This window comes from Petromyzon marinus, chromosome 83 (assembly GCF_048934315.1).
Source record: "Petromyzon marinus isolate PM22_M1 ecotype Great Lakes invasive population chromosome 83, UKy_Petmar_22M1.pri1.0, whole genome shotgun sequence".
Taxonomy (NCBI): Eukaryota; Metazoa; Chordata; class Hyperoartia; order Petromyzontiformes; family Petromyzontidae; genus Petromyzon; species Petromyzon marinus.
Window position 1 is genome coordinate 5,709,043 of NC_133748.1, and position 59,364 is coordinate 5,768,406.

The 59,364-nt window shown below is 44.9% G+C and overlaps 2 protein-coding genes across 6 annotated transcripts; both read left to right on the forward strand.

Moving 5' to 3' along the window:
- Positions 1-9,420: 9,420 nt before the first annotated feature.
- Positions 9,421-29,543, forward strand: LOC142907792 (uncharacterized). 3 transcript variants are annotated; one of them, XM_076057593.1, is made up of 8 exons: positions 9,421-9,574; positions 10,885-10,909; positions 18,349-18,542; positions 21,302-21,395; positions 21,850-21,978; positions 23,702-23,815; positions 26,726-26,836; positions 29,367-29,543. In XM_076057593.1, the coding sequence occupies exons 3-8, from the start codon at positions 18,444-18,446 to the stop codon at positions 29,441-29,443; spliced, it is 624 nt and encodes a 207-aa protein (XP_075913708.1). In that variant the 5' UTR covers positions 9,421-9,574; positions 10,885-10,909; positions 18,349-18,443; the 3' UTR covers positions 29,444-29,543. The 3 variants fall into 3 exon arrangements, with proteins under 3 accessions (XP_075913708.1, XP_075913710.1, XP_075913709.1); XM_076057595.1 differs by lacking the exon at positions 10,885-10,909; XM_076057594.1 differs by lacking the exon at positions 9,421-9,574 and having other exon boundaries at positions 10,827-10,909.
- Positions 29,544-29,560: 17 nt separating this feature from the next.
- Positions 29,561-42,884, forward strand: LOC142907791 (uncharacterized). Of its 3 annotated transcripts, none has more exons than XM_076057590.1 (7): positions 29,561-29,843; positions 30,961-31,236; positions 33,451-33,518; positions 33,663-33,936; positions 34,157-34,432; positions 35,240-35,418; positions 36,094-42,884. In XM_076057590.1, the coding sequence occupies exons 1-7, from the start codon at positions 29,579-29,581 to the stop codon at positions 36,250-36,252; spliced, it is 1,497 nt and encodes a 498-aa protein (XP_075913705.1). In that variant the 5' UTR covers positions 29,561-29,578; the 3' UTR covers positions 36,253-42,884. The 3 variants fall into 3 exon arrangements, with proteins under 3 accessions (XP_075913705.1, XP_075913704.1, XP_075913706.1); XM_076057589.1 differs by having other exon boundaries at positions 42,438-42,884; XM_076057591.1 differs by having other exon boundaries at positions 35,240-35,343.
- The last annotated feature ends 16,480 nt before the right edge of the window (positions 42,885-59,364 follow it).

Sequence of the window (59,364 nt, forward strand, 5' to 3'; positions counted from 1 at the left end):
ATCTGACCGTCATGGCCCTCGCCTGCCACCAGAGTCTTGACGAGGACGTCGACGAAGCAGAAGAGGTCGGCGTTTGCATTATAGACGGTGGATGGCGCACAGAGGCCCGCGGTGTGAGCGTCCACCCACGAGTTCCGCTGGAGGCAGCTCGCGTTACCGCTCGCCCACGCAGACATCAGTTCAAGATGCCAATGTAGCCGGTGCCGATGAACGTGTTGATCTCGCCTGTGGGGTGGACGCCGTGGGGCAGGCCGAGGTGCGAAGAGGAGGCGCCAACAAGCGAACTCGCACTTGCAAACTGAACTGGCAAAGTATTTTGTTCAGCTGAGCGATCCTCCGTGAGATGTAATGAGTCAGCCTCGCACTGTAAGTTTGTGTTTGTGCGTCTGTGTGAAAGCGAGTGTGTGTGTGTGGGAAAGCAAGTGTGTGCACATGTGAGTGCACGTGCCCCCGTGTGTGTGTGGGAAGCGGTAGTGCAATGTTTAGTGTGCTGCGATATCAACCCGGCAGCCTGAGTTCAATTTCTGCTTATGATCAACACCAGTGACGATTATGTGAATGGGTCCTGGTCCTCCCCTAGGTTGCCTCAAATGAGTGCCTGGTTTGGTGTTTAAACATCGCCACTGGAAGTCAATGATTGTCAATGGTGGCCAGGTGTTGTGCCATGCCGGCCTCATAGGCGTTGCTCTCCAACAGCTTGTAAAGGCTATATGGAAGATCGTTGTCGATGGACTGTGTGTCTGTGTGTGTGCATGCGCGCGAGGCATGTGACGTCCTTGCCATCGTAAAAAGGCTTGACCCATCAAAGGTTTTGATGAGTTCCGGTCAACCCTCTGGTAAACTTGCTCAGTTGTCTATGGGTAAAGTGGATCATGGTCAGACAGCTTTAGAATACTTTTTCATTTGCAATGGACCATCATTACCAGAGTGACCGTGACCCCCTCCACCCCAGGCTACAGGCAAATGGATGGTCGAAAATAATGCATTGACACTCTCAAGCCGAATTGCAAAAGAGATGAATAAAAATAGTGATTGATTTAAACCTCAGTGTTGCCCACTCACATGCATGGATTTTCACTGGGCACTCTGGTGTCCTCCTACATGTATGAACATAGAGGACCACAGAGTTTGGTGGGGGGTGGGGCGGTGATGTGGCGCGGCACCACCACGTGGATCACTTCCCGCTCGTTTGAGGTTCCTCCTCGCATCTCCGAGTCGTCGTCCCTCTACGACAGTGAGCCAGTACTGTGCAGTGGCGCGTTACAAGTTGTCATTATTATTACTGTCAGCGACGGAATGCCGCTGCTTCCAATGGGAAGTTGCCACTTGCCTTATTGAAGAAGCCATCGGTGAACGTCATTCTCGGCAGGTGGTACATCAGGAAGGTGTGGTCATGGACGCGCGTGGACACGGTGACCAGCAGCAGTGACAAAAAAACGCCAGGCACACGGCACATTCCTTGAGGTAAGAGGAGGCCGCGATTTCCTGGCCGGCCGCCTCACGCAGCTTGACCAGAGAATCTGCCGGGGGAGGATCCCTTAAGTAGTCCAGCTCCGGAAGCTCCACGTCGCCGTCCTCCAGGTCTACGGACAAAGGTAGCAAGGTAAAGGTGCAGCCCTGCAATTGCTCGCACGTCTGCTGGCAGAAGGCCTCCACTTGGAGGAACTCTGTCGACCCCAGAGAAACAAGAAGCTCACTCTCTAAACACGCGTTATAAGTTACAGCCCATGGGCAATCCACTGCTGGATGGGGGAACCCCGACACCACGGCTGTTGTTCTAGGGGCCGTTCTCCAAGACGAGGTGCTCTAGCTCTATGGTGTCCACTTCTGTGGGCCGTTCTCTCACAAAAAGAGTTGCTCTGCTCTACGACAGATCCGCGAGGATACTTCCTTGTCACGAGATGATGCCAAGAGCACATCTGGAACATGGAACACTGGGAAAATAACCCAAAAAACATTTGACACTCAATCTGTCACACTCTCACTCTGTCACACTCTTACTAACTCTGTCACACTCTCACTCTGCCACATTCTCACTGATCCTCAACACAAAGTGTGTTCACATTCAGTTCAGGTTATCGCTGTGACATTTTCATAATTTTCTCCACCATGGTCTTCACATAGTTTGGCACACGGCTTTACCACACACAATATTGACGATGAAAATAACACGCATGACATCATTTCATGGGTTCTGGCATATATGCTGTGTAGCTCTAAATATTTTTTTCGGGTTGTACTGTGCGTCAATTGCAAAAAATTATGTTACTGAACAAGCTCCAAGTAAGTGGATATAAACGTCGGACATCGTCTCCTGCAACACGCGGTGCATCTCAAAATCACATTGGAGAGCTATTCAAGACTGTTTACCTGGAAAAGTCACAGTCTCACGCCTTTTTGTCGTTAGTGTACCACCTGGTGTCATTTTGTGAATTCTCTAATCAGAAAAAAAATAACTTCTAATTATTAGTTTTTCAAAGCATCTTCATGAATAATTGCACTCGCCATCGATGAGGTACACAAACCAAGCTGGAAGGCTGCCAGGTGGTGAGCGGACACCAATAATTGCAATGCATTTCTTATATACTGCGATGTTTTCTGCCAATTAGTGCTAATGCTACATGTCGAAGGAAACCAGAGCACCCAGAGAAAAGACACGCATGTGAGAGGGTAACACTCTGTCCCTTACAGAAGGGAGATATTTATATCAGTCCACGCTCTGCTGGACTACATTCTGCTGCCGAGTCAGGCTATAGCACGTCGACGTCCAGGGTAAGGGACATCACCACCACCCACAATCATCAACCACCTATCAACACCATCACCCATCACAGCATCATCGATCATCATCACCCATCATCATCGTTACCTTCAGTCATAATTACCACCCATACCACCCATCATCAGCAACTATCATCACCATCCTTTATCACCACCCACGATCATAAACCACATATCAACACCAACACCCATCATCATCACCATCGATCACATTACCCATCGTCATCAGCCATCATAATCACCATCCTTTATAATAAATCACCACCCATCATCACCACCACCTAGTATCATCATCACCACCAATCATCATCACCAACGATCATTATCACCATCCATCACCATCACACCATCATGAATCATCGTCACCCATCATCACCACCACCACCTACCCATCATCATCATCACCACCCATCATCACCAACACCCATACTAAATTAACACAGACAGCTACAAACATAGATACAAACAGAACAGACATACAAATAAGCAATCTCTTTAATGACTTTATAATAACAAAGTCCATATTACCCCTGCCAGGCTAGGTGCACACAGACAAATCCATTGCACAATAATTTACATGTAACTCAAATTCACACTTAGTACTACCACCTCACTCACTTACACATAACTACATAGATTAAGAAAACCATGAATTTAAAAGTAAATAAACCAATAAGATGGTGTTTATACACTTGCAATTTAATGAATGAAATACAAGTTAATAATTCAAATTATACAAAAATAAATAATAATGAATATGAAGCCTGAGGGCTCGGTGTATGCCAGGCCTAACGGGTAGGCCTCCCTTCTGTCCTCGCCGCAGGAATGGCGACATCAAAGACAGCACAAAGCGAGGGGGAAAATTATTAATTTCTGTAGCGTAATTTGGACTAATTAGAGTCTACAAACACTACGTACACAACGTACACACAGCTACACAACGCACACACACTCGCCACATTTAACAAAATACGAACTGCACACTCTCACTCTGCCACACACTCACTCTGCCACACTCTCATTAATTCACTGTCTCTCACTAACTCACTGTCTATCACTAACTCACTGTCTCTCACTAACTCACTGTCTCACTAACTCACTCTCTCACTAACTCACTATCTCACTAACTCACTGTCTCACTAACTCACTCTCTCTCACTAACTCACTGTCTCTCACTAACTCACTGTCTCTCACTAACTCACTGTCTCACTAACTGTCTCTCACTAACTCACTGTCTCACTAACTCACTCTCTCTCACTAACTCACTATCTCACTAACTCACTGTCTCACTAACTCACTCTCTCTCACTAACTCACTATCTCACTAACTCACTCTCTCTCACTAACTCACTGACTCTCACTAACTCACTGTCTCACTAACTCACTCTCTCACTAACTCACTCTCACTAAATCAATGTCTCACTAACTCGCTGTCTCTCACTAACTCACTGTCTCGCACTAACTCACTAACTCTCTCTCTCTCACTAACTCACTGTCCCACTAACTCACTCTCTCTAACTCAATGTCTCTCACTAACTCACTGTCTCACTAACTCACTCTCTCACTAACGCACTCTCACTAACTCACTCTCTCACTAACTCACTCTCTCACTAACTCACTGTCTCTCACTAACTCACTGTCTCACTAACTCACTATCTCACTGTCTCTCACTAACTCACTGTCTCACTAACTCTCTCTCTCAATAACTCTCACTAACTCTCTCTCACTAACTCACTATCTCACTAACTCACTGTCTCAATAACTCACTCTCTCTCTCACTAACTCACTCTCTCTTACTAGCTCACTGTCGCTCACTAATTCACTGTCTCTCTTACTAGCTCACTGGCTCTCACTAACTCACTGTCTCTCACTAACTCACTGTCTCACTATCTCACTAACTCACTGTCTCTCACTAACTTACTGTCTCACTAACTCACTAACTCACTGTCTCTCACTAATTCACTGTCTCTCGCTAACTCACTGTCTATCACTAATTCACTGTCTCTCAGTAACTCACTGTCTCTCACTAACTCACGTCTCACTAACTCACTGTCTCACTGTCTCTCACTAACTCACTGTCTCACTAACTCTCTCTCTCATTAACTCTCTCACTAACTCTCTCTCACTAACTCACTATCTCACTAACTCACTATCTCAATAACTCACTGTCTCTCACTAACTCACTATCTCACTAACTCACTCTCTCACTAACTCACTGTCTCTCACTAATTCACTGTCTCTCGCTAACTCACTGTCTCTCCCTAACTCACTGTCTCTCACTAATTCACTGTCTTTCACTAACTCACTATCTCACTAACTCACTGTCTCTCCCTAACTCACTGTCTCTCACTAACTCACTGTCTCTCACTAATTCACTATCTCACTAACTCACTCTCTCACTAACTCACTGTCTCTCACTAATTCACTGTCTCTCCCTAACTCACTGTCTCTCACTAACTCACTGTCTCTCACTAACTCACTGTCTCACTAACTCACTCTCTCACTAACTCACTGTCTCTCACTAAGTCACTCTCTCTCACTAACTCACTCTCTCACTAACTCACTCTCTCTCACTAACTCACTGTCTCACTATCTCACTAACTCACTCTCTCACTAATTCACTCTCTCTCACTTACTCACTGTATCACTATCTCACTAACTCACTGTCTCTCACTAACTCACTCTCTCTCTCACTAACTCACTGTCTCACTGTCTCACTAACTCACGCTCTCTCACTAACTCACTGTCTCTCCCTAACTCACTGTCTCACTAACTCACTGCCTCTCCCTAACTCACTGTCTCTCACTAACTCACTGTCTTTCAGTAACTCACTATCTCACTAACTCACTGTCTCTCACTAACTCACTGTCTCTCATTAACTCACTGTCTCTCACTAACTCACTGTGTCTCACTAATTCACTGTCTCTCGCTAACTCACTCTCTCACTAACTCACTATCTCACTAACTCACTCTCACTAACTCACTGTCTCTCACTACTCTCACTGTCTCTCACTAACTCACTGTCTCACTAACTCTCTCTCACTAACTCACTCTCTCTCACTAACTCACTCTCTCACTAACTCACTCTCACTAACTCACTGTCTCTCCCTAACTCACTCCCTCACTCACTATCTCTGACTAACTCACTGTCTCTCACTAACTCACTATCTTACTAACTCACTGTCTCTCACTAACTCACTCTCTCTCACTAACTCACTATCTCACTAACTCACTGTCTTTCACTAACTCACTGTCTCACTAACTCACTGTCTCTCAATAACTCACTGTCTCTCACTTACTCACTGTCTCACTAACTCACTATCTCACTGTCTCTCACTAACTCACTGTCTCTCACTAATTCACTATCTCACTAACTCACTCTCTCACTAACTCACTGTCTCTCACTAATTCACTGTCTCTCCCTAACTCACTGTCTCTCACTAACTCACTGTCTCTCACTAACTCACTGTCTCACTAACTCACTCTCTCACTAACTCACTGTCTCTCACTAAGTCACTCTCTCTCACTAACTCACTCTCTCACTAACTCACTCTCTCTCACTAACTCACTGTCTCACTATCTCACTAACTCACTCTCTCACTAATTCACTCTCTCTCACTTACTCACTGTATCACTATCTCACTAACTCACTCTCTCTCACTAACTCTCTCTCTCTCTCACTAACTCACTGTCTCACTGTCTCACTAACTCACGCTCTCTCACTAACTCACTGTCTCTCCCTAACTCACTGTCTCACTAACTCACTGCCTCTCCCTAACTCACTGTCTCTCACTAACTCACTGTCTTTCAGTAACTCACTATCTCACTAACTCACTGTCTCTCACTATCTCACTGTCTCTCATTAACTCACTGTCTCTCACTAACTCACTGTGTCTCACTAATTCACTGTCTCTTGCTAACTCACTCTCTCACTAACTCACTATCTCACTAACTCACTCTCACTAACTCACTGTCTCTCACTACTCTCACTGTCTCTCACTAACTCACTGTCTCACTAACTCTCTCTCACTAACTCACTCTCTCTCACTAACTCACTCTCACTAACTCACTGTCTCTCCCTAACTCACTCCCTCACTCACTATCTCTGATTAACTCACTGTCTCTCACTAACTCACTATCTTACTAACTCACTGTCTCTCACTAACTCACTCTCTCTCACTAACTCACTATCTCACTAACTCACTGTCTTTCACTAACTCACTGTCTCACTAACTCACTGTCTCTCAATAACTCACTGTCTCTCACTTACTCACTGTCTCACTAACTCACTATCTCACTGTCTCTCACTAACTCACTGTCTCACTAACTCTCTCTCACTAACTCTCTCTCACTAACTCACTATCTCACTAACTCACTGTCTCTCACTAACTCACTGTCTCACTAACTCACTCTCTCTCTCACTAACTCACTGTCTCTCACTAACTCACTGTCTCACTAACTCTCTCTCTCTCTCACTAACTCACTCTCTCTCACTATCTCTCTCTCACTAACTCACTCTCTCACTAACTCACTCTCACTAACTCACTGTCTCTCCCTAACCAACTCCCTCACTCACTATATCTCACTAACTCACTGTCTCTCACTAACTCACTGTCTCTCACTAACTCACTGTCTCACTAATTATCTCTCTCACTAATCTACTCTCTCTCACTAACTCACTCTCTCTCTCACTAACTCACTCTCTCCCTAACTCACTCCCTCACTTACTCACTATTTCTCACTAACTCACTGTCTCTCACTAACTCACTTTCTCTCACTTACTCTCTTTCTCTCACTAACTCACTGTCTCTCACTAACTCACTGTCTCTTACTAACTCACTCTCTCCCTAACTCACTCCCTCACTTACTCACTATCTCTCACTAAATCAGTCTCTCACTACCTCACTGTCTCTCATTCTATCACACTCACTAACTCACTCTGCCACACTCACTCCAGCTCTAACCCACTCAATCACTCACTCACACCCACTCACTCAATCTCTCAAAGATTCACCCACCCACTCAATCTCACACCCACTCACTCTGCCACACTCTCTCTCACTAACTTACTGTCTCTCACTAACTCACTGTCTCACTAATTCTCTCTCACTAACTCACTCTCTCTCACTAACTCACTCTCTCCCTAACTCACTCCCTCACTTACTCACTATCTCTCACTAACTCACTGTCTCTCACTAACTCACTGTATCTCACGAACTCACTGTCTCTCACTTACTCACTCTCTCTCTCACTAACTCACTGTCTCTCAATAACTCACTGTCTCACTAGCTCACTCTCTCTCACTAACTCACTCTCTCTCTCACTAACTCATTGTCTCACTCTCTCTCTCTCACTAACTCAATCTCTCTGACTAACTCACTGTCTCTTACTAACTCACCGTCTCTCCCTAACTCACTCCCTCATTTACTCACTATCTCTCACTAACTCACTGTCTCACTAACTCACTTTGTATTGAACCGGACCAGGATCTTGTGTTTGTTTAGAATTTTGGAAATATTTTTAGTAAACAAACACAAGATCCAGGTCCGGTTCAATACAGTACACAAAATTCGTGATCTGATCCCATCCGTGAAGGATGTTCTTCCTGACTTACAGTACCCTGGGGTTTACAAATTGAGTTGTACCTGCGGCGATTGCTATATCAGGGAGACTAAGGGACATGTCTCTGACCGAATTCGCGAGCACAAATCAGATTTGAAACACGGCAGAACGAATTCTTCTGCCGTAGCTAATCACTGTTACAACGCTGTGGGTGATCACGATATAATTTTCTCCGATACCAAGGTTCTTTGCAAACCCACGGGTTTTTATCAGAGATTTGTTGACGAGGCAATTCAGATTTACAAACACAGACACAATTTCAACCGAGAAGATGGTTTCAAATTAAGCAACCATTGGAAAGATGTTCTAAATCGAACCAAACATTAAACTAATTTTCAATGGTACAGTATATTTTTTTTCAAGTAGTGGTACCCCAAACTTTCGCAGCTCTTAAAATTCCCTTTTCACACCATCGAAGTGTATACCCAGTTGCTGTTAATAGCTCAGCTTATTGAAGAATATATTGAGTACATTTATGATATTGATGTAATTTAGACTTAGTTTTTTCACATCAGTTTACTGTATGATAGTTGGGTAGCGCAGGCCCTTTGGCGCCCATGTACTAGGTGCCTCTGTGGATGTGTAAACTTTGACTTTAACATAGCTATTTCTGTAACCAGTCACAAGCTAATCCCTCAGCTATTTCAATGCTAAATTCTCCTGTTTGATATGTAAACTCCTTTATCAAAGTGCCTCACTTCTCTCACCCAGCTTAAAAAGACGCCACGAATCTTAGCAGCGTTCATTGAAGCTCTGTCGTCCCGACAGTTCTGTTCCTTCACCTGAAGAAGGCTACTTGTGTTGTGGCTGAAACGTCGTGATTTTTGTTGTTTTATTTTTTACCTACGTGACTTTACCGAATAGAACCAAAGAGTATGGATCCTTGCAGTCACGAAAGCTTCAAATCTAGAACCTGTGTAATATTTACACAACCCATCGGCACTCGCCCACACCCTCATGAAATGTGGGGAAAAATCCCACAGAACCGGTTTGGCCGTTGAAAGGGAGAAGTGTCAGTCGTTTCTCGACGCCTCTCTACACAGCAGCAGCAGCGTTTTGCAATGCGAGGCTCTCTTGAGTGTTGCAGTGCCGTACAACTCCAAAGTACGTGAGGCAACCAAGAACAGAATAAGTCTGAGAGGAGATGGAACGATGAAATCATCCGTGTGCAGGTACTGGGATTCTCGCGTCGCAGATACGTGAGAGATGGTTATGGCTCTGGGAAGTCTTCATCCAGCAGTTGATCGCTCATGGCATGTGATGGTTAATGTTACGTCTCATGTTCTTAGCATGACACGTGTTGGAGTGACATGGGGCAGCACGTTTTAACACGTAGTCTTTCGCGACCAACATCAATAATAGAGGTTTTTTGGGGTTAGATGGCATAAATATATAAATGTGTCGTTAAAACATGCCACCACCCGACACATCCAACTGGTAAGGTTTGTCACGGAAACAAAACGTGGCCAATTCGTCACTAGTACAGCACACCGGTGTGCTGGAGTACTCAGATTAGATAGTTGTAATTACTGGCGAAACGTTGTACTTAGATTGTAAATGTTGTGGCTTGGCTCTCCAACACACCGGTGTGTGGTACTATTGACGAATTGCCATGTTTACGTGACATCCCTTACAAGTTGGCTGTGTTAGGTGGTGGCGGGTTTTAAGAACACATTTATATATTTATGCGATCTAACCAAAAAAAACCTCTTATGGTTTAAAGCTTTCGTGACTGTAAGGATTCATCTTCTTTGGTTCTTTCGGTAAAGTCACGTAGAATGAGAATAAAATAATAAATTGATAAAATAAAATAACAATAATATTCTCACGACGAAAGAACCAAAGAAGATGAACCTCTTATGGGTCAGCACGTTATTTATTTGGGTATAAGCACATTTCAGGGGTTGAATAAAGGATGCGTGCATATGCATTTTAACTATATATTTTATACTGCTGTGAAGAAGGTGCAGTGGTACAGCAATGGAGAAGGTCTAGTCGTACAGCAGTAGAGAATGTGTAGTGTTACAGCAGTAGAGACCGTGTAGTGGTACAGCAGTGTAGAAGGTGAAGTGGTACAGCAGTAGAGAAGGTGTAGTGGTACAGCAGTAGAGAAGTTGTAGTTGCACAGCAGTGGAGAAGGTGTAGTGGTACAGCAGTAGAGAAGGTGTAGTGGCACAACAGTAGAGAAGGTGTAGTGGTACAGCAGTAGAGAAGGTGTACTGGTACAGCAGTAGAGAAGGTGTAGTGGTACAGCAGTAGAAACCGTGTAGTGGTACAGCAGTGTAGAAGGTGTAGTGGTACAGCAGTAGAGAAGGTGTAGTGGTACAGCAGTAGAGAAGGTGTAGTGGTACAGAAGTGTATGTGGTGTAAGATATGAAGAGGGTAATGTACTGTGTGTGTATTAAGGATGTGTTTTGTGGCATCCTTTTTGTCAATCCCCTGCTCTATGTGGACTTCCTCACGCCGTGTGCGCTGTGGGGAGTGATGTGACCTTACTTCACTGCGAGGTCAGTGGGGGGTTTTACATTCGGAGATAGTAGACGCAGGGGCATATAATTACGGTAAAGCGAAATATTTGTATTGTCTTAGTTCAGAACCAAATGGTTCACCTTGTTTCACCTTGTTCTGCCCGTGTGTGGACATGGCAGGGAAGTGGTGAGACAAGTTTCGTTTCCCCCTGATAAACAAAAACCTCCACAGACAGGAATGTAACACGCACACACGCAAACACAATGCGTGCACGCACCTGCACATACACACACAATACAAAGATCCCCTGTATAGCCTAACGTATTGTTGGGGCAAGTGATGTTAATGCGTACCTATAAATGGGTGCTGTGGCCAGACACTGCTTGGCCGTCTTTATATCCCAATGATGATGTTTACACAGTGGAGGTGTAGTGGTACAGCAGCAGTAGAGAAGGTGTAGAGGTACAGCAGTGTAGAAGGTGTAGTGGTACAGCAGTAGAGAAGGTGTTGTGGTACAGCAGTGCAGAAGCTGTAGTGGTACAGGAGTAGAGAAGGTGTAGTAGTACAGCAGTGGAGAAGGTGTAGTGGTACAGCAGTAGAGAAGGTGTAGTGGTACGGCAGTAGAGAAGGTGTAGTGGTACAGCAGTAGAGAAGGTGTAGTGGTACAGCAGTGGAGAAGGTGTAGTGGTACAGCAGTAAAGAAGGTGTAGTGGTACAGCAGTAGAGAAGGTGTAGTGGTACAGCAGTAGAGAAGGTGTAGTGGTACAGCAGTGGAGAAGGTGTAGTGGTACAGCAGTAAAGAAGGTGTAGTGGTACAGCAGTAGAGAAGGTGTAGTGGTACAGCAGTAGAGAAGGTGTAGTGGTACAGCAGTAGAGAAAGTGTACTGGTACAGCAGTAGAGAAGGTGTAGTGGTACAGCAGTAGAGAAGGTGAAGTGACACAGCAGTGGAGAAGGTGTAGTGGTATAGCAGGAGAGAAGGTGTAGTGGTACAGCAGTAGAGAAGGTGTAGTGGTACAGCAGTGGAGAAGGTGTAGTGGTACAGCAGTGGAGAAGGTGTAGTGGTACAGCAGTGGGGAAGGTGTGGTGGTACGGCAGTAGAGAAGGTGTAGTGGTACAGCAGTGGAGAAGGTGTAGTGGTACAGCAGTGGAGAAGGTGTAGTGGTACAGCAGTAGAGAAGGTGTAGTGTTACAGCAGTAGAGAAGGTGTAGTGGTACAGCAGTAGAGAAGGTGTAGTGGTACAGCAGTAGAGAAGGTGTACTGGTACAGCAGTAGAGAAGGTGTAGTAGTACAGCAGTGGAGAAGGTGTAGTGGTACAGCAGTAGAGAAGGTGTAGTGGTACGGCAGTAGAGAAGGTGTAGTGGTACAGCAGTAGAGAAGGTGTAGTGGTACAGCAGTGGAGAAGGTGTAGTGGTACAGCAGTAGAGAAGGTGTAGTGGTACAGCAGTAGAGAAGGTGTAGTGGTACAGCAGTAGAGAAGGTGTAGTGGTACAGCAGTAGAGAAGGTGTAGTGGTACAGCAGTAGAGAAAGTGTACTGGTACAGCAGTAGAGAAGGTGTAGTGGTACAGCAGTAGAGAAGGTGAAGTGACACAGCAGTGGAGAAGGTGTAGTGGTATAGCAGGAGAGAAGGTGTAGTGGTACAGCAGTAGAGAAGGTGTAGTGGTACAGCAGTGGAGAAGGTGTAGTGGTACAGCAGTGGGGAAGGTGTGGTGGTACGGCAGTAGAGAAGGTGTAGTGGTACAGCAGTGGAGAAGGTGTAGTGGTACAGCAGTAGAGAAGGTGTAGTGGTACAGCAGTAGAGAAGGTGTAGTGGTACAGCAGTAGAGAAGGTGTAGTGGTACAGCAGTGGAGAAGGTGTAGTGGTACAGCAGTGGAGAAGGTGTATTGGTACAGCAGTAGAGAAGGTGTAGTGGTACAGCAGTGGAGAAGGTGTAGTGGTACAGCAGTAGAGAAGGTGTAGTGGTACAGCAGTAGAGACGGTGTAGTGGTACAGCAGTAGAGAAATATGTAGTGGTACAGCAGTGGAGAAGGTGTAGTGGTACAGCAGTAGAGAAGGTGTAGTGGTACAGCAGTGGAGAAGATGTGGTGGTACAGCAGTAGAGAAGGTGTAGTGGTACAGCAGTAGAGAAGGTGTAGTGGTACAGCAGAGGAGGTGTAGTTTTACAGCAGTAGAGAAGGTGTAGTGGTACAGCAGTAGAGAAGGTGTAGTGTGTGTGACAGTCCATATGTGTGTGCGTCGATATGTGTCTGTGTACGTCCATGTGTGTGTGTAGATCCATGTGTCTGTGTGTGAGTCAATGTGTATGTGTCAGTTCATGTGTGTGTGTAAGTCCATGTGTCTTTTAGTCGATATGTGTGTCTTTGTAAGTCCATATGTGTGTGGAGGTCAATGTGTGTGTCAGTCTATGTATGTGTGTATGTGAGTCCATGTGTGTAAGTCTACGTGTGTGTGTGTGAGTCGATTTGTGTGTGTAACTAAAAGTGTGTCTCTTCAGTCGATGTCTGTGTGTGTGAGTCCATATGTGTGTGTGTGTGCGTGTAAGTCGATGGGTTTATATGTGTGTGTGTGTCGATGTCTGTGTGTAAGTCCATGTGTGTGTCTGCCTTTTTCGCCCGGGCAACGCCGGGTACTTACCGCTAGTTTCATATAAATGGCAACAATATCAAGTAAAGTTTAACACTTAGGCTTTCGCGACCAATATTATTCATAATAAAGGTTTTTGGGTTAGATCAAGTTTATTTATAAATGTGTCGTAACCCTCCACCACCCGACACGGCCAATCAGCAAAAAAAGTGTCACGTTTACAAAAGACAAATAATTCACTACTTCAGCCCACCGGTGTGTTGAAGAGTTAATCCACATTTACAGTTTGAGTATGACGTTTCGCTGGTAAATACAACCAGCGTCATCGGGCAATTCGCCAGAATGGTAAAGCCCTCGCTTGCTCCCGGTTTTATATAGAGCAGCAGGGTGACGTCATCACTTAACTCATATCAGGTGCAGTGATTAGAGGCGGAGGGGGGAGGGTATTTCAATTATATAATCGATTAGTAATCAGTCATTGGTTATGATTAGTAATGAGTTGTAGATTAGTAATTCTTTAAATCAAAATGTAATGTGTATTATTTAATAATACGCTTCCAGGCCGCACTAAGCCGGTAGCTGTCAGAGCGATTAAAGTTATTCTTGTTCCTCTCAATTTCAATGGATTCTCTAATTAGTCTTTGCCAGTAATAATTAGTTTTACACACCACTGCAACATTGTCAAAATCAATTGAGTGTCCTTGTTGACAAGCATGTTCTGCCACTGCCGACAGTTGTGTTTGAGATAATTTAATATTTCTCTGATGTTCTTTTAGTCTTACGCTGATGTTACGTCCCGTCTGCCCAATGTAGCAGCTGCCACATGAACAATTAATCCGATATACACCTTCTGTTGAAAGTTTAGGTAATGCGTCTTTAGTGCAAGATACTAGTTTTTTTAATTTTGTGTACTGTACCAAATCTTACTGTAATGTTTTGCTTTTGCAAAACACGGGCTAATTTGTCAGTTACTCCTGAGATATATGGAATTTTTATTGTTTTAACAATCTGGTCGCTTTCAGCAGTATTGCTTTGCGATCGTGATTTGGCATTCAGTGCTATGTTAATTTGAGCATTATTGTAGCCATTCTGTCGTAGTGCGTCTTTAACGTGTTTAATCTCTCTCACTAGACTCTCACCATCTGACACTGTTTTAGCCCGATGTATGAGCGTCTTGATAAGAGAGGATTTCTGAGCTGGATGATGATGTGATTCTGCATTCAGATAGGCATCAGTGTGTGTTTGCTTTCTGTAAACGCTGTGTGTTATTTTACCGTTTAGGCCATGTCCAAGCAAAATATCTAGGAATGGGAGTGTGTTATTCACCTCCATTTCCATGGTGAACTGGATGGCCGGGTTTTGTGCATTGAGATGATTTAGAAAATCATTAAGTGTATCTTTACCATGTGGCCAGACAACCAAAGTGTCATCCACATACCTAAACCAAAAGGATGGTTTTAATGTGCTCGAGGCAAGTGCTCTTATTTCAAAGTTTTCCATGTACAAATTTGCTATAGCAGGGGATAAAGGAGAACCCATTGCTGCTCCTTCCTTTTGTTTAAAGAAATCTCCTCTCCATAAGAAGTAAGTGTTATTTAAACAATGGCCAGCAAGTTTCGGAATATATTTTGGTAAACCGGTATTCTTTACTAGTGTATCAAGTAATTTAAGCGATTCGTCCACTGGAACCTTAGTGAATAGAGAAATCACATCAAAACTTACCAGAATATCATCAGGAGTAAGTTTAAAATCTTTAATCACATTCACAAGATGTTTTGAGTTTTTTTATGAATGAAGATGTCTTACCGATGTAGGGCTGTATTTGTTTGGTTATATATTTTGCTAATTGATATGTGGCAGAGCCAATTGTACTGACTATGGGTCGTAATGGGATGCCGATTTTATGAATCTTTGGTAGCCCATAGAGTCTAGGTGATTTTGAGGCCCTTGGCTTAATTAGGTATTGCTCATTTTTAGGGATTAATGAATTTGCAATTATTGCAGTGGTCTTACGTTCTAAAGAATTAGTTGGATCTCGTTTAATTTTAATGTAGGTACTTTCCTCTAGTAAATTTCTAATTTTATTATCATAATCGGCTCGTGACATCACTACAGTAGTGCAGCCTTTAACAGCTGCTAGGATTTGGATATCCTTATTTACACGCAGCTCTCTTAAGGCTTTTGCCTCGTTAGAGCTAATATTTACTTTTGGAACTTTGCTATTCTCGCTTAAATTACTTGATACACTAGTAAAGAATACCGGTTTACCAAAAGATATTCCGAAACTTGCTGGCCATTGTTTAAATAACACTTACTTCTTATGGAGAGGAGATTTCTTTAAACAAAAGGAAGGAGCAGCAATGGGTTCTCCTTTATCCCCTGCTATAGCAAATTTGTACATGGAAAACTTTGAAATAAGAGCACTTGCCTCGAGCACATTAAAACCATCCTTTTGGTTTAGGTATGTGGATGACACTTTGGTTGTCTGGCCACATGGTAAAGATACACTTAATGATTTTCTAAATCATCTCAATGCACAAAACCCGGCCATCCAGTTCACCATGGAAATGGAGGTGAATAACACACTCCCATTCCTAGATATTTTGCTTGGACATGGCCTAAACGGTAAAATAACACACAGCGTTTACAGAAAGCAAACGCACACTGATGCCTATCTGAATGCAGAATCACATCATCATCCAGCTCAGAAATCCTCTCTTATCAAGACGCTCATACATCGGGCTAAAACAGTGTCAGATGGTGAGAGTCTAGTGAGAGAGATTAAACACGTTAAAGACGCACTACGACAGAATGGCTACAATAATGCTCAAATTAACATAGCACTGAATGCCAAATCACGATCGCAAAGCAATACTGCTGAAAGCGACCAGATTGTTAAAACAATAAAAATTCCATATATCTCAGGAGTAACTGACAAATTAGCCCGTGTTTTGCAAAAGCAGAACATTACAGTAAGATTTGGTACAGTACACAAAATTAAAAAAACTAGTATCTTGCACTAAAGACGCATTACCTAAACTATCAACAGAAGGTGTATATCGGATTAATTGTTCATGTGGCAGCTGCTACATTGGGCAGACGGGACGTAACATCAGCGTAAGACTAAAAGAACATCAGAGAAATATTAAATTATCTCAAACACAATTGTCGGCAGTGGCAGAACATGCTTGTCAACAAGGACACTCAATTGATTTTGACAATGTTGCAGTGGTGTGTAAAACTAATTATTACTGGCAAAGACTAATTAGAGAATCCATTGAAATTGAGAGGAACAAGAATAACTTTAATCGCTCTGACAGCTACCGGCTTAGTGCGGCCTGGAAGCGTATTATTAAATAATACACATTACATTTTGATTTAAAGAATTACTAATCTACAACTCATTACTAATCATAACCAATGACTGATTACTAATCGATTATATAATTACAATACCCCCCCCCTCCGCCTCTAATCACTGCACCTGAGATGAGTTAAGTTATGACATCACCCTGCTGCTCTATATAAAACCGGGAGCAAGCGAGGGCTTTACCATTCTGGCGAATTGCCCGATGACGCTGGATGTATTTACCAGCGAAACGTCGTACTCAAACTGTAAATGTGGATTAACTCTTCAACACACCGGTGGGCAGAAGTAGTGAATTATTTGTCTTTTGTCAACGTGACACTTTTTTTGCTGATTGGCCATTTCGGGTGGTGGAGGGTTGCGACACATTTATAAATAAACGCGATCTAACCCAAAAACCTTTATTATGAATAATATCAAGTAAAGTCAATGATATAATGCAATACTCGCAACTCCAGAAATTACAGTCCCATCCATCATGTTTAACAATAATATATATTTTATTATTTTATTGTTTCCCTTCAACGTGACTTTACCGAAAGAGCTAAGAATAATAATATTCATATCCACTAATATGGTTGACACAACAATCCTACTTCTGATTGAGCACGGTTGGCTACATACGATGCAAAACAAGTTCAACATACTCATATACGAGGCAACAAAGCCTTTCTTTTCCGTGCCACATTCTTTTTTTATATTGGAAACAATGATTACTGTACAAAGTGCAAATTCGGCCAAATTTGGAATTGTCACATTTGGGTTGGAGCTCTCAGTTCCTGCTTCACTCGTCAGTCACCTCCTTATCACTCTTCTATCGCTACCACTATCATTTTTAGTATTCCCGTGAACTTCACTCATCGATCCTTCATCCATGTTGAGGTCTCGGTCTACCAGAATGCCCCTGTTGTCTCATCCGTTCTCTCTTCAATCACCACACTGCAGGTCACACTCACTCAACGGCCCACTCAAGGCAGATGTCATGACCATAGATGAAACATCTGTTACGTCGTGTTCACAATGTAATTTTGAAATATATTAACCATCATTACGAGCATTGAGTCTTTGCTAGCCCATTCATCTGGGCCCTCTGACTACTTGATTCCATACTCTTTGTTTCTATTCGGTAAAGTCACGTGACTTTACCGAATAGAACCAAAGAGTATGGATCCTTGCAGTCACGAAAGCTTCAAATCTAGACTTGATTCTATGTACCTATAGACTTGCCAATGATCTACTGTCGCCTCATCGGATGAACTTTCCTTCTATTACTCTTTTTCATTATTTTATTGGGCGTTCTGCTACCCAACCATGAATCCTTGACTGAGGAGGCATGGTTTATCCCCCTTTAGTTATCAACAAATTACAGTCTCACTATGGTATTGTTGGCAACCTATTGGGATATTGGGCGTGTGCTCAACAACACAATCATTTGATACTACTTAATTTGCAACCACCATCAAGCATTGTCTTGACCTGATCCAATAATTCGAAGTAATAATCCAGAGTGATTTTATTTTCAACAGATGCTTGCAAAGAATGCAGCAAAACGTCGAGGCCGGTAAATTAAGGTCGCACTGTCTGGATTCACGTTTTGAGCTGGACACGAGCTGGACAAGCGATGGAGGAGTTTGAGCATCTGCGGCGTGGAGAGCGGAGTATCATGACCTCGCGGAGAAACCCAACGGGGCTCACGATGGGAGTAAAACTTCTCCTCATGGTGAGGACGACCACTCACATTGTCTCAGTCATTTGTCAGTTAAAGGGTTCACGTGTCGCTGAGGTCCTGGGTTCATATCAAGGTTTCAGCCACCTGAGGTTAAACCGGATACTCAAGCCCTGTCACCAACGACTTAATCAGAGGCACCGACTCGCATAGAGACAAATATAGGCTGAACTGTGACTAAACCAGGTTTTCAACTCACCTCCATACATGACCACTCCCTTCCACACAGCACCAATCACCTCTAAACCCCATCACTCATCAGCATACAGCAACACCCTCTTCCACACCCCACCAGTCACATACACTCACCACCACAGCACCACTGACCTCCCATACGGTCCCCAAAATGTCTCCATCCCCACCCTACATCGACTTGTCGCACCACTACCCTATCAACGCGTTGTACATTGCAATTGAGAGTTGATTGCATTTTATTAAAAATTAATGGCACCACACAGCCGCCTGTGAATGGCCAATAAGTTTCCACTACACTACGTTAGCTCCTTCAATTTTCGGCTATAAAAGTAAAACTGTTTTGATTATTTTTCAAGACATTTATGCGTTTGGTAATCCAGTAACTTTTTTATTCATTCAGTTAGTGCTAATGGAAAAATAACTGATTTTAATTAGGCTAATATAGAGAGAGCTGATGCACATCTAGGAGACGGTCTACTGAGATGTAATACCTATTGGCTTGTTCTTGTACCATATGGCAAGACAGTAAATTATACGTTCAGTTTTAAGTTTGTGAACTTCAGGAAGAGAGATGGGCGTGCAGAGGTAGGAGAGTGGTTTGATGGGAGGTAGGAGACTGCATGGAGGGGGGAAATAGTGAGATGAGAGGGGACGAGTAGGAGAGTGCGTGGTGATGAACATAGTGAGATGAGAGGGGAGAGGTAAGAGACAGGGGCAAGATCATGACGAATAGAATAACAGTCACTGCAATATTTCAGCGAATCTGAGATTTGGCAGAAAGCCAGTGGAGAGAATGCAGTATTGGAGTGATGCGACCACCTTTGTGTCTATGGTTGAGGAGCTTTAGAGAATAATTCTGAATCATCTGTAACCTGGACCATGGAAGAATGAGTCACAGTAGTCCAAGCAAGAATAACGGCATGGATGAGAGTCTCAGCAGGCAGTGGATCTAGACAATGCTGCATGAGTGCAATGTTCAGTGGTCAGAAAATAATGTGGCTCCTCAGAGCCCAGCAAGTTTGTCTCTCTGCACACAACAATCTCTGTGTAATCCACCAATCATACTTGGTATGGAAAGCCAATAGGCCAATAGACTAAATCGTTACAATAGTTTTACATCTATGTGAAAAGAGATTGTAGCTTTGTGTGTTGTTGCGTTTATCTTTAATGTTTCATGCCAATTCATGATGAGGGTATACACTTCATTAGTTATTGTGTTGACCAGGGCCCAATAGTTTATATGTAGTATATTGCTCCATTTGTTAAAAAGCCTGCCTGATGATGTTAACTAGAAGTTCAAAACCGCTCCACAGTGTTCTTGCTTTAACAAATACAACTGGATAGAATTTATCTTCTTTGGTTCTTTCGGTAAAGTCACGTAGAATGAGAATAAAATAATAAAATAAAACAATAAAATTCTCACGACGTTTCGGCCACAACACAAGTGGCCTTCTTCAAGTGAAAGGAGCAAACCTGTCGGGACGACACAGCTACAATGGGTTTGCTCCTTTCACCTGAAGAAGGCCACTTGTATTGTGGCCAAAACGTCGTGAGAATTTTATTTTTTATCTTATTATTTTATTCTCATTCTACGTGACTTTACTGAAAGAACCAAAGAAGATGAATCCTTGCAGTCACGAAAGCTTTAAATGGATATAATTTGTCTGAAGAGCCAACAGGCTGATGAATCTTAATATATTTGCTGAATTTGTGAGGGAAATTAGGGTATTTGTTGCATTCCTGGTAACTGCTAAAACATAAAATAACTGATTGTCACTTTGCAACAAATATATAAATGTCAAGGGCACGAAGATTTGTACTTTTTTAACTGATAAATTAAGGGGGCTGTCATGGTGTAGTCGTGAGCACACTGAACATTCCATACAGTGGTCTGTGGCTCAATTTAAATCTACACCACCACCTCTGTCCACCCAGCAGTGTAAATGAGTTCATCGCAGTTAAGTCTGATCGTCAGGTCTCAAGTTATTCATAAGACGATATATACACATCCTTGATAGGATAAGATGATGTGATGGGTTGAATTGGGAATTCCCCTAACTCTTCCAAGACGTTTGGTGAGCATGGAAGAGTCGACAAATACCCCCTGGAGCTCCCAGTAGTTGAGGCCCTTCCACCAGCCGTGACAAGGACAGGCGTGAAATTGCAAGATATAGAAAAACATGACAGGAGTGCAAATTATAGGCAACATAAACACATCACAAGGTAACTCAGCACCTGGCCTACAAATGGGCATTAGTTTGTCAGTCGGGGGCAATGATTGGTGCTTTCCTCAATTGAGTATAGCAGGTAATTTACATTTGGCAAGTTTAGATTGTGGCACGTCATACAATGGCCGGCTCCTTTCAAATTACGTATGTTGGTTGAACTTCTTTTACACCCTACGCATCCAACCGTGCTAATTGAAGGTGCGAATGTCAGGGCATCTTTAATATGAGTGAAGCAGACGGCGCATATTTATGATTCATTTAGCTGGATCGTATTGCTGTTCAGTTCCTCCGCCTGATTGCCCAATCATTCTGTATGGATCCGTTCTGCAGATCTCTTTACTGCACAAATTGTCTCTTGCCAAGGAGTGCGGTGATGGATTCTACAAATCACAACGAGGCATCTGTTGTGAGCTGTGCCCTGCAGGTAAAGCAACACAGACGTGGCCATCCAGGGTCATAACACTTCCCTCCCCTTGACATTCGATTGTCACGATAACATTGAAAACAGCAGAAGTCCGTGGAGAACTTTTCATGACTTTGCAGACAGGTTGAGAACCGTTGCCCTACCCCTACTGCTGTGTGAAACAAAAAGCATGGCACTCAGGTGCCTGTTTGGTGGCCAGGTTGACGCACTACAGATGTGTGAAGGAACTCCAATTGGTAGTGCCATTCCAGTGGCCCCACAAGACGGGTTAATTTGTAATAAATAAAAAAACAACAATATGCATCGAGTTGATGCATTGTTCCTAAAAGGCGCGTGCTTAAAGTTTGTCCACTCTGTCTCCCAAAGAATCAGTTCCTGCTTGGACGTTTAGTCCAGCACCAATACAAAAGTGAAGTATTTTGTCTTGGCCTGCTCACGCTGCGTTGTCCTCCAGGGACATACAAGATGTTCGACTGTGCAGCTAATAAAAGGAGAGCCGCGTGTGATCTATGCCCTGAGGGCAGCTTCATGAGCAGAGTCAACCATGAGGAGAAGTGTGCACCGTGCAGCAGTTGCGGACAAGGTAAATGACAGCACAGCAAGTAGGTTACTGCCATATCTGCATTGTGTGTTTTTGAGATGTATCTCTTTGTATGCATCATACTCCAATAGTGCCATCAGCATCTTGTAATAAGGCAGATAAGTTATATTTGGGGTGTACAGTGAAGAAACAAAACAGGATATCAAACAGACCAAGATACCAGCAGTGCTGATATCCTGGTTTGTGAATCTGTAGCAATTAATAATGTCCTGCCAATGACACATTCTCGGGTATGTAACTGATCTCATCAGATACCAGAAGCTAAACAAGTTTCAGGCTGGAAAGTGCTTAAGTGGGGGTCAACCATGCATAGAACTCGTGATATAGACCGCTACAGGGCTACGTACTGAGGAGTGCAGCAAAATCAATTGGACTGTATTATTTTCTGTAGTATTTTCCTACATCTATGTTCCTCACCTTTACAACCTGCTCTGTGTGGTGAAGTATGAACAAACAACCTCAACAGGGGACAAAGAGGACTATATTTCTTGGATGTTTTCTCAGGTACATATTGGATAACATGAATATAACCTCTGAAAATGGTCAAATCACAGTCGTCTGCATTCCGCCAAGGGTTGTCAAATCAAAACTGGTAACTATTTTAGCAATTAATTACCAGATATGTGGCCTACTCTTCCAAGAAGACCAGCTATCTTGGAAGAGGTTAGCATACTATTTTGTTATTGCCCACGACAGCCCCTCTAGAGGGTATTTGGCCGACTGCCACACTGCCCAGACGTCTTGGAAGAGGTATTCCATCTCTCAATGGTAACTCCAAGGGTGTTGGCATGAAACACCAGCCTATCAGTTTAACTATTTTACGTTTTGTATTTTTAATAAGTAATTTTTCTTAAGTTGAATAGTCAATGTGAGAATATATTGATGTCTCACGATACATGGCATTGTGCGGGGTGGACAGAGGCATTTTGTTTTTACATTTGTAATAAACCACTATCACGACAACTGTTGATTGGCGTCTTTTTATTTATAGAATCTCTGCACATCTCCACTCTCTCTTCCTCTCTCCTTTCCCTTTCTCTCTCTACTGCCGTTGACGAGCCGTTCTATGTCCACCGTCGTGGCACGCCTCCCTCTCTCTCCGATACTGCCGCTGGCTGTCGGCGTGCCGGGAGGAGAGGCTGCTTCGCTGGGAGTTCGCCACATGGTCGTCGGCGAGGAGAGGTTGAGCAGCGATGCAGTCCTGACCCGACGCTTCCCACACCGACCCCGAGTCCTCTCCTGCCTCCGCTTATATCCCTCTTGGCGGAGCTAAGCTCCACCTTCAGCCACGCCCCCTCGTGGAACCCTCCCAATGGTTCCCGTTTATTCTCTCCAACTCTGCCCGTTACCTTTGGCCCAGATGGAATCCCCGCTTAGGATTGGATACTGGTTACCCAGCGGTGGCCATGCAGGAACCCCTTGTAACCTCCTAGATGGCGCTCTCTAATTACACAATGATAATTATTAATGTAACCAGTGACCTCTGGCTTACAAGTTCAGTGTGCTAACCTTACACAGCAGTGGTTACTTTTCTTTCCCAGTCTTAAATGGTATGCTTATTGTTATAGATATTTCTATATGTGCAGCAAACTGGCAACCATTGTTTTCTCTCATTCAGTGACTGATGATGCAAAAACAAAACTATTAAATTGACTTTGGTTTGAATGGAGAGGTTAGTGGTTTGATGTGATGCTTCTCATTGCAGATGAGGAGGTGGCTCACACCTGCTCCGTGGCCCAGGACACCGTGTGTCAGTGCATTCAGGGGCTCAAGAGAGACCCTGGCTCAGGGATTTGTCTCCATGAAAATCAACACACAGGTGAGCTAACCAGCCACTGTAACCGGTGCCATCAGTTATGCAGTAGAGACGTTGATTTGTTATCTTGACAGTCAAAGCAACAACAGTCTGGTAACTGAAATAGCAGACGCTCGCTGCATAGGAATGAAGGCAAAATACAGACTCGTGTTTGAATGTGAATATGACCAAGAGTAACTGTAAAATAATCTTTCTTGAAAGGTGAAATCCAAAACAGGATTCATTGTGCACGTTTCATTTACAACTCACAACTTTGAGACAGCATCATCATCATACCTAGCATCGTCTTTATCACTATCAGTAGCAGAATCAGTGGAACCAAAATGCAGCGACCTCAGGCATACGCTGGGTATTGAATGCCTTATTTAAATCAGGTGAGCATTGCTATTATTTAACTATTAGGAACCCGCAGAATGTCTATGGTAAGAAGATGGCAAATATGTACAGACTCTGATGATTTCGTAAACTGATTATTTCATACAGAAATATAGATTTTTATCTCTGTTAAACTGTATCCGGAAAAGAAATGACAATTATTCACCCCCTCTCCCTGCTGCACCCAAATCCCGCGTGGCGTCATAAACCCTTCTACTCACCACCCCGACGTCTCATGACATCACCGCCTCTCCTCACCAACTCACGTCAATCTTAATTTGAATGGCTAAGTGGTAATGCGTCGTTGCAGAAGTTCAGGGTTCGAATCCAGCAACCACATTAATTAATATTATGGGTATATTATCCATAAATACTACATTGCATATTGTTCACACTGAACATTAGAGATCCGTGATATTGTTCCTAAAAGAGTGTGCCAAGTGTGTTGGCTTCCAATTACGCAAAATTTGAGGTACACAGAAAAAACCCTCTCTCTATTCACGAGGGATTTGTTCTTGAAAATGCACCCGATTGCAGAATTCGCTCATGCAGAAACCTAGTTCCAATCGGAAAAATGGGGTGACGTTCATTGTACGAGTGGTCACCCCAGTGGTTCCTTGCCTGGTATACGTAAGGTCGGGGGTTCGATCCCAACCCAGACACCTGTATATTTGGAGTTTGGATGTTCTCCCCGTGGTCAGATGGATTTTTCTCTGGGTACTCAGGTTTTTCACCTCCACATTTAGAAACATGCATTTAGATGATTTGGATGCGTTAAATTACCCCTCGATAAGCCACTCCATTGAGCTATCATTTGTGGCCAAGTCATATCTGACAAGTGGGCCTTACCTGGAAAAAAAATAGTTATAAACAACCATGTGTTTTTTGTAACTACCTTGGATGATGATTTTACTCTGATGGAGGGTGGTGGTGATGTTGATGAGCTTAGGAGGTTGACTCAGTAGATGCAGGTGTTTGATAGCAATGCACAGTTATCATTTTGGAGAACACGAGCCACAACACTTTCCTGAATTTTATGCAACTCAGTCGACTTGTTCATACCTAAATGTATAAACGAGTGGATTGTAAGTATAAAGTAAACCTGCACAATAGCGAGTTCCTAGTGGGATCACTGCATGACTTGAGGACTAAGTGGGTAGCCGAGGAGGTATTGGTGGTCTGGCACCATGTACACTCGCAAATACTGAAGTCCAGTGGGTCACGAATAGGGAATTAGCATACATTTGTAGTGACATTACTGGATGTCTCAATGCTGTGGGTGCAGTACCGGCCCTAGAGGAGCACGGTGTGTGCTGCATAAGAGCCCTGGATGGCACCACGCTTTAAGTGCAATGCCAACCCTGCAGGATAGGGTGTGTGGGTGCCGACTGAAGGATAGGGTTGTGTGAGGCCATAGCATTTTGGTTGACCCCGGAGGACACGTGACCAGCTAAGTTGACAGAGGGGCCCCAAGAGGGGCCTAGGGGGGGGTCACGTGGTTGGGACCCAGAACCTCCCAATAATTCTGGAAGGTGGACGTGGCCAAGGGCGAAACTGGCCATGACACAGAGAATATAAGCCGGGTCCCAAGAGGGATCAGGGTTGTTGTTCATCCAGGAAAAAAACCCTTCATCTACAATCTCCATCCAACGAGTCTCCAACACGTGGACCCGGGCCGAAGTCGTTGGTCCTGGTCCATAGTAGCAGTTACGTAATCATGAGTGTAGTTAGCCAGGTGGTCACCACATAAGGTTGTTATTCTGTTAAGGGGAAGTTATCCCATGTGTTGGAACTAAATAAATGTATTGCCTCCAAAGTCTACATCTGCGACTCAGTTGAACCCATTACACATTTGTAATGACGACTTGGCACACTTCTCTTGAGATGGGACTTTATTCAAGACACGTTCACTTGACATCAGGCAACAGCCCCGAGTCTCCTGAGCATCTCCTTTATATACAAACCGAGGCCACGCCCCCCTTCTCGATCATTCTCGCTCACTCTGGATGCTAGCTCCACAGCAGACTCTACTGTCCTCTTTCGTGACCTGACCATGCTCCCTTCTCAATCATTCCCGTAGCCACCAGTCCCTTCACACTCAACTGATACCCCTGTCATTACCTCCCGTGGCCGCCAGTGCATTCACACTGTAGGCTGATTCCCCTGTCATTATCTCCCATGGCCAATAGTCCACTCACACCGCATGCAGGCTTTATTGTCATTATACATTTAGTTACTCGCGAAACCCACGGATTCAGAACTCGCGAATAGTGAGTGTTTACTGTACCCACAATTGAGTTAAGTGCATGAAGCCACATAGCAGCTTCGCTCCCTATTGAGAACGTATTGCAGACAGTGTCTATGAAACACCGCACCTTCCTTCATGAGAGTCTTGCAAAAAAAGAATGGTGCGAATAATAAATGTACACATAATGTGATCTGATATGTGTCATCAGCAGGTGTGGATTAGACTTCAAATGTTCTGGTTTTGACAGATGTTTGTTTCTCATCCTTTGGGAAACTACACTGCACCTGCAGCAGCTATAGTTTTGGGGTCTATCCTTGGACTGGTACTGTCTGCATTTAGTCTCTTTCTACTCAAGAAAAAACGGAAATGGCTGACTTTGAAAAAAACATCGGAGCATTATGGTAAGTATAGTGTTCCATTATTATATCCAAAACGGGATGAATCTATAAAAATGTATTCTTATGCTACCATGGCGACACCGCTTGAGATCTTCCAGGTGCATGCTCTAAGTAATGATATTCAGAGACAAACTGTTACATACTAAGATAATTGTTAAGTCATTTCTCACCATACATATTTTGACACAAAAGAGTAAGGTGTTCCCTATATTTGATTGTTAAAATACACCATACCCATGTACTTTACTATCTCATTATGCGAGACCAGAACTTAATGAGCCATCTTGCATCAGTTTAATTGTTGTATATTTGCAGCCACTGCAACATTAATCTCAATTTCGTGCCACAAAACAAGACTCCAAATTCTGAGTTCTTAATGCGTGCATATTCACAATCAGTAGTTTAGTCAACGACATGAATCTCATATTCTTGGTCCTTTCGGTAAAGTCACGTAGAAGGAAAACAATAAAATGATAAAAATATAAAACAATAAAATTATCACGACGTTTCGACTGCAACACAAGCAAGCATCATCAGGTGTGAAAACCACAGCAAAATGATTGCTTGTGTTACAGTCGAAACGTCGTGAGAATTGTATTGTTTATTATTTTTATTATTTTATTGTTTCCCTTCTACGTGGCTTTACTGAAAGAATCAAGAATATGAATCCCTGCATTCACGAAAGCTTTAAATCAAAATACATGAATCTCACTCAATACTCTGCCAATGAAATTACCAGAATTTTTACGATGTTAAACGCTTTCAAAACAAATGCAGTTAACTCTTGATCAGCGTCTAGTTAATCGCAGCTCACCTTGAGGGAACTGTTCATCACTCTAATAGACAAGCGCACCTCTACCAAACACGCTCAGTGATAGTGTTGAACAAGAGAAAGTATAAATAGTAACATGATGCAGGATCTGATGAAGAATCAGATACAAACTGAGAGAGCACTTCATGTATTGGAGACTTGTAGGAATCTAATAAGGCCTAGAATATTAGATGAGATTACAATTTGACTAATGTTTCCATCATAAAAGTTTCCTTTAAAATGTTACTAACTTGCAAATCCAGATATTATGAAAATTGTAATTGTCTATCGTTCTGCCACTATGCCATGTGTGTTCCGGAATTACAATGTCTGTGCCTCCAATATATTTGGACATTTTTCTTCAATAAATAATATTTGTTTTCATAGGAAATGAATGCCTTAACCTTCAATATAAACATTTTAGCAGCACGTAGGCTTTCCCGATCAATATGAATAATCTCAGATCTAATGTATCCTAATCATAGGTTTCGGGGAGGGACAACAACGTGAACATAAACTCATTCCACTATGTTACCTGTGAATAACCCAACTAATAATTGGTAATGCATATTCTCAGGTTAACATGATCCATTGTAATTTATATTACTACATTAAACCCCCTATAGTCTTGGCACCTGATATGCTCACAATGATGGCTTCACATTTACTCTCTTTACGACTGAAACAGGAAGACTTCTTCACAATTTTTGATGATCACCTGACAAAGCTGGTTGTAATCACCAGCGAAACGTCATATTCAAATTGTAAATATTGTGGGTTTAAGGTCCAACACAGCAGTGTGCTGAATTAGTAACTAATTGGCATATTTTGTGAACTTAACAAACCTTGCTAATTGGCTGTGTCAGGTGTCGGGTTTAACGAAACATTTATATCAATCTAACCCAAAATTATTTTTATGGACAGCTATGTTTGTTGACTATGAGCTGAGATTTTTGGTGGCCATCGAAAATTTTCCTACCTTTGACAACATGTTAGAGGTTCCCAAATCCATATTTTTCAACAGGCTTTGTTCTTTAAAAAAACCCCTTTACACATTTGCTCAGATAAACCGGTTAGACCTATTATATGAGGTTATATTTATTACTTGTCCTTTACTAAGAGATCATGGAATTGCGGTAGAAAAGAAGATGGTTATATGATGCTTGCAATAACGTGAGATTAATATTTGTTTAGGAAGATACAAGGAATATCATATTCGGAAGAACTGTTCAGCAGTGGCAGGTGTAGAGATAAGCCAGAAGGCTACTACAGGGAATGATGAACGTAGATCATTGCTGAGGAGTCGAGTGGAAACGGCAAGGGAACGGGAGAAAATCAATTTGTGGTGGAGACACTAAAAATGCTTTTTAACACCGGGACACTGATTAGCGTCCATCAGCACAATGTGGGGAACGACTTTGCTGCTTTCTTGGTCTGCAGTTTCACAGGACTCTGCTACACTTCTATTTTAGTTGTTTTCTACTGATTACTTCTGATTGGACACTAACGTTCAATACTACTTTTCATTCGGCAACACTGCAGCCACTTATTTGTGACATTTTCAAAACAGTATTAAAATGTTCGTAGTATAAATGACCACTTTGAATTGAATATGGGTTCCAATAATTGAATGTTTTGCTCTGCTACCAGAAGGAAATTATCAACCATATGAAGTATTAAGTGAATCGTTTGTAACTTAATTTTACGGCATTTATTTCACAGGCACTACTTATAGAAAGAATAATGATAAAGGCGAAGAACTTGCTGCTCTTGTGTTCATTGAAGTTCAGGTACAATGAACGCAGCATGTTTACACATTGACTCCAACATTCATTATTCATTGTGTAGGCTTACTCACAAGGACAGCTGTGGGCTTCATCCCTCATTAATCAGATCCCGTGTTCTCCACTACAGGGAGCCAGAAGAGTGAAACAATGAAACTCATCCGAGAGAACCAAGAGAATCTCAAGGCCTGGATCGGAGTAGATCCCTCACACCTCCTGGAGCATCTCAAGGACTATGAGTGGATTCCTCACCACGTTTACAACGCAGCCAGGAAGAGGCATGGAGAGGAGTGTGTGGAGCACATACTGAACCACTTCTTAAAAAAAGGAGACACAGGCTGTAAGGAACTGTGGGAAGCACTCTTCTTTGTGAGGAAGCACTATTTGCAGCTGTGGAGGTGGCTTCACAACCGAGGTATGACCCACGTTCATTATAACAAGAGTTGCGTACTGGCAGTGAATTGATTTTGCATGGCTTTTGTTACAATTGTAGTGAATCTTTTCAGAGACGCGATTTATGATGCAACAACGTTAATTCTACACTTCGTGCAACACCGTTACACACGAGACTAAATACACCTATCTCTCTTGTTACACATAGGACCACAATACACCTATTTCTCTCGCATACAGGATAACTATAATCGGGTCAGAGCAACCAACGTGCTGCCTGACCCACGATGTCGAAGACAAAGACGTAGATATATCACTTGGGTTCCACTTTACCTGCAGACAGCCCCAATATACGATCGGAGCTCCCCTTTTATCCTTCCCAGCGCGGCCTGGCTCCACCCTCGGCCCCGCCTACCTCTGGAATTACACCACACCTGTTCCCTCTCTGGCTCTGCTCTTAACCACGCCCCCTTCGGGAACTCTCTAGAGTCTAGACGTTTCTCAGCTCCTCTTTCCGTGTCCCGTCGTTCACCCTTGGCCCACATTCCTCACCCCAGCCCATCAGGTGCTTAACCCGCTGATGGGGTGACTCGTCCTCGCATGCCCCCCCCCTGCCGCCAGCCACCCCCACCACACTCCCCCAGTGACCGACTCTGTGGCGATTACCTGCGGCGCTGGCAGAGGCTGTTATCCCCTACTCTGTCGGTAGTACTCATCTGGCTTCCTTCTGCTAGCACCCAGTACCATGCCCCTAGTGGCGCATTGAATGGTACTGCATGGTGTGTGAGGCTCTGTGCCCATTTCTGCAGCACTCGGCGCTACGCGCCATAGTGATCCATTTAACATCACTACACAATGAACAAGGAATAAAAGTCATTCATATGCTTGGATTCCGTACAACTTTGCAGCTTGTGCTTGCCCTTTCAAATAATTAATCAGTTATGTTCCGTGCCACAAAACAAGATGGCACTCACCAAATGGCATGTGACTGAACAGCGTCATGTTAAACGCCGTAATGCTTGAGTACAATTATGAACCCATCTCTGCTTCGCCTCTTGATTCTTTTAGCACACTTGTGGTAAAAGTCAAGAGCAATGAAAAAAATACCCGTGACATTTATTCAACGCTGTCAATCACAGGTGACGCAATGCAGTGCATTCGAGAGAATAAGTCAGCTCTGAAGCTGTGGATCAGTAGGGACCCACACCATCTTCTAGAGCATCTGAAGAGTCAAACATTCATCTCTAATGCCGTCTTCGCTAAAGCCAAGGGCATGAATGGCGGCGAGAAGTGTGCAGAGCTACTTCTAAATTACTTCATCAATAGAGGCAATGATGATTGCCTCCAGCTGCTGATTTCTCTGCAAGCCGTGCAAGATGAGTATCCTGAAGTCAAACAGTGGCTGGGCTCTCTTGGTAAGTTATTATTTTATTTAAAATGCCTTACACCTCTTTCATGTAAACAACGGGAAAGATGATAATTTGGAGGACAAGCAGACAATCGTAACTCTGCCACAGCAGCCCTGTAATCTTAACACGTAGGTTTTTGCAACATCATGATTCATAATTCATTTTTGGGTTGGGCCACGGAATAATAGCACCAAATCTTTGTCGTTAGATCTGTGTACTAGCGATTAATATGCCAATTATTATTGATTCATCTCACTGATAAGTTGTAGAGCAATCCTCAAGACCAAACTCATCAATTCGATTTAACATTATTAAAAACAGCAAACATCATCAAGACAATGTTCGGGAAGTCATACACGCAATGTCACCTTATCCAGCTCGGTATCATGACCATTGAGGTTTTTGGGTTAGATCATCTAGATATAAATGTGCCGTTAAACCTGCCACCACCCGATGCAGCCAATTTAGTAAGGTTTGTCACATTTACAAAACATGCCAATTCGTTACAACTTCAGCACACCGGTGTGTTGGAGAGTAAACCCACATTATACTTATGCAGTACAACTACTCATGAAGTTTGTGGATGTTTGGTCATTCATAGATCCTATAAAGTTTTGATTCTTTGGTTTAATCATGGATGAATGACACAAGGTTGACTTTAAGAACGTGGTAGTTTTATCCAAACAATTTTTTTTACTTGCAAAAAATATCTAATGCACACGTTGAGATTGATAAAATGTACATAATACATATTTGAGCTGATAAGTTGTGTGGCTTGGCATATATACATGTGAAAATCCCGTGTAATATTCAACAAATCTATTATACCAATTGTAACACTTAGTTTAAAGCTTTAGTGACCATATAATGCTATCCTTCTGCAGGCTAAATCTTGGCTTAAAGCTTTCGTGACGGCAGGAATTCATATTATTTTGGTATTTTGGTCAAGTCACGTAGATATGGTCAAAGAAAATAATAAAAATCACAAAAAACTACGACGTTTCGATCACAACACAAGCGATTGTCATCAGGAGGAAAAAAAAGATGACGATCGCTTGTGTTGTGATCGCAACGTTGTAGTATCTTGTATTTTTGTTGTTAACTTCTTTGAACCTACTGTATCTACGTGACTTTACCGAGAGACCCAAATAATATACTTCTGCAGGCTAGCATATTCTTGAGTATCTTTTAACCTGTTGAGACAGTGCTTAGCTACACTTCTATTTTAGTTATGTTTAACTTCGGTTTAGCACTGTCTAGAAGTGAGATTTCCTTGGTCGTTGAGAATGCTCTGCTCTCCAGAAAAAAAAACTCCATGTCCTTTTTGTGGAAGATGGGCAACATCATGAGTGACCTTTCTGGAAGTGATGGCTACAGAGATCGGTTTCATGAGTGTGGGACATTTTGTGTAGTCTTAACTCTACCTTCATACAGATGATGATCACGAGAGACAATGTTGTCCACAACAGGGCACTGGGAGCCTTGGTAATGTGGGTTACTAGAGGCAGATGAGATTCAGATGCCAATGGAACGTGCACACAATGGAAAAGGAGCAATTACCACGTGATGCCATGTCCCAGCAACCACACCATGATAGTGACGACAAACATTACTTCCAGTTTGAAAATAAGATTATGTTGCAATTTGATCACAAATGTACGAGTGATTCTAGAAAGGTATTGGCAAGATAGCATAAGCAATGCATTAGTTGGCAAGAGAACATCATCTGTAAGCGGTTTAGATATCGTTAGATAAACACGTTTGCGCTGGGTGGGACGTGTGTACACAATGGGTCATGGCCAATCGTTGAGACAGGCATTGGCGTGGTCTCCAGAAGTGTAACAACAAAGGGAAGACCGACGTGTAGATAGTGAGATGACGTTTAAGCAGATCTTGAGGTCGCTTATCAACTGTGTAGCAACTGCATGATTTGGCAGAGGGTTGAATGTACTGGGGATGCGTGGTAGCATCAAGAGACATCTTGATCTTTATTGCAATTGTTCAAACTAAATTCCTGTTCATGTCTGTAGAACATTTTATAAAGTTTGTAATGTAAATATCCTCCATCACTCTCATCTCAGTGTCTCACATTCTGTGTTTATCATCATTATTATTCAGTTCTAATAAGGTAATTTGCTGCTATGAAGTGAGAAAATATTTAACCACACCAACTGTCCACTTAAATCAATGGTAACCTAGTAGTATTATATTTATTCACAGGTAGTACCAAAACAAAGAGCAATGGAATCAGTGTGCCACGTGTTGATGTGCTTTCAAATGGAATTCAGGTAAACTAGATGCAGTTTGCATGCACATTGAACACTCTTCATTTGTTTAGTATATATGCTTAGGATGAAGCATGCTTTGGAATCCATTGCACATATAAATAACAAACTTAACTCCCATGTTCTCTAATTCACGACCACAATCAGAGTGACACATTGAAACTCATCCAAGAAAACAAGGGGAATTTCAAGGAATGGATTGGAGCGGATACATCGCACTTCCTGAAATTTTTTGACGAATCACATTCTATTCCACACGAAGTTTGCCAAGCAGCCAAGAACAAGCATGGAGAGGAGTGTGTGGATGTTATACTAGATCACTTCTTTAACCAAGAAGAGACGGCGTTGTGGGAACTGTGGAAAGGTCTCTACTATGTGAGGAGGAACTACGAGCCACTAAAGAGCTGGTTTCAGAAGCACGGTATGATCCACACTAATAATACATCGTGCATATGCACGGATACTGTACAACTGTACAATTTTCCAATGTTAATTTTCAAAATGGTTGAATACTGTAATAAAAAATGTTGCCTCCTCCTTTATTCTTTTGGCACATTTTGGAATAACAGGATAGTTAAACGAAAATACAATGCATATGAAAAGATAAATGTAAAATGCATCCAAAGTTCTGTTTGTCACAGGTGAGTCCGTGCGGTCCATTAAAGAGAAGAAGTTGGATCTGAAGTTGTGGATCGCTAAAGACCCCCGACATCTCCAGCTGCAGCTGACGAGTCAAGGACAAATTCCCAATAAGATCTTCACTCAAGCCAAGGGCATGAATAATGTTGAGAAGTCTGCAGAGGCACTGCTCAACTACTTCATATCCAGAGGCAATGACGACTGCCTCCAGCTGCTGTTTGCTCTGCAAGCCGTGCAGGACAAGTATCCTGAAGTCACGCAGTGGCTGGGCTCTCTTGGTGAGAAATCACTACATTTTAAACGCCTTCCTGCTTTTTTATGTAAATAACGGCCAATTGAACACTGGGTGACCAAGTGGCCAGCACACTCACGAAGGAGTCAGTTGTCAACGAGTCGACAGTTTTAACCCTGCTTAATAGCCCTGTAATCGATTTCTATGAGGCATCCTCAGCTATATTCTATCCACTGCTGAATGAATGCATCCCCAAGCCACTGTTATTCCACATAGTCATGTGATACATTCCATATAGCTCCAGAACCTTAGCCAATTCAACTCCTCCAACTCAACGCTGTGCACACCCTTTGGTGCATTCCCTCCTCTGTCTGCCACTCCATCGCTAGTCTCCACCACCAGGCTCCCAATCCTCCTAGTGACCTGTCCCAACAAAGCCTAATTAATTTTCTCAGCAGTCTTAAACATTGCATCTTCTTCCAAAATTGTATGCATGTATGTTTAACTTCTTATGGACCATACGCATACATGTATGTTGAACGTCTTTCAGATCATACACAGCTTTTGTTATTTTCAGTTTATTTTTTTAATTTTACATTTATTATTTTTATTTCCTATCTCCGTGACTTTACCGAAAGAACCAAGAATATGCATACATGTGTTCCACTTTCTGTATATGTCCATGTGTCAGATCCATGTCATGTCAGGTAATGTACAATTAATTAAATTGTTATTCTTCAGGAAAATGGGTGCTACTTTTCAGGATTGAGTTTCGTTCTCCAAAAGCACTCCAACCTCACCTTGTCCATCTCTAAGGCTGAAACAGCATGAACTTTGTCTTTTTTTACTGCAGTGTTTTTCAAAAGGCTTTGCGAGAAGACGAGCTTGTTTCTGAACAAGTATACCAACTCTTCGCTGCAAGAAAAAATTCGATCTTATAAACGGGAGCTGATCCAGGTACTGCACTCCAACGTGATACCCCTGCTGTCTCAACTACAGAGCCGAAATATATTCACTGTCTTCAATGTGCAGGTATGTCCATGGTCTGGTGTAGTAATTAAAGGGGGATCAGGATCAAATTGAAAATGTTAAATTACAAGGTGAGAGAGTAGAATGGTGTGCAGTCTGCCCTTAACATGAAGATACGACGGCCCTCATTAACATGTTCCATGTAGGTGATCCAAGTATTCTATGAACATGTCTAACGTTTGTCCTCGGAAGTATTTCATTATAAAAAATAACATCACATTCCTATCTGCAGAATAAAAAAAATCACACGGCACATGATGGGTAACGTTCTGAGATAACCTCACGCATGATGACGTCATTGGATCGCAAATGGGGAGGTGCCTTGTCAGCGAGGCCAGATGCAAAGTGAAGCCTTTTGGCACTAGCTGCCTCCAACTCTATGGTGACTCTTTAATCAATTTGGCCAACATCCTTCAAGACGAGTCCCTAATAGCAGCGAAACTTTATAATAAACTCTTGCTCACATTGATTTGTGCCCCCAGTTGGATAATTTTAACATCATCAACGGATTGTGTTGTCATCGATGCACAAGCATCAAACGAAGTCAAACCTTTGCCATTAGCACTGCCATTTAACTGAAACACACACAGAGTAGCCTGGCAGTGGATCTGAAAATTTACTAATGCCTGGAACATCGCCCTGTTCTAAGCAACACGCTTTGTGCCTGTGTCGGTGTAGGAAGCGAAAGAAAGGGAGCAGTGGCAAGGCAGCGAGAAGGCGACTGAATACGTGCTGGAGCTGGTTTGCGTGAAAATACATGTCAAACAATTCTGGATGGTGCTGTGGAATCTCCGTGAAACCTACCCACAATTGAAGGACATTTTTGAGCAATTCTAACTGGGGTGCAGGAAAAATGTGGTGCAGTAGTTAGAGCACATCGTTACCCATGGAATTTTGAACCCAATGTTGTTTAAATCTTTTTTCCCTCACACTACCTGTCTGTGGAATACCCCACCATCTTCTATTTACTCAAGTTCTTGTACAAACCGTTACCAATATGTAGTGACATCGGGGATGTCACTGTATGGTGCTGGCCCAGAAGGGCCGTCCTATGCGATGTTCCTACATCATGGACCGTGTGGGTGGCTGTGTGAGGCCGGTTCTAGCAGAGCATGGCATGCGATGCACCGTTATGGCGTACACCCCATAGGTGGGTGTAGTACCAGCCCTAGCGGGGCTTGGTGAGCGCTGGGATAGCGCAGACACCACGCAAAAATCACAAGGTGGAGCGGGAGAATGTCGGGACAGGGTTGCCCTGGGCCACGGCACTCTGGTTGACCGCGTAGACACGTGATCCGGAGTGTCCACAGAGAGGGTCCCAGATGGGGGGGCTTAAGGGTGATCACGTGTTCGGGGAGAGCTCTCGAGGGGGATTAAGAGCGAGCTAGAATGCTCGCAAAGGTAGATGGGCTGAGGGCGGAGCCGGCCCTGACCCGGGAGGATATAAGGTGGGTCCCTCGGAGGGACTGGGGTCGCTGCATTCTACAAGCTGGAAGCTCTACATCCTACAAGGCTTCAACACGTGGTCGGGGGCCCGAGTGAGGGTCCGACCCTTCGTAGCTGTAACTCCTATGTATAGTGTAGTTGCCTGGGTGGTCACCACCCTAGGCTGTATCTGGTAAAGGGTCAGTTACCCCTTTGTGTATACGTGTTACAGATAAATGTGGTGCCTCTATGGAACAAGGTCTGCGACTCAGGTGGACTCACTGCAAATCCATCATGAGACCTGATCTACGTAGTGTGTGGGCGACAGTGCCGAAGGTTGACGCGTCCAGCCTTGCTAGAAGACTGTGCCGTGAGCACAACTTTCTGGATACCTTAAGCTGTTGAAGGAATGCCAGACTCCTCTCCAACATAACTCCAAGGAAGAAAGGCTCTGCATCATACATTAGCAACCGGGCATTCAGATGCAGTTTGAGCTCGTAGTTGTCTTCAACGTTGTGTAGGTGAAACACACTGGAAACTGTCTTGCTTGTGCTTGGCCGACGTGTCAATTTCTTGCAGTACTGTAGTCTGCTACCATGGCCAGGTGACTAATCAAGGTACATTCAAGGCTGCCAAAATCACAGGCTTGGGTTGTGATGCAGATGTAATCCACGTACATAAATCGTCATAACTTTGCAGAGGTAATTGATTATTTTGCATTGGCAAACTGCTGACCTTGTTGGTGGACACTCAGAAGCAGCCATCTTGAGAGGCTCAATGCTGCCCACTTCTGACCTTAGCAGGGCTGGGGACAATATTCTTTGGGTCTTTGGGTGAAGTCACGTAGATAGGTTAAAAAGAAAAATAACTAAAAACTACAACGTTTTGTCATTGCAACACAAGCGACACAAAGAATATGGATTCCTGCAGTCACGAAAGCTTTAAGTCAAGATTTGACTGGGGATAAGTTGAGCAGAAGTAATTTAGTACACTTGTCATGCACACATCTCGGCTATCACAAAGGCACTAAGTTTCACAGATACAGGTTGCAATATTTTCACAGCAGGGGGTGATGTTACTGTGTAATTTTTTGGTATTTTTTGGGTAATTTTTAGACTTGGAATGTGAACAAAACAGCCGGCACACAATGATCTGCTCCTGATTGATACCAGGGGATATTTAATGTCCAGGGAAGCGGACGGCACAGAGTCGTATTTACGGTTTATAAACACTGCAGCTATAATGCTGGCAGGTCGCCCGGCTCAATCTGCAATTCTCTAACAAGGCCATGAACCGCGACTGCTGGGCCACGTCACTGCCTGCTGGCAGTTCATCGCAGCTACATTGGGTAAATGAAGTTGCTGTAAAGATGTTACTGTTGTTGTGCAATTGTTCGTACACTAGACTTGCAATCCAAGGGGCATGGGTTCTATTCCATTCCTAGGTAAAATGGTAGCTTCAATTATCAGCAGTATAAACCAGGTGCACCACAGTCGATCAGCAAGTCGCGTGTAGCGGGATCAATATGGAAGAGTTTGTGAACAATGCACCCAAGTTGGAACTCTGAATATTTCCCTCGTGAGGGTTTTTTGACAATACATTGCAGAGATGCAAATTACCTATTATTGTGGTAGGGCCATTGAAATTCCCTCACTTCTACAGTCGACCCTTCCACATCGCGGGGGTTAGGGGCGCAGGCCCCCCGCGATCTAGAAAAAAACACGTAAAATGTTTTGGTCCCCTTGGTGAGTAGAGCGAGCACCTCCTGCCGGGGGGTTTAAGATATCTCTACATATCCAGCCTTTGCGTGTCGTCTACTGGCTTTTGCGTTCTTTTCGCAAACTTAAACTTTTACAAAATATTCCTTTTAAAAAATGTGGGTATATTTATGGTATTAAAAGATCAAATGCATTAATATTATACAGTACTGTACATATGTTTTATGCATTTATGAGTTACTAAACGTTTTGTGTGTCGTCTGCTAGCCTTCGCGTGTTGTCTGTGGCCTTCGCAAAACTCCCCAAAATTTCCCATAAAATGTTCTTATGCCGACCCCGCGATATATCGAAAACGTCATGGGAAAAGTCGCGATGCAGAAAGGTCGATTGAATTACATTGTCCTCGAATTACATGACACAATGGCTGGCTCGTTTCTAATGACGTCAGGGATCTTTGACGTCCACTCTGAATCAGACGAGGCGTAATATTGCATACACCCGCAGTGATAAACAGGACGGCCTGCCGGATGCAAACCGCCAACCTCAACAAGTGGTGAACGTGCTGCTGCTGGGCCCAGTCACCTGAACAATGATCCCCTGTGACGTCCTTTGATTGATGTTAACGTGGCCATTACGTTATGCCACATGCGACAAGCCAGTGTTCCTAACCCGTGCTTCAATCAGTAGGGAAAGCAAACTCAGACGAATATTTTACACATTTACCTTTTTAGTCTGAGAAACTCGATGTACATTGAAAATATGACGGCAATTTACGCTAACACAAATATTTTAATAAAGCTAGGTATTGAACAATAAAACTGAGACCTTTGCCAGGAGCAAAATATAATAATATGTTTTTACCCTTTTACCTGGCAACAAAACTGATACCTTTTTACAAGGGATTATGCTTGCATTAACCGCAACACTTGCGGTCAAAATGCAAACAAAAAGACAACACTGATAATGTATGCACTGTCCTTGCAATTGATTGGTACACACCCGAGACAGCTTTTCTTAGTACCCAGTCTTACATGGTGTTGGACCAGATGACGCCAAAAGGCACACACCTCAAAGACAATGCACCATCAGTATTGAGAGCTCGGGATAAGCTTGTGTGCAAGTATGTCAACAAAGGATCTGACATAGCTATCTTGGGCCTCACAACAGATGGCACAGTGCATCATGAGGTTCAACAACTTTGAATTGGGTAGACACATCAGCACCAATGAAGCCATATTGAGAATCCTCAACTTCCCCATTCACGAGCGACATCCCACTGTGTTTTGTCTCAGCGTGCACCTTGAGAATGGGAAAAGAGTCTTCTTCATGGACACATGCACATACGCGAGCCCAAGTCCCACAACACACAACTCTCACTGCTTTCTTCCTTCACTGTAGGGATGATGCTTTGATCAGACACTGCTTTATCATGAGGTACCCAAGTGCTATACATGGAATGTTGCGAGAAAAGTAGGTGCACCGCAATATTGGACAAAATGTGTCAAATTACCCACAAAAAAAACAGTGAAGCACTTGGCCGTGTTTACACTTACATCCCAACAATTTTAAATGCTTGTACCTCAGACTGCTTCTACATGAGGCCAAACGGCCTAAGTCATTTGAAGAGCTGCGAACAGGTGATGGCACCATCTGTGATACTTACCAATATGCTTGCCAACTCCGAGGCCTGCTAGAGGATGATGAGCAATGGAACAGCACTTTGGACGAGGCAGCTGCAACTCTGTCACCAGCAATGGTGTGGAACCTATTTGCCATCATGCTGCACACATGTGCCGTGTCTAATCCTCTGCAACTATGGCACGACCACAAGGAGAATCTGGCAGAGGACATTCTACACCAGGCACGTGCGAAATTCAAACCTCCTACATCACTACAATGATGCCATCTTCAATCAGGCTCTTATTATCATTGAAGATAAGTTCAGGATTTAGGTGGATCTAGCCTCTAAACTTTTGCCCTTCCTGAACCAGAACAAAACAAAGATAATAATGTGCCACATAGCCTTTTGCGAGAACCCAACTAAAACAAGCAGCAGCTTACTGAATACATCGTACTGCATGAGCAAAGTCTGCTTCCAAGCCACAGAGAAGGCTTCAACAAAATTACTATTGCTGTTTTCACGGCCAGTGGTGCCATTTTATTTCTGCCAAAACTTTATTTATAAATCTTCTTTTGGCCAAAATCCGGCAGAGCAACATTATCTCCAATACAGTTGCATTATTATACATTGCTGTCACTATTGACAGGATTGAAGAACAGCTCAATCTGTCTTCAAATTGAACTTTAATTTGGATAACGCAGAGGCACCTACCTGCAACATTACCAGGACCACTGGCAAATCCACAGTTTGCTGTAAGTCTGCTCAAAACGGGCAATGACAATGCAGATAGAAGTTTCTCTCTGACCAACATTGGCACAACAGTTGCAACACTTCAGTAACTTGATAAGTTGTCTTTGGTGATGTTTCGCCACTTACATGACCACAATTGGCTATGCAAAAGAGGCATCCTCGCACCAAAAAATGGCGCTGTGAATATCACTAACAACGACCTCCTTTCTGAATTACCAGGTATTTCTCATACATACAGGTCAATTGACACTGTACTGGACACTAATGAGGCAGCCAATTACCCTACAGAATTTCTCAACTCTCTGCAACCACCTGGTGTGCCTCCACACAAACCCAACCTCAATATTGGCACACCCATCATGCTTCTTAGGAATCTAGACCCACCAACACTTTGCAATGGTACGCGATTATCTGTGAAGAAAATTATGCCCCGTGTAATTGAATCGACCATCATGACTGACCATGCAGCAGGATTAATTCCACGCATTCCAGCCATTACCTCTGACCTGCTCTTTCAATTTAAACTCCTTCAATTCCCTGTCCAGCTCAGTTTTGCATTTAGCATCAACAAGGCACAGGGTCAATCACTCAAAGTTGTTAGCTTAAGCCTGCTAAGCCCATGTTTCTCTCATTCCAACTCTATGTTGGTCGCTCCAGAGTTGGCAATGTGAAAAAAAATCATATTGGCACTAGATGACAATACATCCAATATTGTATATCCTGAAGCTCTCCAATGTTAACACATTTTAAAGCTGTCCTCATATCAAACAAACAAATCATGTGACTGTATCACACAATAAAAACAACCGTAACAAAATACACGTTTACCGACTTCATTTGCAGCATTAAATTATTCTAGGACAACATGCCAAGACATTACTCTTACATTTGATTACTGAGACCCATGCGAAGCCGGATAACTTAGCTCGTTACTTATAATATTGAGAATATTGGCCTCATGCTCAGCTTGGCCTCAAGTTCAGCTTGATAATTCTTGGTACACGTTATTGAAGATCAAGGAGCATCGTGTGTTCAATGAGTGTTGTGAATGGATTCGTTATATTAATGTGCATCACGCCTTTTTCAAGTGCGTACATCCATTTGTTTGCCTTTACCACAGCACACTGGTTCAGATACTCATTCTCATTTGTGAAATATCTCTCATACTCGCCCCTAGGATCCATATATCCTTTATTCTTAACTTTGCCTTCCATGCACTTTGCATTCAACTGTTGTGTCGACGTTGTTTCATCAATTTATTTAAGGACACTCGTGTTGATAAGGGTGCATCTCGACAACAACGGTGATTTGTTATATTCAATCAACCAAAATTATTATAATTGCTGTCATGAACGTTACATAATCATCTGAATGGTATATCTTGAAAGTGTGGTTTATAATACCGTAAGACAGCAAAGATGATCATCAGTTTCCAGGCAGTAGCAGACGGCCTCCCGTGTGTATGTCCACTCATGTGTCTGATTGTACACTGCTGTGTATGTATGTAGCGGCATAGCACTGTCTGCTGGCAGATAAGGAGATCTGAGGCGTACGGCAGTCCTCACGTCAGCAGGCCAGGATATACACAAGACAAGGATCTAGGGGAAAGGTCACAGAAGGGGCCCACCAGGAACCCGCTATTAGGCTACAGAAAGGGGGCGTGGCCGGGACGGAGCCAGGCCACGCTGACAGTATAAGAGGGGTCCCTGTGGGGCACCTCGGGGCTGTTGTTGGAGTGAGATTCCTGTCGTGCTGCTGAAGTCCATCGTCGACATTCTTCTCTTCGTCTTCACCATTCTTCTCGTCGTCGTCTCTGTCTCTACCTTCTCGGGGCGCCGCTCATCAGGCAGCCTACCAACTGCCCTGCCTGAGTAACATCGCCGACAATAGACGGACTAAATATTACGTTTGTTAACCCCGATGGTGCTCGTTAATAAAGAAGTGCTTCCAAGTCTTATCGTCTCCGAGTTATTCACTACATGTACACTCGTGTGTCTATGTACGCAAGTGTGTATGTGTGAAATATTTTTCATGTGTTTTCACGGTAATTGCATTGAGGGTGAAGGGGTAACCGGTCCTTCGCACTCATCTAGAGACCGCGTGGGCGGCTGTGGTTACCATGCAGAACCGCTGAGGAGGTCGGGGGTTGTTTTTATGGTACTTTACTCGTGGAAGGGAAATGCCAAACAACAGGGAGTGGCTCACCAAGAATGAAGGGGGTGTGGGAACGTGGCGGTAAGGTGTGTGGACCTGTAAGCCCCAGGCTACTGTGGGCTCGCATCCCCATCAACCGGAGGCGAGGAATGGTGGTTGCTCATGCCTTCACCGAAGGTAAACATCAGTGGAGGGATGCAGGAAAAGTCGATGAGTCAGATGCCTTCTATGACTTCCTGTATTAGACTCTCACTATGTTCGTATGTAGGCATGTTATATGTATGTATGTGTAGAGAATCCACCGTTCTAAGGCAGAGGGGCCACACTATACTTTATTTATTGTGAGGTGCACGTTGCACGCATCCACCCTACTCCGTTTCCCTATGCGCCACACCTCTTCAAGTGATGCCCCCCCCTCTCTCTGGGCGTTCTCTATTTTTCTCTTCCCGCCGTCTCTCTCCTTTCCATTGTGACGTCATCCTCCCACTGTAACCTCGGATCATGTAATTATTTATACCTTCGGATCACGTAAGAATTAGGACTACATCACGCCCCCCCCTTCCCCCTTGAAAAAAAGTCATCCTCGACTAAACCACACCCTGCACGAATCCAACGGAATGAAAGAAAAATACACTTTTGTTGGTCAATAAACAAGCAATGTCGAACTCATCCAGAGAACTGTTACTTTGTGTTTGTGTAGGGATTAAAAATGTGTGTATACAGAACAGTATTTAAGACAATAGTAAATGAATAACTTGTAAGACAAGACAGTACATACAAAGGGTAAATCGGACCTTAAAAGAGAGAGCCAATTTAGATTGGCCATTCCCCTCATGGCGTTTGTAACCACGACAGCGGCCAAATAGGGGCTCTGGACGGGTGCGAGGGGCTGGTACCCCTCCACCTTCAATTAATTACCACGAAACCACGATTTAAAACTTAAATAAAGCTTGTGCCGGAGGCCACGGGGGGACAGGCGTCTATGACGTCTCCTGGCCAAATGCCATTTGGCAAAGCCAGAAGACTGAATCCTTACTCTCGGGGCTCGTCCAGGATCAACAAAAAACCACTACTGGTGAGTCAGATGCCTTCTATTAACCTCCTGTCACAGGTGCTAGCTAAAGTGGCCCCTCGGGATAAAGTCATCTTGTTGGGTGACTTCAATGCCCAAAAGTCGGTCATGATGCTGGCACCTGGTATGAAGTGATTGGAAGTAATAGGCCAGATCAGCTCAATAACAACGGCAGGAGACTGCTAGATTTTTGTGCAGTCCATGAGCTTGTAATTACCAACACGCTGTTCTGGCATCAGCCCATCCACACAACATCATGGATGCATGCCAAGTCCAAGCAAGAACATCTGCTGGACTACATAGTGACGGAACAGCGGATGCAGGCCCATGTCCTTGACACCAGAACCTACCGTGGAGCTAATCTGCCCGCTGACCATCGACTTGTCATCTGTAAGATGTGTCTGCCATTCTTCTACTCCGGTGGTAGGTGTACACCCAGGAGCCCATTCAAACCCATAGTGGCATGGTCTCAGCTAGCTGATGAAAGTTGCAAGCGAGAATTTCATCATCACTTGCGGCTGGGGTTGGCATCATCCCCCACTCCTCCTGATGTCGAGGGGAAATGGACGAGGTTAAGGACCGTGGCTCATGCAGCTGCAATGGCTGCTTGTGGTACACGGTCCAGACCTCCACAGAGACCCTGGCTGACAGAGGAGGTGTTCAGGCTGGCTGCAAAAAAAGCGACAGGCCCACTCTCATCGTCTACAGCATCCCACGTCAGGGAATGAGGAGGCTTTCCACAGCCTTCGCTTGGAGGTTTGGAGAGCTGCGAGGCACTGCAAGGATGGGTGGTGGTCGCAGGTTGCAGAGAAGATGGACTCTGCCTCAATGGCCCGCGATCACAAATCACTATTTAACTCCATCAAAAAAGTAACTTGCAGCACCACACCTATTACCATCATTAGAGGGAAGGACGGTGATCCAATCTCCGACCCCCAGGAACAGATTTTCAGATTTCCTAAACATTTCTGTGAGGTCCTGGGGGAGGGGAAATCCCTCATCCTGTAAAACATCGTGGGACAAATTGGGGATGACCTTGCTGAGGCTGCGGTGCCTCAAATATTAGAAGTCACCGCATGTGAGTGGCTGGCTGAGGTGCCATCTGTTGAGGAAGTACTGAAGGCGATCCAGAGTCTGAGACCAGGAAAGGCACTGGGCAGAGATGATCTCCCAAGTGAAATGCTAAGGGAGGGTGGCGTTTGTGCACAGGCGGTCCTATATGGCATCGTAACACAAGTCTGGACCACTGTACGGATTCCGCAGGATGGCAAGGATTGCCCCGGTGGTCCCCATCTTTAAGAAGGGGGACCGCACAGACTGTAACAACTACAGGGGCATATCACTCCTCAGTGTGCCATCAAAGGTCCTGGCAATGATTATTCAACATCGCCTTGCCAGGCACACTGAGGAGAAGTTTGCGGAGCCCAGATGCAGTTTCAGATGCCATATTTTCTGTCCGTCTGCTACAGCAGAGGTGTAGGGAATTTCAATAAGACTTATATCTCTGGTTTATTGACCTGGTCAAGGCCTATGATACCATCAATAGGTCTGAGATCTGGGTTGTCCTTCGTGCTTTTGGAGTTCCTGACCCTCTGTTCACGATCATTAAGGACCTTCATGATGGTGAGCGGGCCCGTGTAAAACTACGTAACCGCGAATTGGAGCCATTCTCTTTTCACCTTTGGGTGCGACAGCGATGTCCTCTGGCTCCCACGTTATTTAACATCTATTTCGACCACGCAGTTCATGAAGCCTTCAATAGCTGTACCGGAGGAATTTCCATCTGGTACAGATACAATGGGAGGCTGATTGATGCCCGGGTGTGGTCAAGGGATGGCTCGCTATTGCTCAACCACGCCAGGTATGCCGGTGATCTGGTAATTGCTGCTCACTCAGAGGAATTGGAGACGATGCTGCTGAACCTGGAGCTTGCCACAAAGAGGTGGGGCCTTATGGTCAGCACCACCAAAACTAAGCACCTTCCTGGGTATTTTGTACCATCGGACACTCCACCCCCACAACTCCCAATTGGTGATGGGCAGTTGTGGAGAGAGTGTAGAGTTTCCCATACCTGGGCAGTGTGCTTATGACTGGCTCTGGTTTGACAGCAGAGATCTCACTCCGAATCAGTCGAGTGGCATTATATTTTAATCGGTTGCATAATGCTGTGTGAAAGCTACCTGGTCTGTCGCTCCACACGAAGCTTCAGGTCTTCTCGGTCACAGTCATTCCCTTCCTTCTCTACGCTTGCGAAACGTGGACCCCCCCTAACGGAACATCTTCGCCGGTTAGAAACATTTAGGCTGGCCTGCCTACGATCTGTCCTGTATTTAATCAGGCTGGATTGTGTGAGGAGCTCACAAATCCTTGAAAGATCTGGACAAAGTCTCATCGGTGAGCTACTCCGGCAGGCAAGGCTGCGTTGGCTAGGTAATGTAGCCCGCATGCCCAGCCACCGCATGCCTAAACAGCTTTTGTTTGGCCAGATCGAGGGGGCTAAACGGGTGCGGCATGGGATAGAGAAGAGATTAAGTGATGTGGTACAGGAGGATGTGGAGCTGAGTGGACTTGCCGATGACTGGTACCAGCGGTGTCAAGATCTGCCTCTGTGGAGGAGGCTCGTGAAGGACGCTACTGGGCAGTTGGAGGCAGTCGCCCTGCAACAACAATGTAGGGCGAAGGAGCGACGCTCACAACAACGAGCGGAGCGCCGGGTGGCTAAAGCACAGCAAGTTGGCACAGAAGGGGGCACAAGTTGTGCATGATCCAGTCGTCTCATTCAGTCGACCCGTGGCACCTGGGTCTGCCCCATGTCCTCGTGCCAGCGGGCGTTCAACACTTCACATGGCCTCAATGTGCACATCGCCTGGCACAAGCGTCATGGTGACGTTACCGCCACTTAGTGGCGAATGGCGGTTGTTGTTGAAGGTGTAGATGTTCGCGGTGACCCGGTTTTTGGTGCATGTAATGGGTGGTCTTGCGGGTGGAGTACTACGTCCATGGTAGGCCTCGACCGGTCCAGCTTTAGACGGGTGGGATGTAGATATCAGTGCCGGCATCCCAATTGGACCCACACACATTGGGGCCTTTACAGGGCTTGCCATGGACGGTGCAGTTTGGGCGAGGTCCCCAAGGGGACCTGTGGGCAGTGTTGCCTGCGACAGATGTGCCACGTACATTCGGGGCAGGCAGTGCCCCCACGTCCAGCCCTGGGAAAGCAGATGGTGCTCGGGCCATGAGTGAGCTTCTGTAGGCCTAAAGCTTATTCTCCTTCCTCCCGCCAACGGTTCTGGAATCATCTTTTAGCACTGGATAGTGGATCAAAAATCACTCCATCTCTCGGTAAGCTGCTTGCAGGGTGTTGTTTTTTCTCCGCCTGTATGGAGGAGTATATTATAATTAAAGCATCGTCACTAAGGGCCATGGGAAGAGCCTTCGGTGCCTCGTGCTCCATCCATTCTGAAACAAAAAAAGCACTAATATAGACTGTAGCCTGGTTCTTTATCATAGTGAGTATACTGTCAGTCTATGATGTAGACTTTAGCAATGGTTATTAAGCTGGCCTCAAATCGGCGAACAAATGCTCCCCAGTCCCCTCGTTTAGCCACAAACTTCTGACCATTGCCTAACTTGCGTGGTCGATTGGCGCCCTCCCCTCGTCACTGTTCTGATCCCCCGGGCTGAATAAATTCCGCGCCTGGGCTACGGATGCCTTGCACCTCTGACCATTGTACCAGCACCTTCCCACATGGCTCCAATGCTCCACCCCTAAAGCTTGTAGCAGTCATTACCGCTGGGCCAAGGGGGTGTTTTGTCGCCGCTCCTCCAATGGCAGCTAGCGGTGTCAGCCCCACTAAGATTGACTTTAAATCCTCCTGAGGTAACTCTTCAACATCTCTCAGTGGTTCCGACGCTGCCAATTTAAATCGTGGAGCCTCCGATGGACCTGCTGGCCCCGTGAAAATGGAGCCCATTGGTCGTGGTGCCATGCTCTCACCCATCCCCGGTATTGTCGTCTCCAGCGGTCTGTCTTGGGCGGTGACCAACCCCACCGTGGCTGTTGCCCACGGCGTCCCCACAGTAGGCTTTCCCGGTCGGACCCCATGGGTGGCGTTGACGCCGCCGGGCTAGCAGCCACCTTGTCCTCCCTCAACTGTTACAGGAGTAGCATGACTGCCTCTGTGAGCTGATCAACCCAGACCACCCAGGGCTCCCTTCCGTCATGGGGTCGAGGGCTCTCGAATATGTCGTTCCTCGCTCACCACCATCATCTCACGGTTCGGGGGGCCATTCCGACCACACCTACAGATTGTGCTCTCTTTGGATCACGGCCGTCCGGGGCGCTTGGAGTAGAGACAAGTTCCTCCCCTTCTTCGCTGGGGTCTCTGTTGGGGTCCTTCCTGTTACCGCGTCGAGGCATCATATGATCCCACCGCTGCCAACAGTTTTAGTGAGTCCACCAATCGAAGTCAGAGGGGCCACACTATATTTTATTTCTCACGAGCTCACAGCATACGTGTCCACCCTGCTCCGATTCCCACCAAGAAGTGCCCCGTTGACCCCACCTCTTTCGGTGACATCTCCTTCTCTCTCTGGGTGTTCTCTCTCCCTCTCTTGCCCCTCCATCTCTCTCTTTTCCCTAGTGACGTCATCCTCCCACCCTAACCTTGGATCATGTAAGTATTTATATCCTCGGATCACGTAAGTATATGCGAATCTGGGGACGGATATGTGAACTAGGGGCTTAGGGATTAGGGCTGTATTAGAATTATTAGAATCACATTGTGGTTGTAGTAGAATCACACTGTGCTGGTATATGTATGGTATAAGTATATGCGTTTGTCACTCTTTGGTTCCAGCTTAGATGCATTATCATTCTTTAGCAATATATTTCGGGTGTCAATATCCTATCTCTGCCAATCTGTTTTAATGTCCAAATCTCGCAGGCATACGAAGGTGTACTGAATACACAAATTCTTAAGATGTTCAGTTTGGTTTTGTAGCTGATTTGCTTGCTGATTGTTATTGAATTCTCCCATTAGTAATTTTATTCCATCTTCACAGACACCAGAGAACACACATGGGTGATAAGCCGTTCAATCGTTCTGTGCGTTCGAAGGCATTAGCACCGTCATTGCATCTTCACATGTATCATACGGTACAGAATGATAGTGATGTTAAATCAAAATAGTAAATTCAAAGTGCTGTAATGACTGCTGAAGAAATTACACTTTTGATCCCATGCATTTGGATCCCAAGAGATGGCTGGATGTAATGTAGTGGCTGAAAAGTCAAACATAAAGTATGGGGGAACTGGAACAAATAATGTTGCGTGTGGTTATACCTATTAAGCCATATTGAGTGGATATGTTAACAGTTGAATTTCTAGAATGTGTATGTTAGATCAAGTAATATGTAACAATTATATCCAAGCAAGAGTGATTTTTTGAATGCTGTACACCGTGTTGACATCGTCATTTTTCTTTTGACTTCTGCGGGGGCTGTCTTTAGGGGAAACTAAGAGTTACCTCTGCTTAGTGCGTTAGTTGGTTAATTTGGGCTGTATATTGTGTGCTGTGTATGATGGAAAGTACTAAGTTTTGTCTTCATCGCACAACTACCAAAGTGGGTGTCCTACCTTGTTTTAAGATGTTTATTCTTGTCATTAGTTTTCTTGTGGTGTTTTGTATCAAGATCTGACACTTCAATGTTGTAGTTTTTGTGGAGACTTCGCCACATAAACGTGATCATCTTATCGGACTAATTGTTGAAGTGGTATGATGCGCAGTGGTTGAGGGTTCAATTCCTGATTTTACCATAGTGGTTAAGTGGTCCTTTGAGCTAAAGTTGGAAAGCATCTGTGATCAGAATATTTTACATTTTCTGTTATGTTTAAGTACTACTTCAGATGATCAATTTCAAGATGTACATGGATGTCACATTTTTGGGGGCTACCGTCCCCCGCCATCACTGAATTGTCGGGGCCGTTGCCCACCGACTCCCCCATTCCATTCATACCGCTACCCCCCGGCTGCTCTATCAGGCCCAGACTACCGACCCCTAATGTCTCGCCCCCCTGTACCTCTGCCTGGGATGTCGACCGCGTTTGCATAGCTTAATTAGCGGCTCGTACGCTTTGTGCTTGCGATGCGCTACACTGTTCAATGGCGGCGTGCCGCGGTGAGCGCGCTTGCAAAGTAAAATCCCGTCCTGCACGGGAATAAACAGGTGCGGCGCGCTGCCGTGGGATTCCCTCCTACCCACGCTCCACACGCTTTAAGCAAATACAAACACGCCGCGATTACTTTGCTCCGATTTAACGCGCCGTTTACACAGCTGCGTATTCGCGCACGCCAAGCGCTTAATTCGCTACCTCGCTATTACACAATCGCGCGGGTGCGCGACCGCCACCCCGTCACATAGGCCAGCGAGCGCTAAACACCACCGAAACCAGTCGCTTAGGCACGCGCACACTGAACAGCCCACCTCGTGTTAACCAACTGCGAACGCACGTGAACACCAAGCACGCTCATAAACAGCCGCGTAGGCACGCACACGCTAAGCGCTCCACCTCAATGTAAACAACCGTGCATGGGCGTGATCACCAGACGCTGCACTCTTGTATTCGCCGCAAACAGCCACGTATGCGCGCGAGCACAAAACACTCCGCCTCCCTCGTACTCACAGCGACCACGACACAGTTTTATCCTCTATTAGCGGTTTTATTCCCCGCGAGTATCCCGCTAACTACGTGTGTGCGAGTCAGCCGGCCCTCCTAGCCTATCCCTTGAGGATCCCAGATTCAGCTTATCCTGCCTATCGCTGAACACGCCGCCTCGTGGTAAACAACCGCACATGCACGCGAACACCAAGCACGCTCTACCCTCCTCTTCACACTCCCAAAGACCACACGACACAGTTTATCCCCCTACTAGTTATTTTATTTACCGCGAGTAACCCGTTAAACTACGCGTGATTGTGTGAGTCAGCAGGCCCTCCTAGCCTATTCTTCGGGAATCCTAGGCTCAATTTATCCTGCCTATCACTCCGCTCTTTTCCCTCGATTAAATAGCCCAAACTTACCTCTCCTCTACTTACGATTACTTCCACTCTGCTGCGCTGAACGCTGTAGAAAGGCGATCCTGTGAGTCGTCTCCGTAGCAGATCGTGCCTGGCTGCGCTCAAACACTTCACATGGACGATCCAAACGGCCGGCTCCAAAGCTCCGTGGGCCGCGATGATGTTGAAGAAGAACTCTCTCTTGCTACACTAAGCCTCCGTATTTTATACACCCTAAAGGCATTCCGTTGCTCTGGCGCCTGCCCACCCATGCTCCGTCATATTCAGATCTGTAATATTACTTATGACAAAGGCGTACCGTGGTTCCCACGCTTCGTACCGCCCTGTCCATTCAGAGGCTGAGTTATGTTCGTCCTTTTTCACATGCTGATCCGTGACCTTTTCTAGAACAAAAGTCATTCAGATGCTTCCGCCCCGCGCCGCCCTGTCTATGCAGAAGCCTGAATGCTCCTATCCTGTTGTTATTTGGACCCGGGAGCTCACCTATAATCAAGGGCATTCAGTTCCTAATTCCATCTATAACAACAGGCATTCAGTTCCTAATTCCATCTATAACCACAGGCATATCGCGGTTCACACGCCCCGTGCCGTGTGTGTGCGGTTTCGCTCGCGGTGGCGCAACGGCCTCCGCCGTGACCACGCAACTTTAATGTCAGGTCACGGTGCCGCGGTGCGTGTCAGTCTCTGGGGTAGATCGCCCAATTTCCCGGCCGCGGGAAACCATGAAGCTTGATCCCATTAGGGGCTTCTGGATAAAAACCCGTCGGCCAGGTGACCTTCCCTCCCGGCCCTACGTGGGGTGTGTGTGTGTATACATGTGGGGGGGGGGGGGGGCGAGGGGCGCTCCGCGTCGGCGTCGTCACTCCCCGGTGGCGGTGTCACAGTGGTGAATACGGCCTCCGACGGAGCTGCTCCGCCGCGGTGGTACCACACATTCGTTGGTTACAAACTGAGTTGTACCTGCGGTGGCAGTTACATTGAGGAAACGAAACGACATGTCTCGGACCGTATTCGCAAACACAAAACAGATCTGAAACACGGCAGAACCAATACCTCTGCCGTGGCTGACCATTGTTATAATGCTGTGGGCTCGCATGATATTGCTGCTTCTGAGACAAAGGTACTCTGCAAACCTACAGGCTACTATAAAAGATTTGTTCATGAAGCCATCCAGATATATAAACATAGACAAAACTTCAACTGAGAAGATGGATACAAATTGAGCAATCATTGGAAGGGTGTTAGTAACCAGGTAAAACCTTAACTGTTTATGGTTGTTCCATCATATCTGCTGGGTACTAGTCTGTTTTTCCGAGTTAATTCCCCCCCCCCCCCCGCATCCCCAGCGCTTGGCATTGCTGCCGCATTAGCATTGTTGCTGCATTGGCATTGTTGCTGCATTGGCATTGTTGCTGCATTGGCACTCGTGCACCGCCCGTGCATCTGCTGTTGTTGTTGGTGCACTTGGGCTACGCCCATCCACAAACCCTTATAAACAGTTTGCCTTTAGAGGCTGACTCCTTTGTCTGATGACGACCGCTTGTGTTGTGATCGAAAAATCGTGATTTGTTTTATTTTCTTTTATTTCTAACTAAGTGACTTTACCAAAAGAACCAAAGAGCATGGATTCCTGCAGGTACGAAAGTTTTAAATCAAGGGTGAATTGGTTCTACATTGGAAAATTGTCAAGGGGGGGGGGGGGGGAGTAAAAATAAGTCTTAGTCCAATGAAGCATGAAACGCTTCAGTGCATGACAACTTTATAATAAAAAAAACTCAAATTCAGGATACCATATCAAGGTTAATTCATCTATTGATATAAGATCTTGTTGATAAACTCCAATGCATATTAGTGTTGCCGACGTTTTATCTTATTTAGTCATATCGAATGCTTTCTGTAAATCTCTGAAACAGATGTGAATGAGCCTATTTTTTCTCTTTTTGCTTTCTCTGCTATAACCCTTAAACCAATAATTGCTGGACAGTATAGGGTATAAGGATAAGGCACTGCTATATATAAACCTTTAAAAGCTATAATAAGGCGGTGATATATGTTAATATATAAACGATCTGAGAATAAGGCACTGCTATATATCAATCTATATAAGATATGCGAATGAGGCTCTGCTGTATATAAATATATATAAATATAACAATAAGGCACTGACATATATAGAGGATATAAGAAAAAGGTGCTGCTATATAAGTTACTGGAATACCACAATTTATGTATAGCAGCCCCTTATTCTTATAGTTTATATTAATGACTACATAGCAGCGCCTTAATCTAAGGTGTTTTACAGCAGTTATTAAATTGTACATTAGATGATAGTGGTTGAGATAATAAATACGGGGGATTACAAGTGGTGGTTGTGTGGTTATGGTGATAGGAGAACAGGCAGGAGTGGTTAAGGAGCAGTTGGGGTAGTGATAGGGGTTGGGGTAGTGTTAGTAGGGGTAGTGATAGGGGTTGGGGTAGTGTTAGTAGGGGTAGTGATAGGGGTTGGGGTAGTGTTAGTAGGGGTAGTGATAGGGGTTTGGGTAGTGTTAGTAGGGGTAGTAATAGGGGTTGGGATAGTGTTAGTAGGGGTAGTGATAGGGGTTTGCGTAGTGTTAGTAGGGGTAGTGATAGGGGTTTGGGGTAGTGTTAGTAGGGGTTCTGATAGGGGTTTGGGTAGTGTCAGTAGGGGTAGTGATAGGTGTTTGGGTAGTGATAGGGGTAGTGATAGGGGTTGGGGTAGTGATCGGGGTTGAGGTAGTGATAGTGGTTGGCGTAGTTATAGGGTGTGTTATAAGAGTAGGGGTAATCATAGAGAGTGTGGTAGGGGTAGTGATAGGGGTTGGCGTAGGCCTGTTCATAGCTGGGAGCCGGGGGCAGAGAGTGGTAGTAGCAGCAGGAGGACAATGATGATGATGGACTAGGGGAGAAAAGAAAGGTATTCAAGGGAGGACCGGATTCGACACCGGTATAAACCGGCTGGGTCGTGCCAGAGTGGGGATCCAGGATAAGCATCTGCAGGAAAGATGGCGTTCCGGTAGCTCCCAAAAACTTCCAGTGCGCCGTGGCCTGCAGTCGACAGCCGGCTTGATACGAACGCGTGCCAGGCAACTTTTTAGCTCCTCATGTGGTGCAGCAAGGATACTTCAACCAATGTAGCCATTAAGACTGCGCAGGTTTCAGTGGCTGTGCTGTGCAGCTCTCCAGTATGAGTTTGTGAATTGCACAATGTCCAACGTTTTGACCCATATGCCTTCCATCACGTGTGAATGAACATTGAGTGGGAGCAGAGAGTCGCCTCTTCTGAACTAATTGAAGAAAGCCTTCATGGTTTCCTGCGGCCGGGCAATTGGGCGATCTACTCCCGAGGCTGACATGCATCGCAGCGCCGTGACCTGATATTAAAGTTACGTGGTCACGGCAGAGGCCGTTGAGCCACCGCGAGTGAAACCGCACACACACGGATCGGAATGCCTTTGTTAGGATTAGGGATCTAGATAACAAAGGGACAAGAATAGCCAAGCCTCTGAATGGACAGACGGCACGGGTGCGGAAGCATCTGAATGCCTTTTGTTATAGGTGAGATTACGGATCCAAATAACAACGGGACAGGAGCATTCCGACATCTGAATGGACAGGGCAGCACGGGTTGTGGGAACAGTGGAACGCCTTTGTTCTAGGCAGAATTAGGGATCTAGAAAACAAAGGGACAAGAATAGCCAAGCCTCTGAATGGACAGGGTGGCACGGGTGCGGAAGCATCTGAATGCCTTTTGTCATAGGTGGGATTATAGACCCGAATATGAAAGGGCACGGGTGGGCGAGTACGAGCATCACGGAATGCTTTCGTGATAGGGTGGATAAAATGCGGAGGCAGAGTTCTTGAAATCATCGCGGTCCACAGAGCAGGAGAGTCAGCCGTTCGAGACGTCTGTGTGACGAGCTTCAGCGCAGCCAGGCTCAACCCCCTACGGAGACGACCCACAGCCTCGCCCGTCTACAGCTTTCAGCGCAACAGAGTGGAAGTAAGCATAAGTAAGAGAGAGGTGAGTGTGAATGATTTAATCGAGGGTAAAGAGCGGAGCGATAGGCAGGATAAATTGAGCCTAGGATTCCCGAAGGATAGGCTAGGAGGGCCTACTGACTCACACAATCACGCATAGTTTAACGGGTTACTCGCGGTAAATAAAATAACTAGTAGGGGGATAAACTGTGTCGTGTGGTCTTTGGGAGTGTGAAGAGGAGGGTAGAGCGTGCTTGGTGTTCGCGTGCATGTGCGGTTGTTTACCACGAGGCGGAGTGTTCAGCGTGCGCATGCCTACGCGACTGTTTTCGGTGGTATTTAGCGCTCGCATACCTGTGTGATTGTTTACAGTAGTGCTTAGCGCTCGCGTCCCTACGCGACTGTTTTCGGTAGTGTTTAGCGCTCGCATACCTGTGCGATTGTTTACAGTAGCACTTAGCGCTCGCGTGCCTGTGTGACTGTGTTGCGGTCGCGAGCCTGCGCAATTGTCTATAGCGAGGTAGCGAGCTAAGCGCCTGGCGTGCGCGTATTCGCGCGGCTGTTTAAACGGCCCTTTAAATCGGAGCGAAGTGACCCCCTCCAATCAGCAGCACGCGCACGGCAGACACCAGTGGCCTCCCACCCCCGACTCCCCACTCCCTCGCGTGTGATTGGTGCATGGGACTCGGCAGGTAGCAGCGTCGTGTTTGTTATTGCCTGAGCGCGTAGAGCGTGTGTGTGAGGGAATCACGCATCGGCGCGCCATACCTGTTTGTTCACGTGCGGGACTGGGTTTTACTTTGCGAGCGCGCTCACCACGGCACGCCGCCACTGAACAGCGTAGCGCGTTGTAAGCGTAGAGCAGGCAGCCTCACCGATTGAAACATGCCGACGCGGTCAGCAACCAAGTCGGGGGTACAGGGGGGTGAGGAAGTGGAGTCCGGTAGCCCGGACCTCAAGAACAGCCGGGGGGTAGTGGGACGAATGTAGCGGGGAAGTCGGGAGACAACGGCCCCGACAATTCGATGATGGCGGTGGACGGTAGCCCCCACAAATCTCGCGGTCAACCGTCAATGGTCGAGCCGCCACAGGGGGTGCAATTGGCCGACCTCTGTACCTCGATAAACTTGGCACGAAACCGCGAGAGTATTCAGCACTAAATTCACAATGGGAACAAATAACTCCAGCCATTTTAGATAAATCAATTGATCGTGTATTATAGCAAAGAAATACAACTTCTTCAATCAAACTGTATCACTCATCCCTCAATGATAATCCCCAAAACAATTATTAAATTAACCCTATTAATAACCAATTAACACTAAACTAAAGTCATACTAGCATTAAAACGTCAGCTTTATAACAAACAATACACTTCAATATAATCACAAACCACTAACCTAACCTGCCAATCACAACCAATCAGCCAGTAATCAACTCTGATTATTGTTGGTTATTTCAGTAAGTTTTTGAGCCAGATGGCCAGCATTGGGCAACACTTTTCACCAAGGAAACTGGAGAGCAGAACAGACTAACTCTGTGTTACTAACCTAACATCAAAACTTAGAATAACATGTTTAAGAATGACAGTTCAGAGACAATAAACAGCATATACGGTTGAACATCAAAAATAAAATAGCTTTTTGTTAAATCTCATTAATGGTCCTCAAAATCTATCCGGGCCACTGTTGTTGCAGTGCCCAAGTTGGCTATTATTGTTAGTTAATTTTACAAGCACCGCGAGCCACCAACTGAATACCGTAAAGAAAATGGTTGCACTTTAAAAGCAGTAACCTTGAAGGCCATTAATGATGGGAAAGACATATGGAAGGTAAATTTTCCCTCCAGATGACAACAAAATATTGATCATATTCAATATTGTGTAGAGAGGATAGACTTCCTTTTTCTCCGTTCTGCTGAAGGAAATTTTACTTTAGTGAGCTCATCACGGTGCTTCGTGGAATGAGGTAGCCTGGCATCTGAGATAAAACGGAGGATAATAATAATAAAAGTTACATCAAGATTATTCAAGGCCCAGACTTGTGACGCATTGATAAAAATAGATCAGAATGTACCACATGGCTCTCATTGTGACGTCATGGCACATACTGACTGACGTGGATCTGGAAGCTGTTTCACACGAAAAAGAGCTGCTGTGAATGTCTCATTATGCCGTGTGCAATCTCCAACGAAACGTGGGGAATTAAAAAATAAACCTTACACGCGTTTCCAACATCCTAGTTGGGGCGCCGCGGTGGCAAGGTAGATGTTATCTCCCTCGCCTGGTATGCAGGAGGTCGTGGGTTCAATCCCGTCCCTGAAGCCTGTTGTATATGTCGAGTTTGCGAGTGTGTCTCTCCCTGTCCCTGTTGTGGTCGGGTGAATTTTTCTCCGGTTTTCCCTCCACATTTAGAATCAAAATTACACGTTCAGAGTATTTGGCTGCTATAAACTTCCACGTGATGATAAGCCACTTGGTTGAGCTAACATTTGTGGTCAGGTAGCTTCTAAAAAAGAGCTGCATAGCTCAGTGTCCCTTACCTGGGAAAATAGTTTTAGTTTAGTTTAAAGTTGGCCAACAACTTCCTTGATTTGATCACCTCTACTGCCGGGTGGCGATGGAGGGTTATGGTTTAACTTATTTTTGTACTTTATATCTACACAAGAAGATCTCACCCACAAAAAAACTGGTTAAGCTGGAATCACAATACAGCACTGGTCGTGAGAGTATAATCTTGGAATTAAAACCAAAATTGAACATCGTGCTTAAAAAAATGAGTGAAAAACAAAACAAAAACTCTTCAGAGAGCTTGAATGCAGCGGTTGTATCACGGGTAGTTAGTCCATTACAAAGACAAATAGACCCCGTGTAGCCTTCAACAGACTGTTGGGATAAGTGGTGTTGGTGAGTAGCACGTATGAGGACCAGCATGAGGACCAGCACGGCACATGAAGGAGTGGGTGAGCACATCAACCGCCTTTGTCTCCCTGGTGGACGTATTTATACACCACACCAGGTACTCAATTGAGACTGCGTCAACCTACGGGAGGCCGAGGACCAGTTCAAATAATCATCACTGATGGTGGCCTTGAGCGGGAATCGAACCTTGGTCGCCGGGTTCGTAATTTAGGTCGTTAACCGCTACAAAACCGCTCCCCACAGTTTGTTATACTATTACCAATACCCGCCATTCGCCACAAACTGATGGTGATGTCACCATGGCGCCTGTTCCAGGCCAGGTGCACTGTAAGGCTACGTGAAGTGTTGAAGGCTCGCAGGTGCCATGGGTTGAATGACTGAGATAATTGGAAGATGTATACTGTGCCAACTTGCTGCATTTAAGCCACTCGGCGCTCTGCTTGTTGTTGTGAGCATCGCTCCTCTGTCCTTCGTTGTTGTTTGAGGGCAACTGCCTCCAACTGCCCAATAGCATCCTTCACTAGCCTCTTCTATCGAGGCCGATCTTAACACTGCTGGCACCAGTCTTTGGCAAGTCCAATCAGTGCAACATCATCCCGAACCGCATTAGTGCATCTCTTCTCCAGGCCGTAAAATGCTCGTTGAGCCTCCTCTATCTGGTCAAACAGAAGTTGCTTGGCCATGCGATGGCTGGGCATTTGGACTACTTAAGTCAACACAACTTTACCTGCCAGAGGAGCTCACTGATGAGAATGTGTCCAGATCTTTCGAGGATTTGTGAGCCCCTCACACAATCCAGCCTGGTTAAACCCAGGATGGATCGTTGGCAGGAAAGCTGAATGTTTCTAACCAGCACATATATTCCAATAAAGGGGTCCACTTTCACAAGCGTAGAGAAGAGAGGGGATGACTGTCGCCGAGAAGACTCGAAGCTTTGTGTGGAGCGACAGAACAAGTAGCTTCCCCACAGCATTATGCAGCTGATGAAAAGATAGTGCCGCCCAGCTAATTCGGAGTGAGACCTCAACTGTCAAACCGGAGCTGGTCATAAGCACACTGCCCAAGTAGAGAAAACTCTGCACTCTCCACAACTGCCCCATCAACAATGGGGAGCTGAGGAAGTGGAATGTTTGATGGCACAAAATACCCAGAACCAAAGAGTATAGGTGCCTAGTGTTTTCTGGGGCTGATAGTAAGGCTCCACCTTTTA

What these genes read in the sequence shown, in the direction of transcription:
- LOC142907792 (XM_076057593.1), top strand. Translation starts at nt 18,444, where the DNA reads ATGGAGGAGTTTGAGCATCTGCGGCGTGGAGAGCGGAGTATCATGACC. An exon ending in GTGCAGCAGTTGCGGACAAG is followed by an intron (nt 21,979 to 23,701) that starts GTAAATGACAGC and finishes TTCTCATTGCAG; the next exon opens with ATGAGGAGGTGGCTCACACC. An exon ending in AAAAACATCGGAGCATTATG is followed by an intron (nt 26,837 to 29,366) that starts GTAAGTATAGTG and finishes TTTATTTCACAG; the next exon opens with GCACTACTTATAGAAAGAAT.
- LOC142907791 (XM_076057589.1), top strand. Translation starts at nt 29,579, where the DNA reads ATGAAACTCATCCGAGAGAACCAAGAGAATCTCAAGGCCTGGATCGGA. An exon ending in ACAGTGGCTGGGCTCTCTTG is followed by an intron (nt 31,237 to 33,450) that starts GTAAGTTATTAT and finishes ATTTATTCACAG; the next exon opens with GTAGTACCAAAACAAAGAGC. An exon ending in TCACTGTCTTCAATGTGCAG is followed by an intron (nt 35,419 to 42,437) that starts GTATGTCCATGG and finishes GTATGTATGTAG; the next exon opens with CGGCATAGCACTGTCTGCTG.